This window comes from Haemaphysalis longicornis, unplaced genomic scaffold (assembly GCF_048455015.1).
Source record: "Haemaphysalis longicornis isolate Haplotype H1 unplaced genomic scaffold, Haemaphysalis longicornis Haplotype H1 scaffold_7, whole genome shotgun sequence".
Taxonomy (NCBI): Eukaryota; Metazoa; Arthropoda; class Arachnida; order Ixodida; family Ixodidae; genus Haemaphysalis; species Haemaphysalis longicornis.
In genome coordinates, this window is record NW_027526422.1 from 23,883,597 (window position 1) to 23,945,625 (window position 62,029).

Here is a 62,029-nt window from a genome sequence, read left to right on the forward strand (position 1 = left end):
CCCTCGATCACAGGCTTTCACGCACCACCCTTCCACCCCCTCACCCCTCGTTATCCCCCGTTGAATCATCCCTCTGGAGACAGATCCAAACCCATTCCCTCCACACTCGATCCATCCTCACCCACATATCGCCATCCCTCTTTCCCACCCCCGCTTGTCCCCACTGCGGGGACTACGAAGACACCCCCGACGCCATCTGGCACTGCCCCGCCCTGCTTCCTCTTCCCCTACCCAACCCCCCGACTCCTGGCTGTCTGCCCTCGCGTGCTCGGACGCCCAGTCCCAGTGCGCCCTGGTCGACAGGGCTCGGGCCTATAAAACTGCGCTTCCGCGGCTCAACCTTCCGTACTAAGCCCGGCCAGGAATAAAACGTGTTCCTCTCTCTCTCTCTCTTTAGCATGCATTGTGTTTGCGCATAGCAGTGAAGCTTTGTTTGGTGTACCGTCGTAAGACCACCAACAGCGACTCAGTTTTTGTAAATCTGGCTTTTCCAATTTGTCTTTGTGCATTGCAGCAAACTTCACACTACCTTTCAATTGCTATAGGGTATTACCTCGCAGCACACTAAAGAGTGCCGTGAAGCCTGCTCTAAGGGAGCCTCGTCTGTAGGAGTGGAGCCTATTGATGGAAGTTCAAACGCCAGTCCTCGACTAACTCAAAAAACAAAACAAAAAAAAACCCCGAAAAATTCTTCCTCGGTTCCAACAACTTCGAAGAGAGGCGAGAAAAAAGCAGAACAAGAACAAGAAGAAAATATCCTTCCCGCGCTATGGCGAGCGGCTCCAAACACACCAAAAAGAAAACAGAAACTTGCTCTGACAGCTGCGCTACGCTGGTTAAACCGCACAAATCCGTCCAAATACCCAAAAGAAAACGTAACGATGGCGATTTAATATGAACGATTTGAACAACATACGTATTCCCCAACAGGACCTTCGGCCCAAGTTGTAAAAACGATAGTTTTTCTTGGGATCATTAAACACGAACATTTTGGTCTGTCTGTTTGCCCCTCGCTTGTGGCGCCCTGCCAAAAGCTGAAACAATTGGTCAAAAGGAAGAATATAACGTATGGAGAACCATCACAAACAGCTAAATTTTCTGGCCTAAGTCATTCATGTCTATTATTTAACGCAAAGGAAACCTCAGGCATTGTTGAGGCAGAATGTAACTAATTAATTTGGAGGTCCTGTGTTCTTTTATTTAAGACTACACGTTCAATTAACACGAAAAGAAACTAGCTCGCACTCGTGAAGTTTTAGGTAGAGAAATAAACAAAAGGTAAAGACGCACGCTGTCCCAAATATGACGCGCAAGCAGTTTGAAGGCGGGAAAATTGAATTGCATTGAAGAAACTTCTGTTTAGCTCATCGCGAGAGGAACGAGAGGAGCGCGGAGAGCGGAGAAGTTACGTGGCAGAAGTTCAGGTTTGCTGTAAAAATGAAGATTCGCTTGTGTCAATGCTGTAACCCCCCGCGCCTCTGGCAATGAAAGATGATATTTGGATAAAGTATAAAGATGCAAGCAGATAAGCGGGTACAATATTTTTACAGGCATCTCCAGCGAAGCCGAGAAGCCACGCTAAGGAGGAGTTAGACGGAACGCGGAGTTGAGTTCCTAGAGCTCTTCTTTCTTGGTAATCGAGTTTTTAGTCGTTTCAGGGCGATTGTCTTCCTTGGCGATTGTCTTCAATTGTCTTCAGTGCTATTGTTTTCCGAAGCTGACAACAAGGTCCTTGAAACCGTAATGGTCAGAGATGCCAGCTTCACTAGGCAGGCTAAAACGGAGTTGTCTAAATTGTACATGTGTCTTTTGAGAGCAACTGAAGAGCGTTTCTCATTACTTCGTATAAAAAGGAACGAAACAGCTTTACTCGTTTTTTTTTTTTTTACGGGAAGCAACTCAAGCATGATGTTATGTGCAGGTATTGTTAATACACGTATGTAGTATGAGCCAGCAAGTTAGCCAGTCCTGTTCGCTGAAGGACACAGAGATTGTTTCAAGAAAAATATTACTATAAAAAGATTTCAACGTCGTGAAGGCGATGCGACTGCAACACAATGGGAACAGCACCGGCTGCCTCGCTGCTTACACAAGTCACCGATTTTTGGACCATGGCTGAGAAGGGAATACAAAGAAATACCTCACGGCAATCGAGTCTCCTAATCTGCTTCAAAGACCAAAGCTTGGCGATACTTGTTAACAAGCTCTTTACCACTAAAAGCGATTTGGGGCTCTACCTTCTCTTTCGTTTCTTTGACTTTTGGCATGAATTAACTCGACGGGCTTCTTTTCTGCTAAACCGTGTTTGCGTCGCTTTTTTGCTTTCATTTCTTCATTTCAAGCTCGTTCTATATGTTGTGAATTTACTGCAGATATCACAACTCCGTCGCCGCTCATGCGGCAAAACGAACCGTTTTCTAAGCTTTGGCAGCAACAAAAACATTCTTTTGCCGCGCCGGCAGCGCCACAGGTGCGCATTCGCAAGTGAATTCGCACCATGTAGAATAGGCTTCACTGCGCGAATTACGTCAGAGAGCAGACTGTAACACGCCACGGCGACACTATAATCATGGTTGTGCGCTGCTGGTGTGCATGTATTCTACTCACGTGACATCACGTTTAGGCGCCACGTGGCATGCGCTATTTACAACTCTTAGGTTTCGAATTTAAAGCTGCGTGAATTTTGTGAATCCACCACAATAGCCCCTCAAACTTTCCTGTGTCGGGCCAGTCCCCCAATGGGCATGTGCTACGACGACAACTACCACTACAACAACTTTTGAGATAGCACAGCCGGTAGAGCTTCGGGCTACTACTGTGGAGGCAAAGGTTCAAATCCCGCCGCTTCACACGTTGTCTTGGGATTATTTACCCTTAACAATGGTGGTCGTTCTCTTGGAGGGACGACCACAATAACGGCGTTTTTTGCTTTTCGCCTCCATCAGAAAAGCGGCGGCCGCGGCCGGGAATCGAACCCGCGACCTCGTGCTCAGCAGCACAACGCCTTAGCCACTGAGCCACCGCAGTGTCATAGGATATGCGCCGAAATATTGTTGCCAGCATTTTATAATACGTCTTAAACGTGACTAAAACGGCCCCGATGCATCGAACTTTTCGACTCAGGTTAAAGTGCGAGCAATTTACAAAGGCCTGAAACAAAAACGAGAATGTACCTTCACGTAAAAAAACAGTATCGGAAGCGAGCACGCCGGCGGTATCATGTGATGCACTGCTTCTTACCATTAATTCTTTGCAAATCCTCCACGCTCACACATCGAGTCCCGCTCCAAACTTGCTTTGTGTTTCCGCACCCTTGCGGTTAAGCACCCTCAGCATCCGATAAGACCGCGACACGCTCCGAATATACGAAGGCTTACATTTTTAGGAGAAATTCTCCGGTTTTCTGCGCCGAAAGTTTTCATACCTTGAATTCTTTACCTTTTTGTTGTTGCCCTTTCCCTCATCACATTAATCTATCTACGGGACATCATGTCTTTTTTTTTTTTTTTTACTTAATAATGAGGTGCAAGGAAAGGCGCATTCCTACACACTGGTTAAAAAAGTTGGACTCGCAAATTTTAAAAACTACCGACAAAATATTGTCTTTGCCTTCCAAATGCGATGTACTGCGAGTGGCGCGATGAACGAGTGTTTCTGTTTTTGCTTGTGTCTTTCGACTCGTATAGATTTAGGAAGGGGAAAAGGCAGCAAATGAATTATGGTTGTGGTCATTTTTTTATTTCCAGCCGGTCCAGACGGGAATCCAAAGCCAAGACGACAGAAGGCAACGATTACCTTGAGCGCCTCTATATCGCCAACAGGAACGTCCCGCTCGGGCTCAGTTTCATATCAATGACAGGTGAGTTCGGTCTTCGGAGAGACTGTTTTTCTGAAATTCAGGCACATTCTGGGAATTTACCGCGTTCATCGCGAGCTCTTTCTGACTGGCTCCTTGCTTTCTCACGTACCCCCACCCTCCCTCAACCTGTCGCGTTTTACACCCGAATTCAAGAGATAAGATAATTAATCTTGCAGACGGTACCAAGGCACCGCGGTTTCGAAATTATGATTAGCACGATGCTACCAACGCTTGCTCCCCTTGCACTGTTAGCAGCTGCACTAATTCTGAGCGTGCAGCTACTAATACTGCGACTTCTTCTACAGCGGCGGATCCAAATGCAGAAGAATACGCCGCTGGGCAAGTTCGCAGTCAGCTGTGGAACACTGTAAAACGAACGCAACTGCAACAGTTAGTAGACTACCACTGTCACCACCCCCGCTAGAGTAAGGGCTAATAATGTGCTCTCCCTTAAGCGCTATACATAAACGAGACGTTCTAGTTAACCTATGCGGGTGAACAGCCATGGCTGATGTTGGTTCGTCGAAGGAGACAAAACTTTACGCCCTTGTTCCCAAAATACATGAAAGATGTGATATCAGGCTATGGAGTAAGTGATATGATGCTGGTGATGACTTCGATAATAGCGCTAAGACGGGACAAAGAGAAGGCGAGACGAGACAGCGCTCGAGATGAGACGAGACGAGACTGGACGAGACAGCGCTCAGTCTCGTCTCGCCTTCTCTTTGTTCTCTCTTAGCGTTGTTATCGAACTTTAGGTATGTACCAAGAAGCCCGCATTAACACCTGGTGATGACGATGCGTTGTGACGTACATACGTCCCATGTGGAAATCAGCAAAAAAACAGTGAATATCGAAAAAAAACTAGAAAACGAACATAAAAGATGCGCCCCATTATATCATTGCGGAAAAATCAGTTCACTCCCTCGTATGAATAGTATTTGGACCCCCTATGTCTTCGGGCGAGTGGGACGCCTGGATGTGTGCACAGCTGTTTGGAAGTGTACTTTATGCAGGTCATGCGAAAAAAAGCCCCTACAACCAAAGCAGGCAACCCGGAATTCTTGCTGGAATAATATAGAGAGAACTACGAACGTATACACGACCACACCGCTGCCCCGCAACACGAGTAAACTTAATGCATGCACACACTAACACGAGCAGACTGGCATCCCTACAGCGCACATCGGCAGTCCTCTTTCCTTGCTTGTCTCGCTGGGGGTGATAATGCTATTCCGTGCAAATGTTGTTCTGGTAACTAATCTCTAGCTTGGCGGCGCCTCAATAGGCGAGAACATCTAGGAACGTTTCAAACGTTTCCCTGCTACCCGGTACAAATCTCGCCTTTTTTGTCCTGTGAACCCTTCTGTCGTGTAAACAGTTATGCAATTAAATAATACCATTGGAAACGTGCCTTAACAGACTACCGTAAATTATGTGTCCTTTGAGACTTCTGCCTCTGTTCCCGATGGTCAGTCCGAAGGAAGTCCGTTTTCGAAGCCCTTTTCTCTCTGCCGCAGCTACCTGGGTGGGGGGCGGCTACCTCAACGGCGCTGCGGAAGCTGTCTTCAAATCTGGTATGCTGTGGTGCCACGCCCCCATCGGCTACGCAATCAGCCTAATACTAGGTAAGTAGGGCCAAGCTGCATGGGCTTAGCAGTGGTGGGAGTACTTTTGTTTCGCTCCTATCACTTTGAATCATCGTGCTAACATCGATTTTTTACAGGCAGTGTTGAGCCACTGGAACATGTATTTCCGGAAACATCAGATCGCCATCTTGTGGCAAAATAAATTTATCACAGTCTCGTAGGGGAGGCGCAGCAGTTACCTTGTTACGACGATTTCAACGCACATTGCGTTACCAGCTACTTCGTGAGGCTATGAAATTGGCTTGGCCGACTTGAAAGTACCCTGTCCTTAAACTTGCCTCTTTTCTCTGGATTAATCCTAGGCCGACGCAGATATATCCGCTCGTGCGTCGGTTGTAAAGGCTGCAGGTTTGGATACCGATCACACTTCCGTGGTCTTCCCATTTCAATTATCGCAAAACTGGCCCAAGCTAAACAGATGATGAACAACACTCATAAAGCCCCTTTGACCATGTACTCTGAAATGGAGGTCAGTCTTATACAGACTACCACATGTCCTCATCAGGTCAGTTTTTTGTTCAGCCGCCAGTTTCTCGGTCACCAGCAATTTCGCCTTCATAACTGATCGACGGCCCTGCACGGGTCGTCGATAGAGTAAAAACGCAGAATACGGGAGCGCAGAACTGAATTTCAAATATCGCATGCAATTTCAGAACAGTAATGGTAAATGACCGTCAAATTGCTCCTTTCAGAAAATTGCAACGCCTTCTCCTAAAGCATCCTAACGGAAAAATTATGCGTTACTGTCAAAGAAATTAGCCAACTATAATTCGGATTTGTTTCAAGCCATTTCATGATGCTACCACGTACAAACACATATCTTATTTTCAGCTCGCGGGGTGAATTTTGGAGACACCATTTGTCAGAAATAATTAAGAACCTTATTGACACGTCAACGTGTCTCATGAAATGCCTTATGCCCCTGTTATTTTCCCACACATTGTGACTCGCAATGTCAATCAATCAATCAATCAATCAAGCTTTATTTGACATTCATGGTTACAAATCACGGGAGCTCTGACAAAAAGCAATTCAGACAGGCTTGACGTGGTCTATGTCCCCTTATTTGAGAGTACATCTTTCAGAAAGTAGGAACATTTTTGTAAGCTACGAAATAAAATTCAAGGTACATGACGGAAAATGTACAAAACGTTAAGCAGCACCATCCAACATCATCAGGTTTTTGTCCGTGACAATGCAATGACAATCCCAGTCACACAATCAGAGTCACGCAAGGAAAATACGCCTTGTATTCGAAACAAAACAACTAAATGGGGCACTCGAAGCAATCCCGGAATATACATTTAAAACAACCAACGAGTCCCTTTCAGGAACAAGATATGGAAGCGCGACCACAACTCAGACACGCCCACTCCGTTCCCCTTCCCCTGATCAGTGAGAGATACTGCTGTGCCACTGCCTGCCTCAAGATCAACTTCTGCTCACCGAAATGGCCGGTAAAGCCAAGACGGCACGTGTCGACATGAAAGGAGGCGCCGGCACACATAAACAGTCAATAAGGACGCTTCGTCTCCACCTCTTGCAAATGTGAGACCGCAGGAGAGTTCCTTTTACCATTAGGGTTTTCGGGAGCAGCTCTAACGTCGCTATTGACACAGTTTGCGCTAGTTTACATCCTCCATTTTAAATTTGCAGGCGGCAGGTTTTTCGCTGGCAAGATGCGCATCACCGACGCGCTGACCATGCTGGACCCGTTCCAGCACCATTACGGGCGCTGGATTGCAGTCATGCTGTGCCTGCCCGCGTTGTGTGGGGAGATGTTCTGGACCGCCTCCATACTGTCAGCACTCGGTAAGAATATGCTCGTCGCAATACTTCGCGCCAAATAACTTACTCCCATGTCACACCGCGGGGTGAGCACATGATCTGGCGAGAACAGGAAAAAACACAGGAATCGAGGGTAGAGCTAAAGCGTGGAGGGGCGCCTAGGTGGTGTTTCAGGATAATGTCTATTCCGTCGCAGGCACGTTTCTTTCAGTATTCACCACTCAAAGAGTGCTTGATTTATTGACAGGACATCTTCTTTAAAAGCGGTTGCTATCGGGAACACCATCTCCCCCTCTTGGTAACTGTAAACACTTCAGTGATGGTAAACACTTCAGATGACAGGAAGTGGGTCAACGTAGCCGAGAATGCGCCTGGGTTTGCTTGCCACGTTATTACAGCGCGCTTTCTGGCAACCCACTTTTCGCGAGAGCCTGTCGGCAACCACGTTATCATCAGATACCGGAACTTTTGGCAAAATGCCTATTCTTTCCTTGAGCCATATCAAGTCTATTTAACATATAAGCATGAACTAAGGGAAGCGGAGTGTCTTAAGCAATAGTTTATTGTGCCTAAGTGCCTATTTTGACTATATGGTCTTCTGAGTGCCCCATTTCAATGTATGGGCCTATATAGGTTTTTAGCGCGTAAAAATGCTTTTTTTGTGTTGTGCGTTTCTTTTGGGTTTTTTGAGTCGATGTTCTGCAAGAACTGTTCTCGCTTCACAAGCCCGCAACTGACTTTTGTCGCACGCCGTTTGCGAGAAAAACCCCAGGGTGGTGCCAAACACGCCAAAAAACGCAAACCATGCACGAGCCGCCGCCTCCTGGACCTCGCCACATAGCCCGAGCGGCCAGACGTCCGCACGCAGCGACACAGCAACCAACCCTACCGACGCCTCCCCCGTTTACACGAGCTGTTTTGTTCTATGTCCTCCTGGCGCGCTGTGACCAGGGACCAACGGCGAAAACTTTCGCCGATGTGCCCTATCCATTGCTGACGGGAAAAAATAAAAATACCGGGTTAATTCCACTAACGTGAAAGCGGGGGCGGGGCGAAGCATGCAGCGTATAAGTGTATGCAAAGCTTGTAAGTCTCTCTCTTGCCACCAGGAGCGCGCTGATTGGGCGCCGTAGAAGCGCCGGTGGGAGGAGCACTTACCGATTGGGCTTCTTCAACCAGATCCCATTATTACCACGAAGGTGTTTTATGCCGGGGTCCATCAAGATCTCACGACGTCATATCCGTCACGGAAATAACATCGCCAGAAAAAAACTCCCACCTCCCCTCGCGGGAACCCCTGTGTAGATGCGACGCATAGGCGGAGCGGCGAAGGGACCGCGTTTTATAGCGCAGAGGACTGCGTAAGCCGGTCCCAGTGGATGACGACGTTGGCGTACTTGTAAAGCTGCGTGGACTCTAGGTGTTTGCGCCAAGCGTGGATGTTGCTTCGACGGAGAACGGCACACCGGTTATATGCGCAGCGCGCCCGAAGGAGAGGAAACCGCGGAAGAGAGAGTACTGCACATGCGCCGGCCCCAGCGCGTCTGCCGCGGCTATGACGCAACGTGCCGCGGCTATGACGCAACACAATCCAACACAATCCACTTTAATCCAATCCAATCCAAATCCAATCCAATCCAATCCAAGCCAAGCCAATCCAATCCAATCCAATCCAATCAAATCAAATCGAATCCAATCCAATGCCCCTCGCGAGAGAGTGTTCGCTATCGGAGAGGAGAGGGGGTGAGCGGCGGAGAGCGCAGCTGGCGCGGCGAGGAGAATGGGGGAGGGGTGGACAACGCCGACGACAACGACAACGACGCCGGAGGGACAAGGCGAGTGAATCAGATGCTCTGCATCTAAAACTTCGATTGACGTGGCTACGCCGGCATCCGATCCACGAACTCTTTTCGCCGCAACGTTAGGTACGAAACGTGCTCCTGACTACGCTATGAAGAGACGAGTAGGGGGGCGCGCGTGTTCGGAGGACGCGCGTCCCCTATGCGCGTCCCCTACGTGTACGGGGGACGCGCAGCGTAAGCTGCGGAGAAGCCGACTTGCGGATGTCGCGCTCGTGACCCGGTCCGCTGCTCCTTTCGCTGCAGCGGACCGTGTTTTCACCAAACGATTCGCCGACAACTCGTTTAGTTTCATTCGCACGGATGGTTTGCGGGCGCCTGTGCTTTCAGTCGGATTTACGCAATGCTCCGTCGCGTGCAATCCAGTGTGTGACGCTTATGCGTATGACGGTGCCATACCGACGAAATATAAATAGCGACGAGCAAGTTCACATCGATACACAATAAACATTTAACTGCTCCTGTGAAGGCACAATTCAGTTTAGTGTTTTAGCGGTTCCTATGGAACAGGGAACAACCACATTTTTTACCCCTTAAATACTCGTCAAAGGGTGGAAAACTACTGCAAAACACTCGACGGTGGTACTAACAGCTTTTCAGTCGGCAAAAGCGTCGCAGCTCGCTTAAATTATTTACACCATGCTACACTTCAACGTGACTTGGAACATTCGTGTGCTTATTCCATGCTCTTAGCATAAAGCATTTCTGCGGGGGAGAGTTCACGCGCCCCTCTAATTAAAAATGCTGAGCTCATTTTGAAAGTCCGGGACAGATCCGCCACTATCCTCGAAGGACAGCTTGCGTATGGGGTCATTCCGGTCTTACGTTCGGCCATTCTGTCTGACATAAAATTTGTGGATTCCCTGTGCTAAAAGAACTGCCGGGGGTTCGGAGCAGATATTCCGATACTTTGATATTCCGGATGTAATGAGGTCATAGAACATCTCTAAATACAAGCACGCTCCCCCAGCTTCAGTGGAGGTTGACTGTTGTTTTTTCGCGCACAATTATCGACTGAAATGAGGCGCAACTTTCCTGCATTTCACGTCAATATTGTTACGAGGAAGGCGCAAGGGATACTGGTGTATTCGCAGGTATTTACACAAAATCAGTCCCAGTAGAAATAGTCACCAGTCCGGCAAGATGGCTGCAATACGAGCGAGAGACAAATCCTCGTCTTCCTCCTCGTTCCCTGTCAGCGATAGGCACATAGCCCCATGGTCTCTCAGGCGGCAGCCATGAGGTTTCACCACATCATCCTCGGAACACAACCCCCGGGACGAAAAGCACCGTCCCGGTGCTAGGTAGCAGGTAGAGGTGTGGGCGCGTGGTAGGGCTTGAGTCGTGTCACATGGACGATATCTGATGGACGGCCACTTGGTGAACCCGTTGGAAGTACTGGCGAAATCTCGTAGGTCACATCTGTTACCTGGCGCAAAACACGGTACGGACCGTTGTAGCACCACAGAAGTTTCTGGGACAGGCCCAAACGACGACTCGGTGACCACAACAAAACGAGTGTTCCAGGGGAATAGCTAACACTCCTGTGGCTGCGATCATACCGAATCTTTTGTGACGTTTGAGACGCTGAGAGTTTTGCACGAGCCACTTCGCGTGCGAGATGTGCCCGTGTGATTGCTTCGTTTGCGTATTCCGTAGCAACCGGGCAGGGAGGAAGCAATGTGTCCATCGGTAATGTCGGCTCACGTCCGTAAAGAAGATAAAAGGGTGAAAATCCAGTCGTGTCATGCCGGGAAGAGTTGTAGGCAAATGTTACATACGGTAACGCATTGTCCCAGTCTCGATGGTCAGCTGACACGTACATCGAAAGCATGTCCGTGAGTGTTCGGTTAAGGCGTTCCGTAAGACCATTTGTTTGAGGATGGTAGGCGGTCGAAATCTTGTGGGCGGTAGAACAGGAACGAAGAATGTCGCTGACAACTCGGGACAGAAAGTACCGACCTCGGTCGGTAAGAAGCTGTCGAGGAGCGCCATGCTGGAGAATGACGTCACGGAGTAGAAAATCTGCAACGTCAGTCGCACAGCTTGTCGGAAGGGCACGGGTAATGGCAAAACGCGTGGTGTAGTCCGTTGCAACCGCAACCCATTTGTTGCCCGAGGTAGATTCAGGAAAGGGACCTAGTAAGTCCACGCCAACCCGATGGAACGGTTCATTGGGGACGTCTATCGGTTGTAGCAGCCCGGCTGGCGGCACAGGCGGGGTCTTGCGCCGTTGACAGGAGTCACATGCTTGGACGTAGCGGCGCACTGACTTGTACAGGCCAGGCCAGTAGAAGCGCCGGCGTGTGCGGTCATAGGTGCGAGTTAAACCAAGGTGACCAGCTGTGGGAACGTCATGGAGCTGCTGTAGTACCGACAACTGCATGTGCTCGGGAACAGCAAGGAGCAAGGCGGGACCATCAGAGCGAAAGTTCCGGCGGTACAGCACGCCATCCTGGAGTAAGAAGGCGTGAAGCGACGGGTCGGCATTTGCAGACTCAATCTGTTCAATTATGCGTCGCAATGAAGGGTCGCGGCGTTGCTCCTGCCCTATGTGCAGGAAATCAGATAAGGCCATGACACACGCGTCAGAATCAAATGTGCACGTATCAGGTGGGTCGACGGGGAGGCGGGAGAGACAGTCGGCATCTTGGTGTAGACGGCCAGACTTGTACGCGACGGAGAAGGTGTATTCTTGAAGGCTTAAAGCCCAGCGGCCCAGACGTCCTGTCGGATCCTTCAACGAGGAAAGCCAGCATAGTGCGTGGTGGTCCGTTACAACAGAGAAAGGTCGGCCGTAGAGGTAGGCGCGAAATTTGGCAACTGCCCATACCAAGGCGAGACACTCGCGCTCTGTGATCGAGTAATTTTGCTCGGATGATGACAGGAGACGACTCGCATATGCAATAACACGCTCGCGACCATGTTGTTTTTGTGCTAGAACGGCACCTATGCCGTGGCCACTGGCATCTGTCCGGACCTCCGTTTCTGCGGTTGGGTCGAAGTGCCCCAATATAGGGGATGCTGTAAGCAGAGAAACCAAGGTTGAGAATGCTTCCGCTTGATCGGGGCCCCAAGAAAAAGTCGCGTTTTTTCGGAGAAGCTCGGTGAGGGGACGGGCGATAGTGGCGAAGTCCGCTATAAAGCGGCGAAAGTATGAGCACAGGCCGACAAAGCTGCGCACATCTTTGGTTGACTGCGGCTTAGGAAAGTGCTGGACGGCGCGAATTTTCTCAGGATCAGGTCTGACTCCATTGGCGTCAACAAGGTGGCCAAGAATGGTTATTTCGCGGTGCGCAAAGCGACATTTCTTCGAGTTTAACTGAAGACCCGCCCGTCGGAACACGTCAAGTACGTCGGCAAGTCGATGAAGGTGAGTGTCGAAATCGGGGGAAAATACGACGACATCATCTAGGTAACAGAGGCATGTGGACCACTTTAAGCCATGTAATAGAGAGTCCATCATGCGTTCGAATGTGGCGGGCGCATTGCAGAGGCCGAACGGCATGACTTTGAATTGATAGAGGCCATCTGGTGTTACAAAGGCTGTCTTCTCTCGGTCAAGGTCGTCAATCGCAATCTGCCAGTATCCAGATCGGAGGTCGATGGAGGAGAAGTATTTGGCACCATGGAGACAATCAAGGGCATCATCTATACGAGGCAGAGGGTACACGTCTTTCTTGGTAATCTTGTTTAAGTGGCGGTAATCGACACAAAAACGCCAGCTGCCATCTTTCTTCTTTACTAAGACGACGGGGGAAGCCCAAGGACTCGAAGAAGGCTCTACTATATCTCTGCTGAGCATGGTGTCCACTTCCTCCTGGATGATTTTACGCTCGGTGTGGGATACGCGGTAAGGCCTTCGGTGAATAGGGCTGGCATCGCCGGTGTTGATGCGATGCTTCACAGCGGTTGCCTTGCCGAGTGGACGGTTGTCAAGGTCAAAAATGTCTCGGTAAGAGTATAGAAGATTGAGGAGCACATCGGCGTGTGCGGGTGGTAGGTCGGTGGAAATCATCGCAGCGTAATGGTGGTCGGGTTTTGGAGTTCGTGATTCATCGTTGGAATGATCAAGGTTATCATCGACGGTCAGGGCGGCAACGTGGTAGTCTTCGAGAAGGGAAATCGTTGCGAGAGACATGCCCTCCGGTAGGAGCTGCGCAGAGGGGCCGAAGTTGATGAACGGTAGTTCAACGTGGTTGTCAGTTATAGTGACCAGGGTGTGAGGCAGCGCCACATTCCGCGTGAGGAGCACCTCAACAATGGGCGAAACCTCGTATACGCCGTCTGCAACAGGAGGGCTCGGCGTCAATGGGACATAAGCGGCAGTATACGGTAATAACCGGGTGTGGTCTGCGGATACGAACCGTGCCTTCTGCTGAATTTCGTCAATCGCGGCGTCGGAACACGGTAGCTCAAGATGGAGTAGGCCTTCGGAACAGTCAATTAGGGCAGAGTGGGCGGAAAGGAAATCAAGACCGAGTATAAGGTCATATGGGCATTGGTCCAACACTGTGAAAAGAACAACAGTTTGTTGGTCAGCGATGTTGACACGGGCAGCACATACTCCGGCAACCAAAGGCGTACCTCCGTCAGCGACACGCACAGCACAAGAAGGGGCAGGGGTCAGTACTTTACGAAGACGACGACGAAGGGCAGCACTCATAATAGAAATTTGCGCACCAGTGTCAATGAGGGCCTTGACGGGCATACCGTCTACCTGTACTTCCAGTAAGCTATGTTGAGCCGGTATCGTAAGAAGAGGATTTCGGTCAGGGGTCGAAAATGCAGCGTCACCTCCGGGAGCTGCATTTCTCAGTTTTCCGAGGAGGTGCGTCCGCCCGGAACCGGTGACTGGAAACGGCGAGGCTGCGGCGAGCGGGACTGGCGGCGCTGCGGAGATGGAGAACGGCTGAATCGGGGAGCGTGGACGGAAGTTTCGGCATACGGCGACGAATCGGGATTCATGAAGCGGCGAGGTCTGGCGTCGACGGGAGAAGAATCAACAGGGCGCGACGAAAACCAGCGGGACCGGCAGTAACGGGCCACATGACCGACCCGACGGCAGTTAAAGCAAATGGGCCTATCATCTGCTGTGCGCCATTCAGCGAGGTTTCTTGTCCGAGAGCGAGGAAAGCCAAAATCAGCCCGCGGTTCGGAGAAGGCGGAGTTGGGGCGGACATTGCGGCAATTCGCGGCGCAGGTAGTAGGAATGCCCATGGTCGCAATTTCTTGGCGCACGACGGCCTGAATGAGGGGCAGCATATGCATGCCGCTATCAGGCGCTTGGTTGGAAAGTGCCGGGGCCATTGCCTCCAGCTCCCGACGTACGACCTGAGTTATACTTGCAGTTCGGGTAGGAGTAACCTCAGCTGCCGAAGCAGGGCGTGGGGTAAGGTCCTCACACGACGAAGTCGCGGCAGTGTTGGGGAGGCGGGCGTACTGCGGTGCGATGCGGCGACTTTTTGCCTGCTCGAAGCGACGGCACTCTTTAATTATTGCGTCGACACTCGTGCAGTCCTTGCAGACAAGCAGGTGGAAAGCGTCGTCGGCGATGCCCTTCAACACATTCGCTACTTTGTCGTCTTCAGACATCTGGTTGTCGACCTTTTGACACAGTGCGAGAACGTCCTGAATGTACGCCACATACGATTCAGTAGACGTTTGCGCACGGGAGGCCAACTTGTTTTTGGCAGCAAGGCGGTTAGCTTCGGGCTGGCCGAAAATGGCGCGGAGCTTCTGCTTGAAGTCGTCCCAGCTTGTTACCGTGGCCTCATTGGTGTCGAACCAAGTCTCTGCTGCGCCCCTCAAAGAATAGGAGACGTTCGCCAGCATCAAAGTGTCGTCCCAGCGGTTGTGAGAACTAACTCGCTCATACCGTCGGAGCCAGTCTTCAACGTCGAGGCCATCTGTTCCATTGAACGTACCGGGTTCTCTTGGATGGGAAACGATGACGACCGGTGCCGTGCCAACCGGCGCTTGAGTCGATGACATGGTCTGTAGACCGATGTGGCGACCGCTACGCAGCTCCGTGTCGGGTGAATTTGACTGATAGGGATCAGACCGCAACCTCCACCATAAGATGTTACGAGGAAGGCGCAAGGGATACTGGTGTATTCGCAGGTATTTACACAAAATCAGTCCCAGTAGAAATAGTCACCAGTCCGGCAAGATGGCTGCAATACGAGCGAGAGACAAATCCTCGTCTTCCTCCTCGTTCCCTGTCAGCGATAGGCACATAGCCCCATGGTCTCTCAGGCGGCAGCCATGAGGTTTCACCACATCATCCTCGGAACAATATGCTCAAACAGCAGCTCTCATGCGGCTTATTTTGACGAAGTAAACTTACTTTCCCACCGCACAATACTTGCCCGTTATTTTCACTGCAAATCAAAACTTCTTCGTAAAATACGCAGCTGAAGTTAGTACAAATTGAGCATATTTGTTCCTAAACGACGTTATTTTGTGCCTATATTTGCCTGATGGCAGTTTTCAGTGTCGATTACAGGCGCCCAAAACCTAGATTTTTTCGTGCCTAAACTTCCGGTATCTATCATAAAGATCGTGAACCATGAACCTTTGTTCACTACAACCTCGCCAGCTTTAATTTAGATAACCAAAAAATTGAAAAAGATGCCTGGGGGGTTGCGAATTTATTCATGGTGTAAAGGCGCCTGCCGAGATTGATAATTGCTCTTGTTAGACAAAACAAGGCACTCTAAATGATCGAAGGTATTTCATTGGAATACTTTGTTTTGTAAAGCTTCACTTTAGCTTCTAAGGGAAAAACACGTGTGTTGATTTACATCTCTAACTACGATTACCAGTGTTGTTTAACGGCGCGGTATTCGGTCCTCTGTTCAACGTATTGGTAGGCCGTACAAAAGAGACATCTCATGTATGAAGAAATATTTTTGTAAAATTCTAAATTTAACTAAAAATTCGATTATCCGCCGCGTAGCTTGTATTAGAGCTGGATTGATATTTACCTTCAAATATAACACAGTACAGAAACACATCAATACTGAAAAAACACAAGGAAAGCACATGTTGATCAAAAATGTGCTACAAGTAACACCAGAAGAGCAACAGAAGGGAAGGAAAGATGGTGAAGTGAACAAAACAGATCATAAACAAAAAAAAACTCTCTCATCTGCACCTGTAATCAGGCCTACGGCATGATGAACGCTCAATATGCAGGTTCAGTCACCTACACGAATATCAAGCGTGAGAAAATTTCGATACTCGCTAGGGTTAACAATCCCAATTTCGAAGATAAAAAGCTTTACGTGTCGCAAACTTTCTCCAGTCATCCATAATCGCATTATTACGTAGCATGTGATTTCCTTTTGAGAAACCATAGCCCCTTTCTTTCAGAGAAGGATGGTTAAACCGGGAAGCTTTCTCCCAAGCAATCTGAGTGAAAGTCAGCCTTAATTCCAAAGTGCTTCAACAGTGTCGGAATGTCGCAGTCGGATGGACGTCGGCTTCATAACGCGAACGACCCAGGTTCAATTCCGACCACGGGTAGCGCCTTTTTGTTTTAAGGCGCTGGATGGGCCTATGTGGAAATCCATCATCTTATGCCGTCACATTCTGTAAAGTTGGCTTTCCTGCAGGGACCTTTCGCGTAAGGTAGCCATCATGGAGGCGATTGAATCTTCGATACAAAAACGAGGCTTTCATATGAAGAACTTCGCCTAATAAAGAGCTGTATGGCTATCTGGTGTCCGAGACTGTTCCACAGTAGAGCTAATTGCCTCACAAAAACTTCTTCCCTCTCCCCGCAGGTCACACGATGAAGACCGCCATCAGCCTGAATTTCACGACGTCCATCGTGCTCTCCTCGGCCATCATAGTCCTGTACACGACGCTGGGAGGCTACTATTCCGTTATATACACGGACGTCCTCCAGTTCAGCAACATCCTCGTCGGCCTCGTGAGTTGTGCTCTTTGGCCCCATCTCTTAAAAACTCCACCATTACACAATCAAGTAGCACTTCGTAAGGTACTGCAGTAGAACCTCAACAGCTGAATGAGAGTAAGCAGCATGTAAAACATAATTTTCCTTATCGTATCTATTTTAAGAAAACTGGCACCAACCCTGACACCTCTTCGTGTACGTCACATTTTATGTCGAGATGACGTGGCCATTGCTGGACAATTCGCGAAATACCTTGCTGTACCGTTTTAAGAACTCGTTTTTTCTCCTCACTCCAATAACATCTGGAATAAGCTGCCAAGTGGTGTAGCAGACTATACCTCGTACGCGCTTGTTAGCAAATGTGTGTCATACCTGCGATCTTATTGTGTGCGTGTGTTTGTGTAACGGTATAAGCGATGTGTTCTTAGTCTGTCATCTACATGTATTATGAATATCTCCACCACGATATATTGCCTTCTTGGCGCTGCGGGAAACAATAAATAAATATACAAACAAGCAAATAAATAAATAAATAAATAGTCATTCAATAAATAAATAAATGTATTTCCAGGAATGTATGGCCATAGCTGTACGTTTACACTGTGTGAGCGAGTTTTGTTTGCTCAACGAAAAGGCAATCATTCTGGACTGTTTTTCGTAGCTCCCAAGCGAGTTTATAATGCCAAAACACCTCCGTAGTCAACAGAGAAGGTAATGCTAATAAATGGTCACATAACTTCGTGTGGTCTTTTTTCCCCAATGCCGAGTTCACGGCGTGTCTTTGAAAGTCACGTCGACAAAAGACGCAAAATTCTAGAGCGCCCTCAATTTGGCAACAACGCTCTCCTAATTCTCGGTACTCCTTAAACTCGCGGTAATTATAATTAAGACTCTGGTACTAATTGGTATCAACGTTGCCGCTACAGGGACCCCTCGTTCGCTGCACCCATACCGAAACACGCGTCACAACACTTTTACAATCCGCGCCTTTATTTTTCTTTTTCATGGGAGCTATTTTTACACGTTTACGCTTTTATACTTTTTGACGACTACAAGATCTCCGAGAATCCAGAATATTCATTGAAGGCTCACAAAAGTTTTTTTTTTTCTGTGTACAGCTTTATTCTTTGTTAACGCAGGATTTCTTAAAAGGGTAGTTCATACTAGGGAAATGTGAATTTGCACTGCGGAAAGAGTTTCGTCCGGTTCAAGTGACGTTAAGGTTGCTCACAAACGTTAGCCAACAATTCTGCCAGGTGTTAACATCAAGTTGCTAAGACACGACCAATCGAGGAATTGACCTTTATAATTACTGCGTCAGTGTACATTTTCCCGATAATTAGCAAATGAGCGTGTGTACAAAGTACACCTTAGTGGTCAGGAGGAATGGAAACATGAAGGCATTTGGGTATCCGAGTACTGAAAAAATATATAAGGTAACCCGAATGAAACGCTTAGAGCGAATACAAACTCATCCAGCATAAATAGTTGAGAAGTAGACGGGCTCCGCATTTGGTAATTTCTACTGAAAGGTTCTTGGATTTTAAAGAGGCAAGAACGGTTGTTTTAAAAGGCGATGAACATAAGTGCAGATTACGAAATTGAAAACTATTATCATGATTTGAAGGTTGTATGTTTGTGCACCAAAACCTTCGTTGTGTACGTAATATACTGTCAAACTTTTTAAAACAATTTGTATACTCTTTCTGAGCTTATGACGTTTTAACCTTAGAACAAAATTCATCGGAGCATTCAACTACTTACCTGTTTTCCAGGCGAATGCCTAGCAATACTTATTTAACAACTTGTTTACCGTTACATCTTTTTACTTTTTTTTTCTCTCTGCTTTGGCTTCTTTGTTACTTTGGTTACTTTGGTTACTTTGTCTTTTGGTGCGAATTACTTCGACCAGCTTCTTTGTCTAACGGCGCGAGTTGGGCCAACAATCAGACTTGGCACTAGCCACAGCTATCGTAGAGTCATGGTTCGGCGCTGCTGGGGTGAACCTGTTCTACTCACGTGCCATAGCTTTCGCTTGTCACGGAGCATGCTATGTTCTACAACTTTTGTGTTTTCAATTCATAGTTTTGTCAATTTTGTGAAGCACACTGCCCGTCAAAGCTCCTGATTTCTGCCCAATCACCAAGTGTGTATGTGCCACGATGAAACGAACAACAGCAACTTCTTCTTTACCCGGGCAACATGCAGGGATAGCACAGTTGGTAAAGCGCTCGGCTCCTGCCGTGCAGACCCGGGTTGAAATACCACATTATGCCACGTGTCATTTTAAAGACGATAGTCTTCCTTGGTCTACTTAAACATGACAATTTCAGCCTGTCTATCTGTCCATCAATTCAGCAACCTGGCCAAAAGATAAAACCTTCTGGAATACGTTTATACAGGATAAACATTTCCAAACCACCGAATCTGGTTACATCCTTTATACTTCTAAACATTGCTGAGCAGAAGGAAAACACTCAGCGTATTTGAGGCAGAAAATCTATGTATAACTCATACCCAGGCAGTCTTCCTTTAATTGAACATAGATATACGCTTGATGTTTGCGAGAGCGAATAAAAAATACGCGTTGGAAGTAATACTTTGAGTCTTTGACCCAAATGTACAAGAAAAGCTCGCTCCCTCGCTTTTGCTTCGTGGCGGCATTTCACGTCCAATAAAAATGAAAGGTATCAATAGATGGCGCGCGGGTGGTGGAACGCGGGAAAAATGAATCGATTAGAGCAAACCTCCTCCGTGTTTATTGTGCGAGGACCAGAACGGGAGGCGAAGACCGTGAGAAATGGGCGGGAAATTGAGGCGTTTACGTGGCCGAGGCGGCAGGAGGCTTTCGTTTTTCACGGCATTTCCAGAGAAATGAGCAGACAGGCGACCAATTTTCCATTTACTTTTCACAGCGGTGGAAATTTTATTGAGTGGACAACAGCAACAACCACGGCGCTTTATTGCAGAAGGGGGAACTTGAGGATTTCACCCTTAAAAAAGCGTCTGCCTCACCTTTTCTGTATTATGTCGCGCAACCACATTCGCGCAACCACATCACGTTGCGAAAGGTGGAATAAAAGTTAGCTTGCGGTAGCCACTTGGGAGACGAGTGTAACGGCACGGGAGTGTAACATCTGCACGGCAACCACGAGGAATGCTAATTTTTGAAAACCTGTGGCGTAAAGTGTCGCTAGCCTGACTGTTAAAGTTATTCACCAAGAGACCAAAAAACAAAATCAAAGAAAGAGACGCTAACAAGATGTAGCAGTCAAGAAGTTGTTAATAAGTATCTCTAGGGAAGTCATAACGCTTTCGCCTCCACGCCACGTCGCCAGACTTAAAAGCCCCGATGAATGTTTTGTGTCTGCTTATCGCAATTTTCGCTCCCGATTTGAAATTTCCCCTGAAGTACTCATTTCACACGTCTATATTGTGCAGTGGATATGTGTGCCATTCATCCTGAACAACGACAACGTTGGTAAGATTGGCTCCCCCTATAATGACTGGATTGGCAAGATTGAAACGCAAGACCTGAGCCAAATTATCGACGTGTTCCTCATGACGGTGTTTGGTGGAATCCCGTGGCAGGTGAGTCTGTACACACTGGAGGTACTGCGGAAGCTGGCGTAAAGAGCCTATTTAACGCAGAATACTGGGCTAGTTGGCGATACGACTTCGACATGGTAAAAAGCGCACTAGACGGGGACAGAAACAGAAAACAGTGACACGGGACGCGCGCTAGCACTGTCTTTTTTTTTGGCCCCGTCTAGTGCGCTTTTCACCATGTCAAAGTAAAGAACATATTCACTTTGGCGAAGATGTCAGAGGCGGGGACCCAACGGAGACCAGCCTGGGTCGGATGATATGTAACGTAAGAATCAGCACGCAATCACGTGAGACATCTCGCTGGACCGCCAAGCAAAACAGGTGACGATCGTGGGTTGCTTTGGGGATCGCAGGGAAATGTAGTCAAAACGAGAAAAATCTCTACACTACTGGTGATTCAGGAGGCAGATTTCTGACACATGCGAAGTGTTAAACATAACTATATTTGTAACGAGGCTCTTCCCTCAAAATATTCTCTATGCCTATGCAATTACTGCATAGTTCGTAAAAATAGGTGTTGCAAGACTAACTCAGACCCCACATCAAGGTAGTTTGCAAACCATAGTACGCAGTAGTTATTTATTTATGTAAGAGTGGTCTCAGCTGCTTGACAGTGCCGTGCGGGACGTTCAATGTCTCCGCCCGGCCTAGACTGCTTCACTAGATATCATGTCGAAATAATGCGACATGCTCCTACTAAACCTTTCAATTGGTTCTTTTTCAAATGCATTTTATCCAGGAGAATTTCTGGTTGACGGCTACTTTTCAAATTTCCTGCATCCGACGGCATTGTTGCCAACATGACCGTAACTTATTCGTGACCGCCATAGTGTAGATTGAAAAACGTTACACGAACTCACAAAATCGGACAACCTGTCAGTAGACTGAGAGTGGAAAAGGAAGCGTACCCATGAACCTCTCCTATCAGTGGTGTGCCGTAAACAGAAAAACATGCAAGGTTGCAAAGTCGAGTGCATGTTTGCGCACTTGTGAAGTAAAGGTATATAACACTCACAATGTTAGCCCCTGGCCAAAGATTCTTGCAAAATAAGCGCTATATCACGAAAACTTGAACCTGGTGTGTCAGTACTAAGTAGACTAGTCTACTAAATTTACGTTATATAAAGGCGAAAGCCTGAAGTGCCCCATTCTGTAAAAAAAACGCCGTTATTGTGGTCGTCCCTCCAAGAGAACGACCACCATTGTTAAGGGTAAATAATCCCAAGACAACGTGTGAAGCGGCGGGATTTGAACCTTTGCCTCCACAGTAGTAGCCCGAAGCTCTACCGGCTGTGCTATCTCAAAAGTTGTTGTAGTGGTAGTTGTCGTCGTAGCACATGCCCATTGGGGGACTGGCCCGACACAGGAAAGTTTGAGGGGCTATTGTGGTGGATTCACAAAATTCACGCAGCTTTAAATTCGAAACCTAAGAGTTGTAAATAGCGCATGCCACGTGGCGCCTAAACGTGATGTCACGTGAGTAGAATACATGCACACCAGCAGCGCACAACCATGATTATAGTGTCGCCGTGGCGTGTTACAGTCTGCTCTCTGACGTAATTCGCGCAGTGAAGCCTATTCTACATGGTGCGAATTCACTTGCGAATGCGCACCTGTGGCGCTGCCGGCGCGGCAAAAGAATGTTTTTGTTGCTGCCAAAGCTTAGAAAACGGTTCGTTTTGCCGCATGAGCGGCGACGGAGTTGTGATATCTGCAGTAAATTCACAACATATAGAACGAGCTTGAAATGAAGAAATGAAAGCAAAAAAGCGACGCAAACACGGTTTAGCAGAAAAGAAGCCCGTCGAGTTAATTCATGCCAAAAGTCAAAGAAACGAAAGAGAAGGTAGAGCCCCAAATCGCTTTTAGTGGTAAAGAGCTTGTTAACAAGTATCGCCAAGCTTTGGTCTTTGAAGCAGATTAGGAGACTCGATTGCCGTGAGGTATTTCTTTGTATTCCCTTCTCAGCCATGGTCCAAAAATCGGTGACTTGTGTAAGCAGCGAGGCAGCCGGTGCTGTTCCCATTGTGTTGCAGTCGCATCGCCTTCACGACGTTGAAATCTTTTTATAGTAATATTTTTCTTGAAACAATCTCTGTGTCCTTCAGCGAACAGGACTGGCTAACTTGCTGGCTCATACTACATACGTGTATTAACAATACCTGCACATAACATCATGCTTGAGTTGCTTCCCGTAAAAAAAAAAAAAACGAGTAAAGCTGTTTCGTTCCTTTTTATACGAAGTAATGAGAAACGCTCTTCAGTTGCTCTCAAAAGACACATGTACAATTTAGACAACTCCGTTTTAGCCTGCCTAGTGAAGCTGGCATCTCTGACCATTACGGTTTCAAGGACCTTGTTGTCAGCTTCGGAAAACAATAGCACTGAAGACAATTGAAGACAATCGCCAAGGAAGACAATCGCCCTGAAACGACTAAAAACTCGATTACCAAGAAAGAAGAGCTCTAGGAACTCAACTCCGCGTTCCGTCTAACTCCTCCTTAGCGTGGCTTCTCGGCTTCGCTGGAGATGCCTGTAAAAATATTGTACCCGCTTATCTGCTTGCATCTTTATACTTTATCCAAATATCATCTTTCATTGCCAGAGGCGCGGGGGGTTACAGCATTGACACAAGCGAATCTTCATTTTTACAGCAAACCTGAACTTCTGCCACGTAACTTCTCCGCTCTCCGCGCTCCTCTCGTTCCTCTCGCGATGAGCTAAACAGAAGTTTCTTCAATGCAATTCAATTTTCCCGCCTTCAAACTGCTTGCGCGTCATATTTGGGACAGCGTGCGTCTTTACCTTTTGTTTATTTCTCTACCTAAAACTTCACGAGTGCGAGCTAGTTTCTTTTCGTGTTAATTGAACGTGTAGTCTTAAATAAAAGAACACAGGACCTCCAAATTAATTAGTTACATTCTGCCTCAACAATGCCTGAGGTTTCCTTTGCGTTAAATAATAGACATGAATGACTTAGGCCAGAAAATTTAGCTGTTTGTGATGGTTCTCCATACGTTATATTCTTCCTTTTGACCAATTGTTTCAGCTTTTGGCAGGGCGCCACAAGCGAGGGGCAAACAGACAGACCAAAATGTTCGTGTTTAATGATCCCAAGAAAAACTATCGTTTTTACAACTTGGGCCGAAGGTCCTGTTGGGGAATACGTATGTTGTTCAAATCGTTCATATTAAATCGCCATCGTTACGTTTTCTTTTGGGTATTTGGACGGATTTGTGCGGTTTAACCAGCGTAGCGCAGCTGTCAGAGCAAGTTTCTGTTTTCTTTTTGGTGTGTTTGGAGCCGCTCGCCATAGCGCGGGAAGGATATTTTCTTCTTGTTCTTGTTCTGCTTTTTTCTCGCCTCTCTTCGAAGTTGTTGGAACCGAGGAAGAATTTTTCGGGGTTTTTTTTTGTTTTGTTTTTTGAGTTAGTCGAGGACTGGCGTTTGAACTTCCATCAATAGGCTCCACTCCTACAGACGAGGCTCCCTTAGAGCAGGCTTCACGGCACTCTTTAGTGTGCTGCGAGGTAATACCCTATAGCAATTGAAAGGTAGTGTGAAGTTTGCTGCAATGCACAAAGACAAATTGGAAAAGCCAGATTTACAAAAACTGAGTCGCTGTTGGTGGTCTTACGACGGTACACCAAACAAAGCTTCACTGCTATGCGCAAACACAATGCATGCTAAAGAGAGAGAGAGAGAGGAACACGTTTTATTCCTGGCCGGGCTTAGTACGGAAGGTTGAGCCGCGGAAGCGCAGTTTTATAGGCCCGAGCCCTGTCGACCAGGGCGCACTGGGACTGGGCGTCCGAGCACGCGAGGGCAGACAGCCAGGAGTCGGGGGGTTGGGTAGGGGAAGAGGAAGCAGGGCGGGGCAGTGCCAGATGGCGTCGGGGGTGTCTTCGTAGTCCCCGCAGTGGGGACAAGCGGGGGTGGGAAAGAGGGATGGCGATATGTGGGTGAGGATGGATCGAGTGTGGAGGGAATGGGTTTGGATCTGTCTCCAGAGGGATGATTCAACGGGGGATAACGAGGGGTGAGGGGGTGGAAGGGTGGTGCGTGAAAGCCTGTGATCGAGGGTGATTTCGCGGAAGGTGAGAAGTGGCTCTAGGTGAGGCGGGGGATGTGAAGCGAGGAGGGGGCTGTGCTGAGGGGTCCGGGGTATCTTTGATACCCCGGACCCCTCCTCCGGCGATACCCTCGTCCGGGGTATCCCGGACCCCTCTCCGGAGATACCCTCGTCCGGGGTATCTTTGATACCCCGGACGCCTCCTCCGGCGGCGCGAAGGAGGCACACGAGGCGGACCGAGCTTTGCTCGGTCCGCCTCGTGTGCCTCCTCCGCGCCGCCAAAGCCAATATGGCCAAGAGTCCACAAAAGGGAGACGGTGCGTTCAGGAGGAGGATGGGAGCAGAGAACACTTATTCAGGGGCCAAATAAGCACTCTTGTATCAAAACAAAGGTGCTGCAGGGCCCTTTTTATTCAGTTTGAACCGTGACACGAATGGCGCGCGTAAAAGAGCTTCACAGACCACAAGCAAAACATCTGTGTGTCGTAGCCAAAGTCATAAAAACAAAACACCTTCCAAAGAAAGCGGAATCGCTGCCCTCTATAACTCTCATGGTATCTACTAAACTGCAACCACACTTTACTGGAAGAAATAAAACATTAAAAAAACTTAATCAGTTTGTTCCGTTTTCGAACTAACTAGAAATGAAGGCGTTGCTTTAGAACTGTAATAAGGTTTGCGCTTCGAGCATCGGTAACACCTGAAGGGCTTAGTCGAGGGGGTAGTGAGTAACGTGATTAACGGTTGTTACTTGGTTATCACGTACCCGTCCTTGGCAAATTCGTTGTTGTTTTTTTGTTTTTTTTTTGTTTTTTTTTTGGCAGGTGTATTTTCAACGAGTGCTCGGTGCCGACAGTATCTTCACTTCCAAAATGCTTTCATACATGGCTGCTTTTGGCTGCATGATTCTCGCAATTCCTCCGATCATCATTGGTGCGGCCAGCAAAAGCACAAGTAAGCCTGCACATTGTGTGTTCTAGGCAGAGAACTCGTACTCGTACTGTTAACACTTCCAGCAGCCTTGTCAGTACACAGACTAATCGAACAGACACTCGCGGTGCGAAACAAGTGTTTCCGAAGGCCCATCAGCTTTTTACGGCTGCAAAATGAATTCAAATCAGAAACTTGTAACTTGCACAAAGCTAGTAGCTTGCGCGTGTGTTAAGTCCCTGCGCACGATTTTCGAATGAATTTATGCATAACTGCATGCGCGTTAGTTTGCACCATGTTAGGTTTCACTTTAGAGCAAAATCTCAAACCGCTGATTGCTCAGAGCTCAAGAAATGTTTTCGCACAGGGTGTCCGGAGATAGCACATGTATAAGGTATGGAAGGCGTTGGTCACCAACGCTCAACTAATGACTCTTGTTCAAGAGACAATTTATCTGCTTTAGATTTGGTACGCCTGTCTCCGCATCCATGCTTGTTAATCTAGATTGATGAACACGAAAAGCGGCCCCGGCACTACCCAGGAGGAAAAAGGAAGTATCGAGGAATACGTGCCAATTCCCCTTGCCATCACGTCTGCGTTGACGGCCTCGTACAGTTCATGCATGATTTGAGGCTTTGTTGCACCCTCCCTTTGTGTAACTACTAAAAAGTGTTAGTCGAGTGTGTTTACGTCCGAGCAGTCAGGCATGACGTGGACGTGGAAACCATACTGCAGGCACTCTTGTGTGTGAAATGGCCGTGTGGGGAACAGCCGCAGTCACTAAGTGTCACGATGGCTTTTGTGGTGGAGCCCGAAAAAAGAAAACTCCCACGTAAGCGAGACCTCAACGTACGTCAGCAAACTTATCTCGATCTATCCGCTTGTCTTCACTACGGCTTCCTTCCCCAGGGGTATGCTTTCCACGTGTAGCTCCAATATAATTCAAGCTCATAAAATCGTGTTGTTTTTCTCGAGTACAGCGCCACTTTCGCCAACTCCATCCGCCGAAAGGAGCTGGTGTAGAAGTAGTTCCAGAGATTTGTGGTGCACTTAAACCCGGGTATAAGTAAGTTGCCAAAAATTCGCAATTTTTCGTTACATGCATGTTTTCGTCGTTACTTTCAGGTTTCGAGTTAAGGCTCGCGTAGTAGAAACAAAACCTAAGGACTAGACATCAGCCTCTGTGAACTCACCCTTCAAGGACCTATTTCACAATGAAAAATTGGGCCCATCTCCCCGCGAGGGGGACTCGAGTAAATGCGTCGCATAGGGGGTGGGTGTATTGCGTTAACGTTTAGTGTTTGGGGAGTTGGTGGTAGTGAATGCGTTGTATCATCAGCAGCTTCTTGACGTAGTTTGAATGAGTCAAGGATATAAGGCGCGTTCGTAGCCTCCCATTCTGTGTCGGCTTTGTGGCGCAGTGGGTAGAGCACCATGTACATTGCGTTCCGCCCGCAGGGTCGAGGGATCGAAACCAGGCGCCGGATAGTATTTTTTTTATATATAGTGTAGGGGGAGGGGTGCGGACTACGACTACGGACGTCAACGCGGGTGACAGCGTGAGTTACTGAAATGCTCAGCATTTAAAACTACGGAATTCCCGCCTGCTGTATTCCCACGAGCTTTGACCCAACACGGCCCTCCGTAGAAGAAAGGTCACTTACCCACGTGTCCACAAACGTAACTTAAGCATCACTTTTGCTTTTGAAACTTTTAGGTGCCTTGACACGTTTCAGGGACGAAACTTACGCTGAAAGAATGTCTTTTCGCGCATTTAATGCTCCTTTCCGTACTCAAATTTGGTGAGAGTGCTAGCTGGGATACTGTACAGGGTGGCGACGTTCTTTTTTCTCGCCTGTGGAGGCGGCATTTAAAATTGCGAGCCTGTCCTGGAAAGACAAACTTTTCGCTTTCTGGCACCAGAAATCGTCACCGGCGAACCGATACCACAGATAGCAGTGGAGCCGGGCGACTATACGCCGACAGGCAGGCCTAGCACCTAACTGACACGATGATGGTTTGATTTTATTGGCGCAAGGCCGTAATGGGCAAAGAACCTAACCGACACCGTTACCACACTTGGAAACACTAATTAGTTTGCGGTACTGGGAAATTAGTGCACTTCGCCAACCTATTTTCTAGAAAAGTGCAAAAAACAATTAATAAACAGCGTAGCGAATTTGTTACATCAAGGTTAACCATCGCAACGCCTTCGTTATACATAGAGGTCGCAAACACATGGGTTTCAATGGGGCTGGCAACGGAGAATTGGAAAACTTCGTTAAATACAGAAATTAGTTGCATAGAGCTTCGTTATAGTTAAACCTCGATGTAACGAACCTCTAGTAACGAATTCCTGGATATCGAAGAGGTGCCCTTTTGAGCATAAGTTTGATCCTTGAAACTCGTTTGGAAACAAAAAGCTGCGAAAGGCAAATGTGATAATTACGTTACGCTTGCGAATACGGGGGTAAGTGAACTTGGCTCTTTGGTGCAGGGCCTAAGCATGTGCGAAAGCAGCAACCGCAAATCACGCAGTTTTCTACTGAAAAATAAATCCTTGAAGGGTGAGTTCGCCTTCACTAATGTCTGGCATTTTGGTTTTGTTTGTGCTTCATTCATGCGAGGCTTTACTCGAAATCTGCATGCAACGAAAACCTGCATGTAACGAAAAATTGCGAGATTTTGTCAACTTCGTTACATCCAGGTTTAACTGTATCCAGTATTAATAGAATTTCTGTCAGATCCAGTCGTACGCGTTATAAGTAAATTAAATACGCAAGATGTATTGTTATATTTTTACTGGGCTTGTTGTGAGCTTATGGAGTGTTTTAAGGTATATCGTTAAAGTTATATAAGTGACCAATACGTTTTACTCAAAATAAGTTTTGGAGCAGTTTCATGCCCCTTCTGCAGGGACTGTTAGCAACTAAACATGAAACGGTCCGCACACAGGAGGTTTTGCAATACGCTAAAAACCGCAGTGGGGTGTTCGAATGAATAAACCCATAATTCAGGGATGGAGCCATGGCATGTTGGGGAAATATGGGCAGAGGTTAGGGGTTAATGATCGGTAAATTTCATGTTCTAGTGATAAGGTGAGCCTCCTTCACGAATCACCACAGTCCAAGCAACACGTCGTTGACATTATTCTTTGAGTACAGCCAATGCCGCAGAGATGTGACGCCATTAGGTGCACTATTTCAGTGCTGTTGTGCCCCTACAGAGAATTTATATCACCATTTCATTGTTAGTATATCATCTACAAAGGCAATTAAAATAAAGCAACTGCTTCTGGGCCGCTGAGGAAAGCAAACAAGAATCCGCCGCCCATCAGCTTCGCGGACGAAAAGATGCTGCGTGCATGCTCCGAAGTCCTTCGCGTGTTCCCCAGACTTCACAGCGACCAAATACGGGGGTCCCTTCAACCTGGCGGAAGACGACCGGGCCAACGTGCTTCCCTTGGCCATTCAGCACCTGACGCCCAACATGGTCTCGACGATCGGCGTGATCGCAATCACGGCCGCCGTGATGTCCTCCATGGACTCCTCCATGCTCAGCGCGTCATCCCTCGTCACGAGGAACATCTACCACTTCATCGTGAGGCCCGCGGTAAGTAGGACAGCCCGAGTAGGCTCCAAGACCTAAACTGCTCGCATAGTTGACGAGAAGATTGGAAGACTAGTAGGAGTTTCCCGCTTGCCTGTGCTACCCTTCTCGCATGAAGAGGAGCTTTGAATGGCTGCCTGAATCGGGTTGTTGGCCTTTCCACCTCCGCCTCGCGGAAAAACAGGGGCTCAACTGTCCGCGGTAGTCTCGTGCATATACAATAACAGGCACTGTGGAGACCCCCTAGTCGGTTAACGGTCAACAGAAGCGTTATGCTCACTTTGAAACTAAAACAAAAAGATTTCGTTACGAACGTAGCTGACTGGGTTATACCCAGGGCAAAAAAGTCTGACGAATGAAGGAGGCGGCGTGGGGACCCACACATGCGTTTCTATTAATTAAAGGAAGTATACACCTATTTCCTTCGGCCGCTTTAGATCCCAAGAGTCCCGCTCTGTGCGGTTCACGACAGAAGTTGTTTCAAGTTTGAACAGCGGTCAACGTATACCGAGGGCAACACCAGATCTAAGAAGGAAACGGGTCATCGGCGACACCACGCCATCTAGAATGTGTAACCGACGGTACACAGCGTGAAACTGCCCTCGTTCCACGGGCTTTATTCCAAAAATTCTGACCCTCCTTGTGCTACTACGCATGCCCTCGGCAGAAGCCTTCATTTCAAAAAATAAGCTCCCGAACATGGCCCAGTTTGACCAAGGTGGGCCTACTAGGAGAAGCATAGTGTGCAAGAAGCTGCTAGGTGAAAAATTGTCTATGAAAGCGGTAAGCAGGATGGGCCCAGACAAGAGGTGATTTAAATAAATCACTTAGAAACACTCGGCGTGTCCCCATAAAAATTGGCCTTGAATCTCCTCGTGTCACTGCAAATGTCGTCAAAACACGATATCTCTCTGCCTCGCACCCCCCCTTCACGCGCGCCAAATAACTGCCTCTCCTGTCTCAGCCGCCCACCTGCCATGCTGATCCCCTCCTTCCTCGGTCCTCCCATTGGAAGTTCGCGAAGTTCAATTTGGATACGATGATGATGATGTTTGATGATTGCTAATGGTATCCCCTTTGTAGCGGGCTGATGCCGTGTCATTTTACCCCCCAAAAAAAACTAATATACCTATGTTTTATACTGTTCGTTTAATACTAGCGCTGCTCTTAGGGCAGGCACAAAAACATTTCTTAAGGACAAAATACTTATTTTTTCTGCTACAGGTGGTAGCTGTCCTAGGCAGTATTTCCCTGTCTGCTTTTCAGCGACCAGTATTCTAATCTTTTTTTCGTCACCTCGACAGCCTTGAAGTTAACTCCCTCTGTGCTACCCTTCAATCCTAGGGCTTCTGGAAGCCGAATATTTCCCTCATGTACATTTGGATTAATACCCTCGCATTTTAACACCATGTGCCGCATAGTTTCTGTTTCTTTTGCGCAGACCACGCATGCCCCATCATTTTGTGTATACTTCCCGACAAAGCTCTTAGTTCGCCAGCAACTGGCTCTAGCCTAGAAAAGTAAAGCACTTCCCCTGGAATTATCGTACAAATTTTCCTTTATGACGTCCAGTTTCTCAGCCCTGTACATCTCTAACGACGTTTTAGCTTCCATTTTTTCCCTCCATTTATTCGTTTCTATCTGCCTTGCCTCTTTTTTGGTTACCTTGGCTGTCTTGGACTCTTCACTGTTCCTTCCGTATCTCACCGTTAGCCTTGTAGTCTTCCTTAGCCACTGCATGCCCATGCTTTCATGTACAGGTACCTAAAAACTTAGTTGTCCACCTACGTTGATCCATTCCTCTTAACCTTTTCTCAAAACATATTTTACTCTGAGCTTCTCGAACTTCAAACGACGCTCAGCCCATATCTCCCTGCGCTGCTTCGTTAGTTGTTTTTTCCATGCGTGCCTAAGCCCAAACGGCCTACCGTTCTCTCGTCCACTTCAAGGCCTGCTAGAGCGTCTGATTTTAAGTAAAGTACAGCATTCGCAAATGTGAGACCCGGAACCATTACTCCTTTCCGCTGGGGCCTTACTTTCCGTAGTTCCAGTGCGCCATCTGTTGCTACTGTTGAGATTTAGCGCTCGAGCCACGAAAACTTGGCTCGGGCACCAGCCTTCCTTGCATTTTGTGGTTAAAACAATATTGTCAACGGTTATGTATGTGTTCTCACAAAACTACAGCACACATCTACTTTTAAGCAAAAGAACAATGAAAACACCACATACACGGAAATAATTCATCGCTATCTATGCCGCGCCGTTCATCTCAAGTGGCGACCTCCTCTTCGCTGTCTCTGCTCAGGCGTCGGACGAGGAGGTTACCCTTATGCTCCGCGTCATGGTGGTGCTACTCGGCATGGCGGCCACAGTTATGGCACTGAGAGTCCAGTCCGTGTTCGCGTGGTGGACCCTGTCTTCCGACCTCGTCTACGTGCTTCTGTTCCCACAGTTCGTCGCCCTGTTCTACTTTCGGCACTACAGCAATGCATACGGCTCTTTCGCAGGTAAGGCCGTATAGTGAATGAGACGTCACAAACGCCGGAACTTTTCCGAGTGAAGTATGGAGCGCTTCTCACGAGGCTTTAAATTCTACTGGTCTGCCAAGCTTTCTAAAGTATGATGTGAGAATGCGTGAGCATCATTTCTGGCTGAGGAATGTCACTTAGTTTTGTGCTGATGAGTTTAGTGTTGGTGTGTGCATGACGTCGAAAAACACTCCGGATGACCAACCGGGCACTTGCCCATCTTTTATCCGATCTTTATACGCACAATTTCTACTTAAACTAGTCTTCCAGCATCAACGAAGACGGTGAAGACGCTGATGTAGACGCTGCCTCTGTTGCTGTTGCGTTTCAACTCCTCAGACACTTCCCGGCGAAGGATAGTTTATGCCCTTAGTGCATCGCCATTTATTCATTTATCCGTGAAGGAGCGGCGGCCAAGCCGGTGCTTAACTCCATGTTTTAAGTTTTAATCCCCCGTGAGGAAAAATTTTGTTGACAAGTTCCGCCCACGCTGTTACGTCACACGTCATCATCATCATCATCATCATCATTATATTTAATTGCACAGCAGGACGAAGGATTGTCTCATTGGCTTTCAACAGTTCCTATCCTGCAGTGCCTGAGTCCGATTTCCTTATAGTCATAACTATATTTAACAAAACCTGATGTAACGAATTTCCCCATCTAACGAACAAATTTCAATTCCCGCAAAGGTGCCTATACGGCTCAATGCTTTAATGAACTTGCTCTAACGAAATAGGTTTAACGTTATTCCCTATTTAGCAAAGTAATTTGAGAAGCAGGCACATTTAAAAATGGAGCAGTTTAGACTGTGTTTTGGCAGAACGCCAGGAAAATTATTGGGCCACGTCAGAAAAAAACGAGGCATCTAGTTGAGTCTTTACGAAGCTTTGCGAGATAACTTCAGCAGTCTTCGTTTTCAATCAGTGATACTGATGGCGCCGGCGGGGGTGGCGGCGCTTGCTTTATATGAGCACCGGCGCAAACGCCGACACAACGGAGGCTTTAAAGCACGAAGAAATTTCGTACTTACTTTTCGGAGCACAAGAGGTGTCACAGGATTCTGACCACCCAGAAACCGATGCAGCTCCTGTGTCCTCTCCAGGCCAGGTGATGGTCTCTATTGACTCGCCAAGGCGCTTTGCTTGGGCTCCCGTAAGCACCGAAAACGCGTTGAACGCGCTGGCGTGCTACGAAATGTCGGTCCGCCCAATGCCAACGAAGCGCACGCAGGCCAGAATCACAGTATTTTTTGCCATAAAATAAATTCGTTTCTCCCAGAGCCCCTAGCGTTTTATTGGTCATTTCACCGCGGACCTCTAACGTATTTGTAAAGCATCGGCAGGTGAGCGCCGTGACCGCCGAAATTACGATGGCATTGTAGCTGCTGAGATGCCCCTCCCTTTAGACACCGAATTTATGAAATCAACTGCTTTTGAAATGCCAGTGCCGACTTTACGAAGTTCTCGGTTTAACGAAATAATTCGCCGTTCCCAGTGGCTTCGTTAAATCGGGTTTTAACTGTATTTCATCCATCCATCATCATACCTTCCCATTCCTCTAGATCCACCTATCGGTATCCTCTCGTTTACCCAGGTGGTCCACCGGTTGTCCTTTCGTCTCGCCACCTGTCCAGCCCAAGTCTATTTCTTTTCCTTGGTTAGGACTATCATATCTTCTACTGGAGTGTGTTCCCTGATCCAAAAAGCTCTGAGCGTTACTTCCATGATCCTTCGTTACATGGCCCATTGAGCCGACTTATGTTTTCTTTTCAAGTTTTCAGTAAGGCGCCAAGTTTCCGCTCCTAATAGCACTGGACGGAACCAGACTGGTGATGATGATGATTAGGACGACGATGACGACTACGACTACGATGTGGATGATGATCAGTAGCACTGCTAAGCTTCCCCACTAAAGAGAGCTCGCGCGTTGAATATTGCCAAGTAATCCCAGAGGCGGCCTGTTCGGGCCCAGAGATTCTTAGCACCCTCTGCTGTATCGCTGGCCTGACCACCTATGTGGTCACGTGCTCTGCTTTACAGCTGCTGGGAACTGAGGGCCGAAAGCGGCATTCATCAGTCACGGGAGGTGGGAGCCAACTACTACTACACCAGGGTGGCCAGATCCTTCTGTAATAAGGGAAGGCTGTTTGTGTCCCTAAAAGGTTCCCCAGCGGGGCTGCGCCTGTCTAGTTTTCACTCTCAGGTATCTGGGGTGGTGTTTATGTCCAGCCAGCACTCCATGCATAGGCGCATTCGGGATCTCGCTACCTGAGCCAAGCAAAGCGTAAGCTGCGCTTTACGAATTAAATATTAAAAATACGGGTCCTGCTTTACAACGCTTTCTTCTTAGTAGTTTCGATTTAGCTCTTCTGTCAATCTTCTGGTTCTGACTGCTTCCTTTTGTTTCTCGGACCCCTGAAACCTTGTAAAATTTAAATCCACACAATTCTTGGTAATATCACCAGAACAAAGCACAATTGTCAACTCTAATTGCACGGTGTTCAAGGAAATTGCATTGCGGCAAAGTAAACGTCAACACTCTGCACCTAAAGAAACGGGAGATGACGGAGGTAGACTTCGCGTCTGTGGAAAGACCTACCTACCAGCCACTTACTCGCCTCGGTTTCATACGTCGGAGGGTGGTACACCTGTCACAGCGCAATTTAAATTTGCTAATTATTGCTGTGGAAAGACACTCGCACACCACCTTGCGGCCGAGATGGCATGAAGACTAGGGCCGCATCCGTGTATTCATGGCTCGCAGTCTTTGCGGCAAGATGAAGTCCCGGCAAATATCACAACGAGAACTGCACGCGGTACACACAAAATATTACTGTGACTCCTGAACTAACCGAAACGTTTTGATGAGATTACCTTTGTTCTTTACAAAACGTGCCCAGGTAAGCACAGGTTTATTGTAAAGCAGAACCTGCGTAATATAATGGGAGGAAGCTAGAAGAACCTACGGTGAGCTATACAACTGAGATTACAAGAGATGTTTGGTCATTAACCGACATTGGTGCGGTTTGTGTACGTGGACAGGTGACTCTAGACAATGTCAAAACAGGATATAATCAGTGTCGACACAAGGGGGAGGATATGGGGAAGTTCAAGAAAAAAAAGCCGCCCGCATCTTCCCACAGGGGGAACTCGAGTAAATGCGTCGCATCTACTCGAGTCAAGCAAAGCGTCACGTCAAGCGAAAGCCAAGCAAAGACGCCCTTGACTGAATTCCGAACGCGTGCTCCGCCGCTTATATACGTTGAGGGGACTGCGTAAGCCGGTCCCAGTCGACGACGTCGGCGTACTTGTAAAGCAGCGTGGACTCTAGGTGTTTGAGCCAAGAGCGGATGTTGCTTCGCCGGAGAACGGCACACCGGTTATATGCGCAGCGCGCCCGAAGGAGAGGAAACCGCGGAAGAGAGAGTACTGCACATGCGCCAGCCCCAGCGCGTCTGCCGCGGCTATGACGCAACGTGCCGCGGCTATTACGCAACACAATCCAACACAATCCACTTTAATCCAATCCGATCCAATCCGAATCCAATCCAATCCAAGTCAAGCCAAGCCAAGCCAATCCAATCCATGCCAATCCAATCGAATCCAATCCAATGCCCCTCGCGAGAGAGTGTTCGAATCCAATCCAATGCCCCTCGCGTGAGTGTTCGCTTTCGCCTCGACTCGACGCGCATGCGCAGTGAGCGTGCGGACTACGGACGCCAACACGGGTGACATCGTGAGTTACTTAAATGCTCTGCATTTAAAAATGGGGTAGTTCCCTCTTCCATAGGAACCCGTAAAACACGAAAGTTAAATGTGCCTTCACAGGAGCAGTTGAATGTTTATTGTGCATCGATATGAACTTGCACGTCGCTATTTATATTTCGTCGGTATGACACCGTTAGACGCATCAACGTTAGACACTGGATTGCTCGCCTAGGAGCATTGCGTAAATCCGACTGAAACTACAGGCACTCGCAAACCGTCAGTGCGAACAAAACCAAACGGCTTGTCAGCGAATCGTTTGATGAACACACGGTCCGCTGCAATGGAAGGAGCAGCGGACCGTGTCACGAGCGCGACATCCGCAATTCAGCTTCTACGCACCTTACGCTGCGCGTCCCCCTACACGTAGGCGCTGGCATCGAGGCGCCAACTGTCGGCACTCATCAGCGTCATGATGCACTACTTGCTTCACCTCTCCTAGATGGCAGCACCATCTGAAAGAAAGTCCGGCGCGTGTTTGTCGAGCCATCTGGTGGTGCCATCTAGCAGGACAGCCGGTAAACAAGGCGCAGCAGTCCACTGCAGACTGAGCGGCGCACCTGAAGTTCACTCGAAGACCCGTCCTTGTGACTCGTGGTAGACGTCATGAAAACGATTTGGCGGGAGAATCAAATCAATTATTTCTCGGCGAACAAAGCATCGTTTGCTGCCGGACAAGCGCTGGGGGTACCCCAACAGACTTGTATTTTGTCTGCCTGGCCCATTTAAAGTCAGCACGTTAGAAAAAAAATGCCCCGTTCGCGCGTTCTGCCCTCCCGCTTACAATTCCTCGTCACGGGACCACAACTTGAATGTGGGGGCTTCGGTTACACCCGGTGCTCGCCACGCACCAACACCGAGATCGCTCCCGGTGTCCCGTGAGGTGTGGAGAATGCCCCGTTCGCGCGTTCTGCCCTCCCGCTTACAATTCCTCGTCACGGGACCACAACTTGAGTGTGGGGGCTACGGTTACACCCGGTGCTCGCCACGCACCAACACCGAGATTGCTCCCGGTGTCCCGTGGGGTGTGGAGACGCCATGTACGTGTCACGTACACAGTGCACCGCCGCAAGTGCGGTGTACCACGCCTGTCTGCATAGGCGAGCGTAGCTCAGCCCATGCGTCCGGCGTCGGTAGAAGCAAAGCCCAGTGCGGCAGAAGCGTGGCTCGGCGGCCAGCCGCGGTTCTCCGGAAGTTCGTTGCCATGGAGACGGTGCTCACGTGGCACCTGGGAGATGCGACCGCATTAAGGCCGGCTCCATCTCCGCCATGGTCAGCGAACTCCACACATCTGGCGAGTGGCGACGAGACGATGGCAGCCCAACTCGGAAGCAGGCTCACCCGGTGTCTTGGAGGTACGACGATTGGCAGCAGTGATGACTGGGTCGTCGAGGGCGCAGCCTCGGACCCTGCATCAGCTGCCGCCGACGTCGACGCGCCGTCGTCGACCTCGCGCTGTTTCCTACACCAAGGCGGCGCTGCCGCCAAGCGAGGCCTCCAGCGTTTCCTGCACCAGCTTGGCGCAGTCGCTGGACGCCTGAATTCCACGAAATTCTCGAGGAACCAGTCGGCCATCATATCGTCGAGGCACGGGCAGAGGATCGGAACGCCTTGTTCCGACATCGTGACGACGTGCCCGCACTCGCGGCAGATGGGAGGCTCCACGGCCGGCTGCGGCCAAGCTTCGGCCTGGCTGGGCCCAGCCATGGCTGCCCCCTTGGCTGCCCAAGGGGGCGAAAGTCCGCCGAGGAGACACTGGATGTGGGTGTTGTGTCCAACACGCACACACACCAGTGCCCAAACGACGCGCTCCGGGGAATGCGCAGAGCTCAGGCTCCAAGGACTCGAAGGCACCACGAACACGACGGACTACCCACAATGGGCACTATGTTACGGTTGTTGGACCCTTATATATATAGCATAATGTTGGGGTGGAAGGACGATGTGTTTTTTGTAATGTGTGACAGGGGGTTGACACTAATGCGTAAGAAAGACGTGCTGTGGACTAGGCAAAATTGCACGCTGCTCGAGGACACGTTACGTGAGAGGTTGGGCGGGCGATGTGGTGTGGGTGAGGGGCAACAACCGCTGGGCCACCTGTCTCGCGCAGTGGGTACCACAGAATTAAAAACGATGATCATGATATGCTGGCATGATGGTTATGATGATGATTGGATTTTTATGGCGCAAGGGGGATGGAAAACGAATCAGGGGAACAGCATGGACCCGGTGGAGAGACCCCCTACAGAAGTTTGCGGACATAGAATGGACTTCGAAATGCTGCAGCAGGATCAATTGGGAGTTGCACTGCCGCCACAAAATTTGTGCAAGCAGAAATCCCTACCCAGTCAAACCCGGTTGAAGCAGTTCACGCATGCTGCGGTGACATTGATCTGCGCGGCAGTCACAGGGTTCGGGACGATTATGCACTGGGCGAGTTTCGAACATTGAAGTCGCCTGCCTGCAGATCCATTGGTCGGAGACTTTGGTAGTGTTTTGACGGTGGGGGGCCTTAAGACAGTCATTGATGGTGATGATGATGATCATGATGATGATTTTGTGGTGCTAGAAACCAGTTGTTTTTTTCGGCGTTGAAAACGGAGAGGTTTTTTAAACAGAGTAGCTGCTTAGCAAATCATTATTTTTCGTGTCCACAGCTAAAAATACCAAGAAATTGCCCAGCGCACGCACGTGAGCGCAGGCCTTGTGGCGACCGCAAAGCCGTTAACAAAACCAAGAAAATGCCTAGCGCTCGCGTGTGCACGCCTCACGATGACCGTCCAGTGGCCCTGCATGCGCACGTTTGTCAAGACAAGAAAACTCACTTGGGGAGATCGGCCAAGATTGCGGCGTCCACCCGGCAGTTAAAAAATTAGTTGTCGCTTAGCTCTGCTATGCCAGGATATACGTAGCGTGAGCTAAGGTTCAGCAATCCAGTCAAATCCAGTCCAATTCAGTCTAATCCAGTCCACTCCTGTCCAGTCATTGCTCCCCGCGCATGCTCAGCACGGCTGTTCACGACTCACGCGAAACGGCCATCAAGCGGCTCCGGTGCAGCGTCAGACTTGGCTACTTCGCAATTGAGGCGCACACCTGGGCCCGCGCCGGCGCCAGTGCGTCTGCCGCGGCTATGACGCAACACAATCCAACACAATCCACTTTAATCCAATTCAATCCAAATCCAATCCAAGCCAATCCAATTCAATCCAATGTCCCTCGCGCTTGCACGGAACGGCCCTTCACGGCACACGCGAAACTGCTCAACCTCGGCCAGTGTAGCTTACGCTACAAAAACAACCAAGAAAATTTCGAGCGCTCGCGTGTGCGCGCCTCACGACGACCGCCCAGCGTGTCCGGCCCGTGCTTGCAAGCCAACGATACCCAATTAAGGGCAGATTGGTCAAGATTGGCCAAAAAAAGAAAACCACAGCGTTCGCCGTAATGGTGGCATCGCTTGCTCGGAACGAGAAACACAGGTCATAGCGTACGCCCCTCCCAGGTGATGTCCAATGATTATCACTTTGAAAAAAGAAAATGAAGGAAGCTCACACCTGTAGCAACAATGATGGAGTGAAGGTCGTTGCGGCAGCAAAGAAGAGGCAAATCTGCTGCAGTCGTAGACTTCGTGAAGGTTGCGTACAGCTTCCCTAACTCCAAGTCTTACGCGTTAGTGTGAGCCTCCTTCATTTTTATCGTAACTATGCCAAGATAAATTGTACGCAAATTAATTCATAACTAATTCTAAGGAAGTCATGTGTGAGTGCCTTTATTCGATCGATATAGTGTAACGTTCCCGTACATATACAGTACAATCTCGATAAACGGAAATCGCTAGAACGGAACTGCCGCTTAAACAGAACAGTAGCCTGTAAGTTGGTTGGTTTTGTATTCATGTAACGTAAAAAAGCTCTCGGTAATCGGAACTAAACTTGCCGCGTCACCTTGTAAACGGAACCAGAACTGGAACTTCGTGCGAAACCCATTGGCATGAGAATCAGCTTTTTACGGTTCCGGCTGTTTCGTTTTTTTTTTTTTTTTTTTTTTTTTCTTCCTCCACGTTTTTTTTTTTTTAGACTCGTTGGCCTCGTAAGCCTCGTCTCGTCAGTGGTCAGCCGTGTTAGCGCAACGAATGCAACATCGCAGTTCTTGTTCCAGTACTTGTTCTTGTTCCAGTTCTTGTTCCAGTTCTTGTTCAGGTTCTTGTTTCATACGGTATCGACTCAAGACTCTGAGGTTACAGGGTTCAGCTCCTGCCGCCCCGTTCGTGCCATCGTGGTGCTATTCGCGCTTCATTACCGCGTTGCCGTCTTCTAAATTCGGTGGCTCGTAAGCACGCGCGAAGTTGAGCCTTCTATAGCCTACGTGAAGATGCAGTTGCAAGGACAAATAATGGATGCGTCTTGTAGTGCTCGACGACTCATTTTTGCCAAATTAACTTTGTCAATGCTGTACCTAAACCCCTTGTTTTCTTGGTTTCTGAAAAAAAAAAACTATCAGCTACATTCACCTTCTAGTTTCTAGAGTTCCATGAAATGGCATTAAGAGTGTGTACGCACATTAAGAGTGTGTACGAAAGAAGCGCGTAGACTAAGGTTACAAATTGATTCAGACCCCAGCGGGGTTCTTCGACGTGCGCTTGAAATCTTCTGCTGCACACGGGCGTTCTTGATGGCCTGTAGGAGATTAAAAAAATCACGGGAGCTTAAGTCTGTTTACGTGCTTTGCTCCCCTAACGCGTCTTAATTCTAGTGCGGGAGACTAAATGGTCAGTTGACTGCCTTTTCTCGCTTTTGCTCATTACGCAGTTCGACCTCAATTTTACGAAACGCGGATCTTGTGCATTTGATTAATTAACGAACAAAATCGCGATTCCCAGCGTAGTTCCCCGTATGCTTTTCTAGACGTTTTCTAGATGTTTCTCATAGATGCTTTCCAGATCTAACGACGGGCCCGTCCCAATGAAAAAGTTCGCAGGTCCTACTGAGTTTGGGAAATCCAAGTTCCGCTGTACAGCTTATTTGAGTGAAGATGGCGTTAAATGTGGTGAGTTATTCCGACGAGCCAAGCCAATGTTGAAAACGAATAAAATTCGCATTTTGTTTTCATGGCCCCAGTAACAGACTTTTATTTTCACGGCGACTTTTATTTTCACGGCGGACCCTGTCCTGCGCTAGGTTAATTGTGACCAAAACTGCGTGCGTCTATCGGGTCGTGTCGACAAAGAATAATCGCACACGCTCGCTCTAGAGACAGCATGCAATGCTGAGTAGGTCTAAATTTATTGTAGGTATCTTGAAAAAAAAACAAAAATCCGCTAAAATTCTAGACGCCTCTAAAATTACGGCCAGTTTCATTTACCTCTAGTAATTGCTTAGTTCACGCTGACCTTGTAAGCGTTAGTAAATACGCGGCCGACTACGGGGAGCATGGTGACAGAAAAGGACTGTGTACTTCTTCTTTTAACTGCGAAGCTGTTAGAAAATCGTAATTTTCCGTGTCCGCAGTTAAAAATATCGAGAAGTTGCCGAGCGCGCGCACGCGACCGCGGCGACCACCCGACATTTAAGAAAACCGAGAAAATGCCAAGCGCCCGTGTGCGCGTGCCTCGTGCCGCGAGCTCGACATGTAGGTGGCGACAGCGTCGCGCTGCTGGTGTGGATGCTCCGCTGAGCGGCCCGTAAGAATGCACACTGTGGGCGCGCTTCGTGCTTTTTTCTCGCCGTATGTGCGTACGAAAGGTGCAAACAAGAGTGGTATGCTGTAGTTCGGTTCCTCAACGTTCAATGTATAGCGGCAGTCAGTTTTCATTACTACGCCAAAAAAAGCGACGGCTCATCGGGAATCTCAGAATGGCCGTAATTGTGACAATGAACTTGTACGCTGTGGCTCGTAGCAAGCTCGATCTTTCCAGACTATGGCTTTGAGCCTTCAATAAAAGCATAAATAGAAACAAATCAGGAAGCCTCGATCTCTGAAAGTCAGTTTACAACGGCAATCTCAATCGCTTTCACTGGTAGCATGACGCATTCTTGCATTTGTGGGATGCCCTGAAATGGTAACACTACTTAACTGCCCCGAAATTCTTTCTAAGAGCTTACGATATTTTTGTGTGTTCAAAGGGAAACATAAAATTACTGAATTTTGATCAGCGCAGAGATATAAATGTAACCGCTCTAACGGGTCTTTTAAATGAAATTTTAGCGACTCTGAGGGAAGGTTTGATGAATAACGGTTTCAGATCACTTATTTACGGCTTTCGTCGCAAGTGAACTTGCGAATTGAATTGTCAACGCACGCAGTACAGTCAACATCTCATGTTTAGCTAGGTTTTCGCAAAGTGACAAGCAGGTTTACAGTGTGCAAACCAAGCTTCTGGGACCTCACAGTGAGCACAAATTTTCTGTTACGGCTGCTGTGCTGACCATTTGCGTTCCTTTTAAAATCTAACAGGTGCCTGCAACAGCGAGATGTGTTTGCATTCTTGCGTATAAGGTCGCTTACGAACCCTAAAGATGGCAATAAATGAAGTTGCGCTGTTGCAGATGTAGTAAAACATTTCCTTTTTATTTCTCGTTGCGAATCAGCGCAACGGATTCCCGGTAACTACTTTGTTTTGTAAACTGAATATCGCCTTTGTCTTGGTATTTAATTCTTGAGGATTGGTTAAAAAATGAAATTCTGTGCGTTTCTTTTTTTTTTTTTCGGGAAGAGAAGGGGGGGGGGGGGATTCCTGCCAACGTTGCAAGAGCAGAGAGAAGAGAACGCATGTAACGCGAAAAGCCAAACTATGGTTATCAGTATTACTTACAATCGAAACTACACTAGGCGTTGTGTTCTGTAGCGGTGAAAAAGCAGCACTTTAACACGTATTTTCAAAATTAATTAACCCCCCTTTGGTCCGAGATTGTCCAGGAATTGCGGCTCGCCTTTTTCAAAAATGTATTGAAAGCAAGCATTGCGGGAAAAAATTAAAAAAAAAAAAACAGCGAGTCATGGCACACACCCCTCACACATGTGGGCAACAACGTGCATTATATTACGCGTTTTCTCCTCTTTCTTTAAAATTAGGTCCACCTTAATAGGTTAAGACGTGACCATATAAGCATTTGGTTATGCTGAGTGAGACACGTTTCTGGACAACGTGATTCATGCCGGATTTGAAAATGATATATATGAAAATGACACGTACACGAAATGCCACATGACAGACGCAAACTCACAACTGCTTACTTTTACCGAAAAATCCCCCCTAAATACTCTTGCGCATCCATAGAAACATATTTTAAATAATACGTAAAATTACCAACTCGATGGAGTTGAATGAATGTTTATTCCTCCTCCTCAGTGTAAACAACGACTGTCCAAAAATGGTATTTATTTTAGAAATATACGGGAAGGACACGATCACACAGGCGCTTGCTGGTGTAAAATACGTCTCCAGTAATGTATGGGCGATAGCGCACGGGTCGTGTGCAGTGTAAATGTTTTTGTTTGTTTCTTCTTTCTATAAGGACACAGCGCAGTTTTACAAGGGTGTGGAATTTGCACGCGTATGCACAGGTCTTGTTGCTTCTTACCCGTTTCGCGTACTAAACTTTTATCCTTTAAATAATCACTACGCCACCTTCAAAAAGCACCCTTCGACATTCCCGAAACGGCAGACGACTGCACTCAACAATCGGAAAAGTGCATTGTGTGGAAGCAATGTTCACACTCAAGCGAAGATGACCACGGCGAAGATGTTTCGTGGAATTAAACCAGCGCATTAACCCTCAACGGCCGCTGACTATTGCGTTTCTAGAGGAAATGCGCAAGCAGAGGTAACTGTGTCATTGCTTACTGCCAAACGAGCACACACATTGGTTGTTTTGTCGTGTGCAGCACGCGTCTTGCGCCGCACGCTACGTGAAAAAGCAGACGACGCGAGAGCGCCATCCACACTTGGAGCGGTTCGTCCCGCCGCCGCCAGGGGCCGACTCTGTTCGCGCTCGGGGCGTAAGGCGCGTTTTGCGCCCTAGTCACGTGTCTGTTCATAGTAGAGTGAACTAGAATACTTGGGTAGTGGAAAAAGCGGCGGCTGCTCCCCACGGCGCCCTTGAAGCCAAACGCGTTAACCGCCGCGCGCGGCGCTGGTGTGCCCCGCCCGAGGAGATCCCGAAGCGGCGCGCGTTGGTCGACGTGCCGCTATGCTGCTGTTCGGCTATTCACGCTGTGTTTTGACGTTTTTTAACCGCTGCACATGGTCTTTTTTGTGTGTAATTACAAGAGGAGCCTTGTAGGCACTGCATTGATCCTTAAGTGTTCTTGATTCTGTCTTTTATTGGTAATACGGACAGGGTGTTATGCGTGCGACGGTATCTAATTGCAGAAGGGCCATGGCTCATGCAGTTTGAAAGGATTGTGCAGCATTGTGGGGTCGGACTGCACCCCTAATAAATTTATGTGATTGCTAGAAATATTTTATGTTTGCGATTTGTTTTACCCTGCTTTTATTTGTTGAGTTCCTAACTGTTCATAATTATCTTACGTTTGCAAGACGTGGGCAGTACATTTCATGAACTTGTGCATTTCTAAAGCGCTAACTGTGCACTTTTAAAATGATCACGCGATAAAGTGTCCCATGTGGTACCTTTTTTTTAGAACTACGTACGGTTGCGAATGTTGATGCTTTTCGCTGACTTGAGTGAAGTTTTTAAAACGTATCGTGTGTGTTGCGTGAATTAGTGCACTGCAAGGGCCTGGGCCAGGTAGCACGCATTTTCTCGGGCCCGAGCCAGGCTCGGGCTTCAACAAAAATATTTTGGGACGTGCTTGCCCGAGCGCATGCATGCAGTGTCTTCGTGATGGTTGATGCCAAAAAGTTTCCGCATTGATCACTTAGCTTAAATGAAAAACAAAAAAATCATAGTGCGAGGTCACTGCGGCGCCGTTAAAAATATCTTTCGCTGATACTATACTAAAAAAATATTTTGTATGTCAGGATATATATATATATATATATATATATATATATATATATATATATATATATATATATATATATAGCGAATCAGAAAATGGGAAATGAGGGGCTCTGTGAAATAAGACACAAAATAAGGGTACAAAATAAGACACAAAATAAGAAAACCTCGGAAAGCAAAGGGGAGGTTGTGGTGGGTAGAAACACCTGAAGAATTTTTTGAGTCAGAAAGAAAGTGTTGAAAAAATTCCCGCCGGGTGGGATCCGAACCCACCACCTCCAGAATACCGGTCTGGTGCGAAAGTGGTGAAAAAATGCCCGCCGGGTGGGTTCGGATCCCACCCGGCGGGCATTTTTTTCACCACTTTCTTTCTGACTCAAAAAATTCTTCATCTGTTTCTATGACCCACACAACTCCCCTTTGCTTTCCGAGGTTTTCTTGACTGCCAACCCTTATTTTCTATATATATATATATATATATATATATATATATATATATATATATATATATATATATATATATACATAGCGAATTAGAATAGGAAATGAGGGGCTCGTTGAAAATTAGGCAGAAATAAAGTTTGGCAGTCAAGAAAACCTCGGAAAGCAAAGGGGAGGATATGGTAGGTCATTGAAACAGATAAAGAATTTGGAAAGAAAGAAACTGGAGAAAAAATGCCCGCCAGGTGGGATCCGAACCCACGACCTCCAGAATACCGGCCTGGTGCGATAACCACTACGCTACCGGCGGGGCTATTTTTCCCCTCCACTTTCTGGGGTATTTATGTCAATGTAATTTTTCCTCTGCTTGGGGGTGGTAGCCAGCGCCACTCCGACTTCTCGGGGTGAAGGGGACCTTCTTTTTAACTCCGGGGCCGTGACTCGAGTGTCTACAACATGTCGAGAGTGATCGACCAGCGTTGAACCCTCTTAAGCTTATTATGGCACCAAGATTGCCAGAACAGGGGCCCTCGCTATGCATGTAGCGAATCAGAATAGGAAATGAGGGGATCGTTGAAAATAAGGCAGAAATAAAGTTTGGCAGTCACGAAAACCTCGGAAAGCAAAGGGGAGGATATGGTAGGTCATTGAAACAGATAAAAATTTGGAAAGAAAGAAAGTAGAAATATATATATATATATATATATATATATATATATATATATATATATATATATATATATATATATATATATATATATATATATATATATATATATATATATATATATATGTGTGTGTGTGTGTGTGTGTGTGTGTGTGTGTGTGTGTGTGTGTGTGTTGTACAAAGCTCGGTCCAAGTTTAAGAAAATTAAATGGGATACATCTGTATAGATATTCTCTAGATTGAAAAGGACGATTTTTTTCGGGCTCATACTCTGTCGGACGTCGGCTGATATTTAGAAACAGTCTGGCGGGCTCAGGCTTATTTAAATTTGTGTGTGTGTGTGTGTGTGTGCAGCCACACTTGCACACACACACACACGCAGGAACGCACGTACGCGCACGCACGCACGTGCGAACACACACGCGCACACACACACACAGACGCACACACACGCACGCGCGCACACACACACACGCCCACACACACACGCACATATACACACACACGCGCACGCACGCACACACGCGCGAACACACATAAACGCACGCATGCACGCACGGACGCACACACGCGCGCGCACACGCACGCGCAATAAAATTATGTTTATTTAATAAATAAAATGATCACGCAATAAAATTATGCCGTGTGACTTGGTGCTTTTTCGAGAATTGCGGTTGCGAATCCTGTATTTGCGCTCTTTTCGTTGACTTAACTGAAGTTTTAACACATCTGTCATGTGTGCTGCATGGGTCAAATTTGAAAAAAGAAAACGGGAAACGTTTGCGTACGCACGACGCAGTTTGCTCGGTATGCAGATCTTGATAGAAAAATCAGCAAGAAAATAAAGAAAAAAAATCAGAAGTGACGTATGCTGGCCAGCCTAAAGCACGCCACTCTTTCCTCAGTTGACACAATACGATATCAAAATCATCAAACAACGAAGAAAAAAATATCGGCATGATAACGAGGTCAATGGCTAAAGCACGGCGCGGTCTGCTCGGTTGGATAAATGGGATGAAGAAATGAGCAAACAGTAAATACACGACGTAGCTACCTTTCCCATAAAAACCCTGGTACATTAATAGCATTATCAACGGTTTTTACACGAAAAAAGAACTGTAGCCCCTCGGAGAATGCCCCAACGCACGCCTACCCGCCGCTACCCGAGGCGAAAAAGCGCTCGGGCGGAGCAGGCGAGCGCCACCGCGCGGGGTTGACACGAAGTGCCTCACTCGGCGGCGGCCGCTTTTTCCACTACCCAAGTATTCTAGTTCACTCTAGTTCATAGCGCAGTCGGGTGCGCGTTTCGTATCTCCCGTTGCGGCGAAAGAGTTCGTGGCTCGAATCCTGGCGCCGCCGCGTCAATCGAAGTTTTTCTGGCGATATCATTTCCGTGAAGGATATGACGTCAGTTACATCTTGGTGGACCCCGGCATAAAACGCTTTCGTGTTTAAAAATGAAAGAAGCGGTCGAGGTGATCCGGCGCGCGACTACAAAAAAAGGCTGCACACGCCTGATATAGAGCAGCTGAACTGAAAACGCAGTGTTGTTATTGTCATACGGCAAATTTACCATTACCGTCCTTGATGAAACACGTGAGTATCTGACACTCGGCATAAGCAACATGCACAAAAAGACCCAAGGCCAATTTCAAGTACGTAAATGGAGGAAACTAGAACTGAATTGGGATATAGGGGCAAGCGCATCAAGCTCTTGGTAACGAAGCCTCTATAGCTCATTTTGCATTCCTTTAACCGCACGTTCAAGGAAACCCCGTTTCTCTGCCCAACGCCGCGTCTGCTTCTGGCGTCATCCAATTAGGGACAGAAGCTGTTGCAGCAAGTGTGACATGGATACGCATGGCGCGGTGCACCGAAATGGCACCCCACAGTCCCCCTTCTGTGTAGTGCAGCGTGATTGGACAATTACCACTCTGTGACAGTGCTTCCTTAGCTTCAGGCGTCCGCACCTTGCGTGCCAGAAGCGACGTGACACTGCCCTTCGGCCCCCTGTTGTACTTGTTAACACCACCGTGATCGGATGGCTGTTATCGCCCCACCGCCTCCCCACACTGCCTTGACGGCACGGCTACCAAGCCTCTAACGCGACACGCGAGTATTTGAATTTGACGTCGGTCGGGGTCGTGATCCGGCAAGGCATGAGGGTACCAGGGTAAAACTCAGAAACCTGCTGCTGGGAGCTCGACCTCTCAAAGAGTCTGGGAGTACGCAACCTTACCGTGTCGTGTATTGCGGATTTGCAGGCTTCACGGTCGGGTGCTTACTCCGCTGCCTGTGCGGCGAGCCTCTGGTGAACATTCCAGTCAGAATCCAGCTACCTTTCTACGACGAAAAGCGCGGCCAGCAGTTCCCCTTCCGCACTGCGTGCATGATTGCGACGTTCCTCACAATGCAGTCATTTTCCTTCCTGACCAAATGGGCATTCGAGCATGGAATCATCCCGGAAGAACTGGATGTCTGGAACTGCTTCGCAGAGGACGCACCGATGGTCGACGAGGCAAGGGCACGAAGCTCTGCGGGCGCCAGCTTACCGGTCACCCCCACGGCACCTCCAACACCCATCAGTTTCGAAGTGAGTCCATCGACACCTCCTGACGACGATCAGCAGCAGCCATGGCAAACGCCTGCTCCAATGGACAATCCGATGCCGACTACGCCCTACCGTAAGTCCTCAAAGTCTGCGACCGACATCGCCGGAAGTAGTTCCGCCGTAAGACCTGCTGGAGGCATCCCAACGCACGCGCCGTCAAGAAAATCTTCTACAAGGAAGTCTCTGAGCACCCTAAATACCGACAATCCGACGCCGACGACGCCCTACGGCCAGTCCTCGAAGTCGGCGCGGGACAGTGTTGCAAGTAGTTTCGCCGGAACACCTGCTGCAGGCATCCCGGCGCCCGGGACGTCGAAAAAATCTCTTGCGAAGAAGTGGCCGTCGAAAGAATCTCCTGCGAAAAAGCTCACGGGAAGAAAAAACAAATCCCCTGCCGATAACTGCGATGAAGATAGACGGAAGAAATCGGCGCCACTTTGAGTAATTAAGGCCTCCTCAGGTCGGGATCAGAATCGTGTTTGAATCTCATGGAATATACGCAATAGATAATCCTTGGGCTACGCGAGGTACGCGTTCCATGTATAAAACTGTTCCTTGGGACCGTTTTCATCATTTTATTAAACACAAACCGGACAGGCCGCCTATAACACTTCAAGTTGACAACGTTCAACGCACGAACCTTCTAGCGAGGGTAGCTTAGCTGTACTATTAGAGGAACTCAACGACGTTAGGTGGGATATTATTGGGCTAAGTGAGGTTAGAAGAACAAAAGAAGGCTGCATAGAACTAACTAGCGGGCATATTCTGTGCCTTCGTTGGCCGCACAATAAGAAAGAGCACGGGATAGGATTTTTGATCAACAGGGAAATAGCAGGAAACGTGGAATAATTCTTCAGTGTTAACGAAAGGGTCGGAGTAGTTGTAATCGAGCTTACCTAGCGGTACAAATTAAAGATAATACAAGCGTATGCGTTACTGGCTGGCTACGAGGATGAGGCCGTAGATAGTTTCTACGAAGACGTCGAGTCAGGAATGAATAAGGACACCGCGCACTTCACAATTGTAAGGGGAGACTTTAAGGCAAAAAAATTCCCCGCATTTCCCCGAGGGGAAGAATGTGAAAGTGCGAATGCACGAGTTGAATTTGCGCGGTTCGGTAATGTTCGCGAAAGAGAGATCACACACACACACACAACTACAAAGAAAGAAAGATGCATTTATTCAGACACCTATTTGTGTTGTCGTTGTACTTGATTGCTAGAGCGGATCTCAGCTTTGAAATTTCGTGTCAGTACTCCTTTAAGCGGGTGCATTAGCCCTTCTCACGCCCGATTCCTGGCCAATCCCCCACGTGGGTATGTGCCATGTCAGCGGCCAGGCAGCGCGCGCCCATCTTTTTTTTTTTTTTTTTATTTACGCAAGTACGCCCTTTGGCATAAACTAGATGTAGTCCAGCAGTCCCGTCTCCACAATGAAGTTGAGGAGGGGCCGGTATTGGGGACCGTGCGTCTAGCGGCGAAGGTCAGGTGGTCGTCCTGGGTGGTACCCAAGGGCCCTCATGTGACGAACTCGTGCTGCCTGGAGGCCCGAGCATGAACCAAGGAGGTGGTCCAGGGTCGCTTCAGTGGCAGGGGTTTTACAGAAGGGGCATGTTTCTGGGGGAACACGCTGCCTCCCCCCCCAGGAGGCCGGCGACAGTAGGTAACATCTCGCAGGCAATAAAGATGTTGTTTCTCTCTCTGGGGGAACTTGCGTCCTCCATGAGGCCTTTATCGCCGGGGTCAAAGCTGCGCCCACGCGGATTCTCCGAAGCGCCACCTCCTCGCGGCGGGTTAAACCGCCAGGAAGGTCCGACTTACGCGGGGGAAGAAGGGCACGCGTGGAGCGCCGGAGAGACTCCTTGTGAATGATGAGGGTGTCACTCTGCGACAACTGGAGCAGGGGTAGCGGCCCAGTTACCCTCTGGGGATGGCAGGCCGCGTCAGCGTCAGTGTGGGCAGGTGTTGAACGTCTATTCCACAGAACTCGCACGGGACACGGAAAAGAGTTCACAATGCGATGCACATCGCAGGTCAAGTCGAGCGACTTGGCGACGCGTCGGAGTTGACGGACTGCCTGTGTGGAGTCTGTGTACAGGTGAAGGCACGACGGCGGGTTTATGCGGAATCGAGGCTCTAATGAGGATAACCCATCCCGGATGGCCAGAAGTTCTGCCATGATTGAGGGAAGAGGTGCCTCGGTGAGGTATGAGCAGGTCTGCTGCAGTTCTGGATGAGTGGGGCACACAAGGCTGGTGTGTAGGAGATTTGGGGCCATGCCTGCGTCGACGTACACTTGCATTGCCTCGGCTGCGCCATTCGACTCCGAGGGAAAAGGGTTGGGCTGCAGGGACTGATTATGAAAACGGCGTATCCGGGTCAGTGGCCGGTTGTCTGTGGATTGGCTTCGGCTCCAAGGGGGAAGGTCAGGTGATTTTCGTAATATAACAGGTGACTTGGAATCGAAGTAGTGGGCCAATGCCGCAGCAACGGGAATTGTTTGAATTTTCAGGTGACGTGCCCTTCTCCGCTGTTCAACAAGCTCGTCGAGGGTGTTCAGCTGGGCCTCCGCTTGTAGCGTCGGAATTGGGGTCATACGAGGCAGGCCTGTGATAACTCGCATAGCCTCTCGGTTTACACTTTCCAGTAGGTCCCAGTCCCTTCGTGTGAGATGCTGAAACTGAGCTTGGTATATCAGCCGGGGTTGCAAGACAGATCGAACTAGGATACGTGCCATGCGACTACAGGCACCGCCGGTCTTTTGTGAGATCCGTCGGAAGAGATGAAGCGTCTTGGAGGCTTTGCCGCGCACGCAGCGGATCCATGGAGCAGCGGACCCAGAGGCGTCTATTTCTACGCCAAGCACTCGCATTGACGATGCGGGATTGAGGGCACGGCCGTTTAGGGCCAAGGAGAGGGGCGTCTGGGAAAGACGACGTCGGCCCCACCTATTTGTGATCGACATGAAGGTCGTCTTTGCAGCCGAAAGTGTCAATCCAATCTTGGCACACCAATGCGCCGTTTTGTCTAGGGCCGCCTGGAGGCCTGCTTGCTGTCTGTTCAAATCTGCATGTACTGACCAGACTGTAATGTCGTCGGCGTAGATTAGAAAGAAAACGTCCGGAATGGTAGCTAACTGCCACGCGAGGGGAAGGAGTGCCACATTAAACAACACTGGTGCCAACACAGAGCCCTGGGGTACTCCCCGCTCTGAGGTGAAATGCCCTACACTTTCCTTGCCGATTCGTATAGAAAAGGTACGACTGTCGAGGAAAGACCGCACCAAGTTGCAGACCATGACTGGAACTTTCAGCTGACGTAAGATGGTAAGGATCGCAGAGTGACTGACATGGTCATAAGCCTTTAGGACGTCCATGGTTAGGAGCGTTCGTATGCTGCGAGCTCTGCCACCCAAAAGTACCATGTTCGAAAGATGTTCCAGGCCATCTTCTGTACCGAGGTGTTGGCGGAAGCCTATCTGAGCTGAATGATACCACAGGTAGCGCTCAAGCCACCAGGACAGGCGAGTAGCGAGCATACGCTCCAGCAGCTTGCAGATAGTGCATGTCAATGCAATCGGCCTAAGGTTACTCATGCGGTCCACTGGCTTGCCTGGTTTTGGTATCGGAACCACTTCCGCATGTTTCCAGGAAGCTGGGAGCTCCCCTGAGGCCCAGATGGCGTTGAGTGAGTCAAGCATCCACTGAAGAGCTGGGCCATCAGCGTTCTTGAACACTTCATAGGTGATACCATCTGGTCCCGGAGCTGTGCGCAACTTGGCCTGGTCGATGGCGGCCACAAATTCCGCCATTGTAAAGGGCCCTTGTATGCCATCAATGTCCACCTGAGTTGGGCACGCACCTGCTTCAGGAGGGAGGTAAAGTTGGCCGATGAATTGTGGTGGAGCCTGGTCGAACGCCGGGAAGAATGCTTTGGCTAACTCTGGGGCAAATTGTTTTGGCGTTTTCCCAGAGGCAAGGCACGCACTAGTGGCAGGGTCCGGTGGTCGTGCACCAGCTTCCCATCTCCCCCCGTTGCCAAGAAAGACGAGGAGATTCCTGGCCAATTCCCCACGTGGGTATGTGCCATGTCAGCGGCCAGGCAGCGCGCGCCCATCTCCCCCCGTTGCCAAGGAAGCCGAGGAGCGCGCGCACCCGCAGCTGTTGCTATGCGGACGGCGGCGGACGCTTCAGGCTCGCTTAAGAAGTGCATTCGCACTTAAAAGGCGCAAGGAGAGTAAAAAAAAAATCAGTGGGAACTTTTTGAATAGGCACTCGCAACTGTGGAGGTGATACACTAGTTGGATTTGCAGAAATAACCTCAAACTACTGAACACATTCTTCCGGAATCGCAAGAGTAGAAAATGGACTTGGAAAAGTCCGGACGGGATTACAACAAACGAAATTGACTTCATTCTGAGTAACAACCCAGGCATTGTGCAAGACGTGGAGGTACTTAGCAAGATTCGGTACAGTGATCTTAGGATGGTTAGTTAAAAAGTAAGGCCAAATTTCAAAAAAAAAAAAGAAGGAAGCTCGTAAAAATTAAGAAACCCAGCGTCAGGTCAGTCAGTGACAGGTTGCCGGAGCTTCAAATAACCCTGCAGAACAAGTTTGCGCTTCTAGGCGGTCAGAACGAGGGCAGTGTGGACACCATAAATGATAACCTAACAACAGTAATCACAGAGTCAGCAGCGGCTAATGGAGAAGCAGCATGTCGGAAGCAAACTGGAAAACTGTCTAGGCAAACAAAGGAACTTATTTCGCAGCGCCAGAAGATCATATTGTCGGATACGGTGGACCGAACTGAACTACCGGAGCTGTCAAAATTGATAAACAAAAGTAAAACAAATGACATTCGTGCGCACAACATGGCGACCATCGAGGAAACGTTAGAAAAAGGAGAAAGCTTGAAGTCAACAAGGAGGAAGCTGGCTATTGGAAGAGACAATGCACGCCTTTAGAGATGAACAGGGTAACATTAGGCACAATATGGAAGAGATAATAAAAATCGCAGAACAATTCTCAGTATGTTTAAAGGGGCCCTGAAAGGCATTTTGAGCACACTAAATGAACTAGCGCAATCGCTAGATTGGGTCGCCAACGTCACCTGTGCCAAGTATTACTCTTTTACGCGCAGCGGAAAGCTCACACTTTTGTTGCAAAGTTTGTCGCTTTTTTCTCACCCTTTCCTTCGTGTTTTTGGACGCCGCCATCTTCACATGTCTACATCATCGATTCCCAGATGTTCGTCATGAGCTAGACATCCTGCTATTGGGCGGCTTTTTCACGCACTTCCGGCAAAGAGATGAGTCGTCTGCTCAGCGTCGGCTCGCCGGCTGATCTGCCAGCGGAGTGCCGGAGTGCTTTGACATTTTACGACAAACGAAACAAGAGTAAACAAACGCTTAACCGTTTGTATTGAATGCAACACGGCCATAACACGACGTGGATTTTATCTTACGTGAGTACGTACCATAAAGAAAGTCCCGTGACACTTCTTTGGTGCAATCGCAGAGAACGCCCTGAGCCGAATGCCCGGGTTTGACGCGTACATTTTATTCAACTTCAAAAAAATCAAGAGATGCGTTTCGAACGAACGCAACGTCACAACATGCGTTGCAAGTCTGAACCGCGATTGACAGACGATGAGTTGCCTCCTCCTGCCCGTCGTAAATTCGGCACTCACCTCACACCCGGTTTGCGGGGACGAGCAGCAAGTCACAACTCTGGCGCGCAAGCGAGAAGGCTTTTAGCCAGGCACACTGCACATACCCCATGCGAGGTTGAGTGGTACGTCGTTCGAGAAAGATAATCCAGACCATGGGAAGCACTATCCACCCGCAGAAGTACAATGTCGCATTTCATCGCGAAACGAACGCGTCCACAACACACAGGAGGCGATGCACACACACACACACAGCTTCGGTCGCTGCATTGGCTTAGCTGCAAGCTTCGTTCGGACAATCAGCGATGCTACGACGATACAGAGCTGCGTGAGGACGACGTGCTAACCACTTCACGTATTTAAAAACACAGGGGCAAAGAACTAGGTTCATCGGAAGCAAAAAATCTTTCCTCCATTATAGTGCCTGAAATATACTGGCTAGTGTGCCGAGGGCGGGCTCCAGGCGGGCGCCGGGAGCGATGTACGCGGCCGTCTGCCGCTTGGGGCGCTGCCGTGCGGGAGTGTGCGCGTTCATCCGGCCCGAGCAGATCGCGCGGTTACCTCCGAGCTGCGTAGCAGACGGCAGCGGCAGAACTTTCCATTCCCGCTTGCGACGAAAGCGAGCGAAAGCGACGGGAATTCTGTCGCGCAACCAAAATTTGTCCCGACCATTCGACAAAAACGATCGTCGCGCGACAAAGCGACGGAATTCCTGCCGCTCTCACTCTCTTTCGTCGCAAGTGCGAACGGGCCTTTATGCGCAATCTCCGCCCCACATAAAACAAGCTCTTGCTTGTCGCCTGAGCATACGGTTGATATCTGACTACGTTACACTGTGCTTGCCAGTGTATCTAAACGATGTCACCAGGTTTGAAACGTACGCGCTCGGCGTGCAGCTTTGTAAACGCAAGCGGTTTCACATACGCACGCTATTTTGCTGCTAATAGAGTTTTAGTACAGCGTTTGTGGCCTTTGCATACGCTAAACGCTAAATTTTTGCGTCCCGCTACGTGACACCGCGATGGGAGTTTTAGTAGAGCGTCTCATCAGTTTGGCGTAGCGACACACTAATGCATACGGCGCCATCTGTCAAATGTTTTCCGAAATGTCTCGCCGGCTGATCTGCTAGCGGAGTGCCGGAGTGTTTGGACATTTTACGACTATCCAAACAAGTGCAAACAAACGCTTTCCCGTCAGTGTTGAATGCAACACATGGGTGCAGCTTGTCAGAACACGGGTTCTCGCTGATCGAGTGCAGCGTTGGTTTGCTCTTCGCCTTCACGTTCATCGCCGCTGATAAAGCGATCCGATCCGGCGCGTTTTGTGCACGGGTTCTGTGTCGGTTGAAAATGTCTTTTTTCACATGCCGCCGGTAGTAGGAATTACAACCACCGCAAAATAACACCCGGCACCAGCGGGGCCACATCTGAGACCGCGCTTTTTGGATAAACAGTGCGCGGTGCACCAAAGAGAACGAGCGCACGATTCTCCCCACGCGGCTGCGAGTTCGCCGCCGATACCAACTACAGCTACGTACACCGCGAAAGGGCGAGGCCAGGCCGCACACATGCGGCCAGGTCATTCGTTCGCTTTTCCAGCCTGTGTCCATGGTGTCTACAGAGATGAAAAAGCCGAAAGAGCTGGCCCGTAGCAGACGGCAGTCTCTGGGAGCGCAATAGCGGAAGTACGTCACCGCTGAGGAGCGGAGCATCATGGGAGGGGAGGCCAACAGCGAAGAAACAGTTGAAAGGAGGAGGAAATACGGCGCGACGATAATTCGCGGTTTTTGATTTACGATTTCTCAGCTAATACTCATCGCTTTAACAAAATTCTTGCAGGAGGAGATTGCTAATACATTGCTTTATTTGGTTACATGTACATCCGTGCATCGGCGGAAGGCATTTCAGGACCCCTTTAAGGACTTTAAAAGTACTAAAAGCCTGGAAAAACGCCAGCATAGTTTTAATTCACAAGAAGGGAGATAACAAAGATCTTACGAACTACAGACCCATTAGCCTTCTGTCGGTTGTATACAAGCCATTTACCAAGATAGTAGTTAGCCGCATAACCGCCAGCCTAGACCTCCAACAACCCAAGGAACAAGAATATGAAAAAGCGTACGATTCAGTAAGCACCACCGCAGTGATGGACGCTTTAAAGGACCAAGGAATATAGAAGACCTACCTACGACTCCTAGACGACATATATGAGGAATGCACCACCAGCATTGCCCCTCACAAGCAAAGTGATAAATTTCCTATCCGAAGGGGTGTGCGACAAGGAGATACCATCTCACCAAAATTGTTCACAACATGTCTGGAGAGTGTATTCAGGAGGCTTGACTGGGAAAACTTAGGCTTACAGATAAACGGCGAATACGTGAGCCACTTAAGGTTTGCAGACGACATAGTCTTGCTCAGTGAATCTGCAGGGCAACTCCAAAACATGATTGAGGACTTCAATCAGAGAGCTTTGCTGTAGGGCAAAAAATAAATGACTAAAACTAAAGTGATGATAAACAAACATGCTAAACGCGCCTTTTTTAGACTAGGAGACGAAACACTGGAACAAGTGCAAGAATATAACTACCTTGGCCAGATGGTCAGTGCAGACCCAAACCACGAGATAAAAATCAGGCGCACAATAGGACTGGGATAGGGTGCATCCTGCAAGCACTCGCAAATAATGAAAAGTAAGATACCTCTATCCCTAAAAAGAAAAGTATTCAACCAAGGCATACTGCCGGTGATGACATGAGGAGCGGAAACTCGGTGACTTACTAAACAGTTAGAAAGCAAGCTTAGGTCCGCTCAACGTGCCATGGAGCGAATAATGTTAGGAGTAACGCTTAGGGACAGAAAACGAGCTGCCTGGATTAGGGAACAAACTCGGATAGATGATATCATAGCTCAGATTAAGAAAAAGAAATGGACTTGGGCTGGTCATGTGGTGTGACGAACGGACAGCAGGTGGACCACAAGGGCAACGGAATGGACACCGAGGGACGGGACTAGAAGAAGAGGGAACAATATATTAACAGTACTTCCATGGCGGCCATGACAGAGCCCGCAAAAGGTACGTGCCAGCCACTTCTTCGTCGTCGTCTGATAGTGGTCATCACGCCATGGGGCATTGACCGCGTATCTGACACTGTCGGGAACACGATAAAGAAACGAGCCGAGACACGTCTGTACGCTATGCCGTGCACCCAAAAACTGAGGCCACGTTTAATTCCACGCTCATGGCGTTCGTGGCTGCTTGCGCACCGGTGACACGTGGACCGCACTCATTGCTTGTCGCTCAGCCCCAGCGCAATCGGTCTTACAGCGCCCGGGTGCGGCAGCAGACGACCCCAGCCGCTGGGGCGCCGCCACATAGCCCCCTCCCCTTGAGGCGGAGTCTGGAGGAGGAGTCCTTGTGGAAAGCGGCACAGCAAAACGCAGTCTTTGCGTTGCGAGGTTCACGGGTGGTGGTGCGAACGGAAGGGAGAGTGGTGGTGTTCAGAGTGGAATGGTGGATGATGAAGTGGAACGCGGGCAGGGCAGCTTCGGTGAACGCAGGCTTGAGGCGATCGGTGGAAACAACGCTGTCGCGGCCATTGACGCGAACAGTAAACGTCTTGTCAGAGCGTGAAATGACGAGATGCGGGCCGGTGTAGGGCGGTTGAAGTGGCCGGCGGGCACTGTCGACACGGATGAAAACGTATTGGCTGCCAGAAAGGTTTGGATGAATAAAAGTGTGCTTAGTGGAACATGACCGGGGGGGACGGATATAGCTTAAAAAGCGGGTTAAATCGTTTCCGTAGGATGGGACAGGACAGGAAAGGTTATCTTGCGGCTGCGGAGGGCCCAGGAAGTATGTCGGTAAGCGCAAAGATGTGCCATAGACCATCATTTTTGATAACAGGGCCTAATCCTAGCAACACAAGGGGAAGGCGAACTGTCCACTGTTCAGGTGATTCGTGAGCCATCAATGAGGCCTTTAGCTAACGATGAAACCTCTCGATCATGCCGTTGGCTTGAGGATGGAAGGCCGTTGTTTTAAGGTGAGTTACACCGAGTTGGCATATCCAACGGTGAAAGAGCGTGGACTCAAATTCGCGGCCACAACCTGCGATTATCTCCGAAGGTACGCCAAAATGGGTGATCCACGGGGACATAAGCGTGGAAGCAACAGTCTCAGCCGTAATATCGTCGGTTGGAACCGCCGCCGGCCAGCGAGTAAAACGGTCGATCACTGTCAAGATGTAACGGTAGCCCTTATATGGTGGTAGTGGGCCAACAAGGTCGACGTGAACTGCGGAGAACCTAGAGTCCGGCAAGGGAAAAATGGCCAGGGGCGATATGGTATGCCGGGAGACCTTGCATTGCTGGCAGGCGAGGCAGGAACAAGCCCATGCGCGTACGTCTGTCTTCATGCCAAATCGGACTACTCGGCAACTATAAATGCCGTGAGGCACGAACTCCAGGATGAGAGAGACGGTGAATAGCGTCGATAGCAATGCGCCTGAGAGAAGAAGCAAGGTACGGCCGTCTGTGGCCTGAAACCGGGTCAATGTCGCAAACAATGCTGGTTCCCGAATCAGGGCAGATAATGCCCTGGAGTTGCAGAGAGGAACTGTTTGAAGAAAGAGTTCGGAGCTCCTCGTCATCTCGTTGGGCTTGAGACAACTGCTGCGTACTGAAACCGGAGCGTTGTATGGCCGAAATACGGCTGAGGCCGTCAGCTGCGATGTTAACTCCCTTGATATGCTAAATGTCCGTCGTAGACTCTGCAAGATACGCCAATTGTCGCGTCTCTCGGATAGAATATGTAGTCTTCGATGACTTGAAGGCGTTCGTAAGAGGCTTGTTATCGGTGAAGATCACTAAGCTTCGGCCCTCAAGGAAAATACGGAAATGCTTAACAACGAGATATGCCGCCAGGAGCTCCCGCCCGAAAGTGCTTTAGCGTTGCTCAGTTGAGAAAGCTTCTTCGAAAAGAAACCGAGCGGGTGCCAGGTGGCGCGGCTGTTGCTGAAGTACACCTCCAACCGCACAGTGGGAAGCGTTTACCATCAGGCTCGTGTGAGCGTTGTGGCGCGGGAGCACAAGGAGAGTAGAAGAGGCCAGGCGCTTCTTGATGGAAGTAAATGCGCGATCAGCACTTTCAGGCCATTCGATCCTGCACTCGGGAGACTTAGAAGCTTGAAGGGAAATTTCGAGAGGTTGCACAATGGCCGCACTGTTTGGGATGAACCGTCGGTAATAATTTACCAGTCCTAGGAAACGGCGTAGTTGGCGTAAGGACTCAGGGCGAGGGAAGTCGATTATGGCCTTCCCTTTGTCTAGTAGAGGGCGACTTCCATTACGGTCAACGAGGTGACCGAGAAACTCCAACGAAAGCAACCCGAATGCACACGTTTCGTTGTTAAGGATGAGGCCATGCTCTGCTAGGCGTTCGAAAACTATCCGCACATGGTGCAGATGCTCAGATGAAGATGAACTGGCGACAAGAACGTCATCTGTGTAGGTGAAAACAAAAGGTAAGCCACACACGACGACATCTATGAAGCGTTGAAAAGTGTGAGCTGCGTTTCGCAACCCGAAAGGCATCCGGGTGAATTCGAAGAGGCCAAACGGTGTAATGATGGCCGTTTTCTTGACGTCATCGAGGGGCTACAGGGATTTGCTGGTACGCTTTTTGTAGGTCATGCTTTGAAAATATGGTACAGCCACTGAGGTTATTGGTAAAGTCCTGTGTATTAAAATGCGTAAAAAATGCACTGACGTAAAAAATGCACTGACGATTACTACGATCCCTAACAGGAAATTTGTGCGCAGAGTGAGCTGCAGTCTTCTCGGTCACCGCGCATTTCGGCTGCATCTCAGCAAGTGTTCGCGTGATCAGCGAACGTACTGCGGCGTGCGCTACCCTGCTGCTACCTCGCAGTGTGCCACCGCCGGCGGCCAGCATGTTTGAACCTATGTCACGTGTTTCGGATTAGCCCCGCACAAGAGAGCTGCGAGCATGTTCCATATCGTGCTTCAACCTCCCGTGCAAACGTCACGTGGTTTGGATTATTCAAGAATAGAACAGCGTTTGGGGAAAGTGTCAAGGTAAGGGCCCTCCTTGGTGGCGACACATGAAACATGTGTGAGCGAAAGGCAGTGACAGAGATGACGCCGAAGCCGCACGTGCCGTACTCCACTTCACCCTTCGCTAGACGCTCCTCTCCGTTTCCCTTCTTTCGTCGCTGCTGCGTTCGATCACTCGGTTACGCGGACATAAACAGACGCCCCTCCCGCGAACCCCAGTTAACGGCGGTAAGGGGCTGCCCCCTAAAACGACCGAAACCAGCCGTCGCGGCGTCTGTCACTTCTAAGCACGCGCACATGACCGGTTGCCGATTTATGCATGCGGAGGTTTGTAGTGAAGAATAGAGGAGGGGAGGCGTGCACGCGCAGATATAGGTGTCATGCTCCTACTGATAGATGGCATGTCTGTTGTGCTGGTACGAGATTTAAACGCGGACGTTAAACTGCCCAGTGGGACCTGTGCGCAGTCCGTAGTGGTAGAGCGGATTGGTTTGTTTGTTGTGCTATTTTCAGATTATCGACGCAAAACCCGTATCGTGATCTATGGCCCTAAAAAATGCCAGGTCACGCATTTCGGTTGGCTGAGACGTGAAATAACGTCATTCTTTAAAGTCATTACGACAGTTGCGGCAACAGTCTGAACCCGGCCTTACACAAACAGTGAGATGCTTACGACGCGGGCGGGACACAGGCAGTTCCATGTTTATCTGCAAGAAAAGAGCTTGGATTCGTCAGAGGTTCGTTCAGCTAACTGGATAGGAAATACGCTCCATCGCAAATTACGATACACGTGTTTTGTTTCGTGCACTCCGTGGACCGCGCCCAGCTTTGCAGGTCATCCTTCTTCACAGAGTGGAAGGGCACTAATTTTTTTGCTGAACCGTTTTCACAAGTGTGGCACACCACCACCCGTAACTGGCACTTGCTCCACGTGCAACTGCCGTGCTGGTCTCGACCACCTGTGTTGGGAGTGCCCCCTCTACATTCCAGCTAGGCTTCGTGCCCTGGCCACCATAAAACGGGGACCCTGGCCGCCTTCTCTCCGGACATGGGCCTGTCCGGATCCCAAGCCTCCAGATCCAGCCACCGAGATCTCGCAAGCACTCCTTTTGTTCCTTCCAGACTGGGCGGCGCCATTGGTTGGAGATCGGCTCAGTGACAGCCACAAGATTTAAGCGGCTCCCACTTAGCTGCCTCCTAAACGTCTGTTATTAAAACGGAGGCAGTCATACCCTTTCACTGTGCTATAATACCGTCTTCCTTTCCACCGCAGTGCCTTCGGAACATTATAATGTGGAATAAACGTCGTCTCCTTGATTCAAGTGTTCCGCAGACTCACCTCTCAAGACTGTGCCATCTGCAATCTGCAAATTTTGTCATTACTTAATCTACAACCTTTCCCAAGCATTACATGTGCCATATGAAGTTGGAGATCTCTGGTGAATAAGTAATTTGTTGAAAGAACAGAAAGATCCTGTCAAGATTAGATGCCAGATGTCAATTCAGTAATGCATCCAAATTGGAACAAGCTAACAACTTTTAAATCTTCATTTGCACAGAGGTGGCCGAAGTGTGGCTAATAAATCACTCTGAAAGTGAGCAAGCGTGTGGCCGGCATTCCAAGCAGCCGCAGCAGCAGCTTGATCAATACGTGCAAGGTTACTTATGATGGGCTTACACCGTTGCTTTAGCTGCTCTAAAAATGCGGTAAGCATGACAAGTAATGTAGGCCACGCATAGCCTGTTCATAGACATATCTGCCACAAGTCAAGCACTAGCGTACACATGCGAGTACATTTCATGCGTTTGCAACTAACCTGGGCTCGCCCAACTACGTTCCGGTGTCAAGAATATATGAAGCATCTATAGCAGGGTTATGGACCCTACGGAAATTAGAATACCATCACCTCGATGTGTTGCTGCTTGGGATTAGATAAATGCATGTCAGAGTTTGTAGATACAGAACATTGCCCCAATCATCCTTCCTTCCACCGTTAGTTGCGCAAACCTTTG

General features: G+C 48.8%; 2 protein-coding genes across 2 annotated transcripts; one reads left to right on the forward strand and one right to left on the reverse strand.

Moving 5' to 3' along the window:
• Positions 1 to 13,970: 13,970 nt before the first annotated feature.
• Positions 13,971 to 15,264, reverse strand: LOC144146197 (uncharacterized). The gene has a single exon (XM_077678162.1). It carries the CDS (start codon positions 15,147 to 15,149, stop codon positions 13,971 to 13,973), a length of 1,179 nt encoding a protein of 392 aa, XP_077534288.1. The 5' UTR covers positions 15,150 to 15,264.
• A 1,069-nt stretch (positions 15,265 to 16,333) lies between these two features.
• Positions 16,334 to 33,883, forward strand: LOC144146198 (high-affinity choline transporter 1-like). The gene is made up of 7 exons (XM_077678163.1): positions 16,334 to 16,382; positions 16,946 to 17,094; positions 20,521 to 20,670; positions 25,585 to 25,714; positions 29,085 to 29,302; positions 31,605 to 31,806; positions 33,870 to 33,883. The coding sequence occupies exons 1-7, from the start codon at positions 16,334 to 16,336 to the stop codon at positions 33,881 to 33,883; spliced, it is 912 nt and encodes a 303-aa protein (XP_077534289.1).
• Positions 33,884 to 62,029: the final 28,146 nt, after the last annotated feature.

Coding starts and splice junctions, on each gene's coding strand:
- LOC144146197 (XM_077678162.1), bottom strand. CDS start 15,149: ATGTCATCGACTCAAGCGCCGGTTGGCACGGCACCGGTCGTCATCGTT.
- LOC144146198 (XM_077678163.1), top strand. CDS start 16,334: ATGATGAACGCTCAATATGCAGGTTCAGTCACCTACACGAATATCAAG. Junction 16,383..16,945: donor CACCTACACGAATATCAAGC/GTGAGAAAATTT, acceptor CTCTCCCCGCAG/GTCACACGATGAAGACCGCC. Junction 25,715..29,084: donor TGCGGCCAGCAAAAGCACAA/GTAAGCCTGCAC, acceptor CGTGTTCCCCAG/ACTTCACAGCGACCAAATAC.